General features: G+C 38.1%; 2 protein-coding genes across 5 annotated transcripts; both read left to right on the top strand.

The window, feature by feature from the left end:
* The first annotated feature begins 32,470 nt into the window (after positions 1 to 32,470).
* LOC102234286 (ATP synthase F(0) complex subunit C3, mitochondrial-like) lies at positions 32,471 to 34,551 on the top strand. The gene is made up of 5 exons (XM_005806261.2): positions 32,471 to 32,552; positions 32,753 to 32,849; positions 33,588 to 33,662; positions 33,966 to 34,156; positions 34,249 to 34,551. Exons 2-5 carry the CDS (start codon positions 32,811 to 32,813, stop codon positions 34,361 to 34,363), a joined length of 420 nt encoding a protein of 139 aa, XP_005806318.1. The 5' UTR covers positions 32,471 to 32,552; positions 32,753 to 32,810; the 3' UTR covers positions 34,364 to 34,551.
* A 1,679-nt stretch (positions 34,552 to 36,230) lies between these two features.
* atf2 (activating transcription factor 2) lies at positions 36,231 to 56,838 on the top strand. Of its 4 annotated transcripts, XM_023337359.1 has the most exons (14): positions 36,241 to 36,288; positions 36,470 to 36,561; positions 36,864 to 36,936; positions 37,186 to 37,282; positions 37,371 to 37,489; positions 37,584 to 37,709; positions 38,009 to 38,187; positions 40,111 to 40,225; positions 42,042 to 42,134; positions 42,723 to 42,788; positions 46,661 to 46,903; positions 47,214 to 47,420; positions 50,620 to 50,725; positions 53,936 to 56,838. In XM_023337359.1, the coding sequence occupies exons 3-14, from the start codon at positions 36,889 to 36,891 to the stop codon at positions 54,166 to 54,168; spliced, it is 1,632 nt and encodes a 543-aa protein (XP_023193127.1). In that variant the 5' UTR covers positions 36,241 to 36,288; positions 36,470 to 36,561; positions 36,864 to 36,888; the 3' UTR covers positions 54,169 to 56,838. The 4 variants fall into 4 exon arrangements, with proteins under 4 accessions (XP_023193126.1, XP_023193128.1, XP_023193127.1 ...); XM_023337358.1 differs by lacking the exon at positions 36,470 to 36,561 and having other exon boundaries at positions 36,231 to 36,288; XM_023337360.1 differs by lacking the exons at positions 36,470 to 36,561; positions 42,723 to 42,788 and having other exon boundaries at positions 36,231 to 36,288.
* The last annotated feature ends 15,251 nt before the right edge of the window (positions 56,839 to 72,089 follow it).

Below are 72,089 nucleotides of genomic sequence, written 5' to 3'. Positions count from 1 at the left end.
CATTAATAGTGTGCAAGTTGCCAAGACATTACACTGGAGTTGTTAAACCGCCATCACTACCTTGGCGGCCATGTTTGGGCACCGAAATGACAGCGATAAGAACCTGATCATGTCGGGTCAGTCAGTTTGAAAACCAATCTTGCCTCCGCTTCCCTTAATTAAACCCACACACTGCTCTTTTTGTCTTTGCATATTCTTCGGCTGGGACATTGATACTCATTATTTCCTTAGTCTAAACACCAAGACTGTGTCAAGAATGCATCCATCACCGACGGGCTGTTCGGAGTCAGCAGAATTTTTTTCCACTCTGTCAGCAAATTTGGCAATTTGCAATTTTCTTTCAGCGTGGCTGTGACATGTTCTTAAAGCCTAAGATGACTTTCAAATGTGGGGATCATGTGAACGCTGGCTTGTTAGTACTCTCCCCTGGTCCTTGGCGTTAATGACAGTAATTAACAGGGCCACGTTGGAAAGAGAGACACCTCAGGAAAGCCTCTGAATGTTCATTTGCATTGATGTTAATGCAGCCTGTGGGAAAGACTCACCTAACGCAGCTCCGCCTGTCCGGCACACACCTCCTGTTCCGTGCAGCGCTGGGGCCGATTCTCCCATTCATTATGCGCCTAAAGCTTGAGTTATCCTCTCCTTGGTGCGGGGATGAATGTTATTAAAGGCAGAGCTAGCTGACACTAGTCTAATGAAAAATAGGATCTTTCTGAAGGTTATGTTGCCTCCGAGCTCGGAGACGCCTGCTTCATAGAGCAGTGTAATTCCCACCTCCTGATAGATATTTTTTCTATGTCCCTCTGTGCGAAAGACCCTTATCATAAAAAGACCTTTATTATGTGCTCCCCTCGTGCTGTAGATGCTCAACAAAGGGCGACTCTGGACTTTTTGGCAGACCATGCAATTGTGAAAAACTATATCAGTGTTTTCTGAGGCAGTAGATGCTGCTGTGCGGCTCAAATTAAAAGCCACTGGTGTGTTTTCCATGCCTGGGTTTTCAGTTGTTGCTTCATGTTATGTCCTGATTGGTTTTGTTGCTAATTGCACTTGAATAGAGCCAAGTATTGTAAACCAATAATATGCGAAGACCTTGCCTTTTGGATGATGACAGTGAGAGACGACTGCTCGGGATCGGGGGTCAGATTGCACTTTTCAGAGCTCCGTCAAAGGTTGCCAGGTCACACTAAAGATGACCCAACTCCCCCACATCCCCACATCGACAGCCCCCAGCACTGGCCTCAAGTATAAATTCCCTCCATCCCCTCTCCTCTCGCGCTCTGCTCTGTTCTGGCCTTACCAGTGCCTAACAGCCCGATCAGAGCCACGTGGGAGACCTCTAACAGACACATGTCTGTACCAGGGAGCTCCAATTGAGCCTAGTATTCAAATGAAACGCTTCCTTTCAATACGGCTCTGCAGCCTTTCATCACCAACGCTTGTTGGTGTTTTTTCTCATGCAAAAAAAATACTTTCCCAAAGTTTTTAGCATTAAAGTTAAGTTAGATTTAATCTAAGAGTCCAAAATATTTCTGTGCAGCTGGTTTTCCTATTGTGTTGCATAGACTCCTAATAAAAGGGATGAATATGAACAAATGTAAGCTTAACTACTCCTACTACTAAAAATAGTAATTATAATAATAAATTATTATTATTATTACTACTACTACTCATAATAATAGTTCACATTAACAATACCTCATAAAATAATTTAAAAGCCATAGAAATTTTAACTTATTTATTTATTCCTCTTTTTAACATAAACAGGAATGTCACATCCTTCACAAACCACTAAATGTGGTCTTTTCTTCATAAAGTTTAGACAAAAAAACTTTTTGTATGTGAAATAACAAACTAAAATAAACTAAACAAGAGAAATAGTCACGAGTCTGAATGTTGCTTAAAATAAGATGCGGCATCTATTTGAATGTTAAAACACTAAAACAAAAAAAATCACTTCATATACGTTCAATTTATTTTTATTAGCTCATAGCATTGTTTTTCAAGTATTGTTAGATATTTTATAACTGACCATATCATTCTAAATCACATTCTTTCAAAATTGTAATTAACAATTTACAGATCCCTTGACACTAGTCTTTTTTTATTTGAATTTTAATTCATTATTTTAACCATTTTGTTTTTAAATTAGTGTTATTATTTTAACATTATGCTACCCTGAATTTATGAGACTATTTTGTTATATTTATTTAAAAAATTATATTTCTATATATAACTTAATTAAATGTAGTTTTCAGTTTGAAGTGATTTAGATCTCTATTAATATAAGATGGACAGAATTATTGATTAATTTACTTAATTATGTATTGGAACACAGCGTTTTATAAAGTAATTTTACAACATAAAAGAACAAAATTCAAATTACTATTTAAAATGAAATAATGAGACACCAGTCATTTTAAAATACATTCACAGGCATCCATGTTGGTTACTTTTGTTCCAAAACTCCAGTTTCTTTTTCCATCCTACTACCTTGGTGTCTAATCATCAAGACATCCTAAGTACAGATTTTTCAATGTCAGCCAGCAAGACCTCTGACATTTGAGTTTTACCACTCACTGTATGTGAACCACAACCAAAGTCAGAGTCTCCCTAAAAAACTCACTGGTACCTTGGTTCCCCCTCAAATAAAGGATGAATTTTGGAGCCAGGTCGCTTTATTGCTTAACCTTTCCCACCTTCTGTATCTGGGTGCTGACCTCTGGTTGGCCTGTTAATGCTAAATCCAAGGCAATGCTATTCAATATCATATTTGCAGTGGAGTGTGTAAAGTAACTTGTCTAATGTCTTTTTGTTGGACTTTGCGTTTCCCCTCCCATTATATCTCGATCACCTGTGGAGCGTTTAAAAAACACACTGCCACTGTCACTGCCGTCTGGACTGGTGGTTTGTTAAGGTTGTTTTTGAAGCAGCGGCTGGCCATGTCAGATTATGCCACATATCAATTTGACTTTCATAAGCTGTTTACGCTTCACAAATTGTAGCGATGGCTTCTCTCTTGTGCAAAGGGCTTTTACATATGTTGTGTGTCTGGAAAATGCTGCCCTGGTTATAACTATCATTCCCTTAAAGGAAAACGAAAACAACTTCAAAGTGTTAGTGTAACCGTGTCATCGTGTTTGCATCCTTGTTGCTGTACAAACAAAGTGTGCAGAGATAATTCTCTGAACCTAAATGGGCTCTTGTTATTTCTGCTCCTCCATGGAAGAAGTGTGGTCTCCCGTTTCTTATTTTCCCCGGCTGTATTTATGTCTTTTGTTTAACACAAAGCTCACTAATAATGTGTTTAATGTGGACAATATTGCTTACACATGGGCTCTTATTAGTGAGAGCTAGTCTGGTCTCAGGATCAGTGGCAGTATCCTTCAGGGATGGCCTCTCTTAAGGGGGAAGGATGAAACAAGTGCATGTGAAAAAAAACCCAGCATGAGCCCTGTTCAAAGGCGCAGACGACTTCTGACTGGATTAACATTTATTGACCGCTCAAGCTGCTTTTTTCCCGCCTCTGCTTCTTTTTTTCTCCCCCCTTATTTTCCTTCTGGGCTTTTTTTTTTTAGCTCCAGGACAAAGATTCAAACTTAATTGCAGTGGCTGTTCCACCAACTGATCACCAGTGTGCCAACAAAAGCCTCCCTAATAGGCGCTTCATTAAGGATTAGAAAGTCTCTATTACAAAACAAATTAAGCATGCTCTGATCTTAACCTATAGGTCGAACAGCATTACAGCAAAGTTTAAGCTGTTAGACGGCTGAAAAACTTATTACGGGTTAGCGCTGAGGTAGCAGTTTGGTATTGATTTTACGATAGCTAGGTATGATGATTTATGGAGTGCTTGTGTCAGTATAACAAGCTGAAGGACACACAATATCATCTCCAACATCATTAAAATTCAGAGGTCTCCAGAGCTAGCTCATCAAGTACTGCTCACCACCTCAGAATTTCATACAGCCATGCACACACACACACACACGCCAACACACACATATAAATATATATAAGTACAGAGATAAGGTATGTATTCGCTCCAGTTTTTCTCCACTTTCCGTCCCCTCTTTGATGAAACCAAACACCACATGTCTGTTTGCTTTTTTTAACCATTTTCTTTCACTTATTTTGCATTTAATTTGAATATTACTGCTTGCTCATATTGTACTTGCTTAATGTTTGTATCAATCGTATAACACAGCAGTTCAAAAGGTCCACGCTGAACACAATCAGTGGCTCTGGTCTCTGAGCTGCAGTTAACTGAGTCTTGGCAGTAAAAATGTGTGGTACACTAGAGCCCCCTGTGGGTACATGGGAGTATTGCCTGCTGACAGTAATACGTCTTCTTAAAGGAGGATTTAGGAGCAGACATTTTTTAAAAGGTATGATTTTTATTAGCAAATTGATATATATTCAAGTATTTGTTATAAACAGTTTAGTACTTTATTGTTTTATGAAGATGTCCTTACTTATTTTTTTTTCTGTTGCTGCAAACAGGCTTGTGTTGCACCAAGTTGTTTCCCATAAATGTTTGCCGTCAAACTCTTCTCACTATCCTTTCCTAATATTTCTTTTTCAGTCCCCACATATAACTCTCACAAGTACTTGTACGGAAAAGTCAATATGGGGTATTTAGCTGCTTCTTTTAAACTGGCAGCTGTCAACATTAGAATATAAAAAGGAGCTATGTGCATAAAAGAATAACAAACCATCTACAAATAGCCCAGCTGTCATTTCACAGTCAGTTTCACCAAAGCTGAAAAACAAACTCAACAATGAGATGAGGACTACCATATGAGGTGAAGTTGTCCGAGGTGAACACCCGAGTCCCTGCTATCTTTCTGTCTCTCGGATTCCTCTGGTATCCGCCCCCCTCCTCGATCCCAGATTCTCTCCATCATCTCCTCCAACCGAGAGGTCTAAGCGGCAGGGCAGGGGCGTGTGGGCAGACATGCTGGATCCTGGCAGCAAGCTCCTTCTGCTCGTGAGTAATGCGAGTACAGAGAGGAACCTCCCCCCCAAACACACACACACCCCTACACACAGTTCACTGCCACCACTTCCTTTTAAACACACACACACACTCCTAGAAAGATATGGGCCGTAGATCGAGTAGACTGCAGGCACTCCTGCTGTGACTTGGCGCACCCCACTGGACATCTGGAGACTTTAGGAAAAGGAGATTCTGCCAAAAGCACCTGACAGAGCAAGGGGAGGGCTGGAGGTGCATGTAGCTGGGCGAGGTGTCCCATACCTGCAGCTGATCACCAGCCCCATCATCTGTAATTAACTGCACTTATATAACAGAGAGATAAATGGAGGCCCAGTGAACCTACACACACACTTACACACACACACACATCCTGACTTCAAGGTATTATTTTCCTTCAATGACTGTAACATGGCATCTGCATTTCATATTGCAAAGAAAACTAAGAACAGTGGCTTAAAGTGACGGTACGGGGCATGGACCTGAAGGGAATCTTCCCACCTTCACAACATGAAGTAAAAAAAAAAAAGAAGAAGAAAAGAAAAATCACCATATTCACACAATAATAATAACAAGAGGAAAAAGATGTGATCTAATTGCTTTCAATTGAAGCAGCTCAGTTGTTACAACTGGTACTAAAATAACATGAAACTGATTCTTAAATCTATAATTGGTATTTTGATTTTGATAGATTTTTTAAAGTGAGGTTCTGTACAGTATAATAATCAGGTGGCCTGGACTCTTTCTGCATGGAGATAAGCAGCTGTTACATGACCCTGCATAGCCTGTAAATAGGTATACATAATATGGAGGGTACCAGAGATCATGTAGCATAGTAGATGTCTAATATTATAAAGATGAAAAAGTTTTTTAAAAATTGTATTTTTAATAAGTTTCCAAACTTGCCAGTCAAAAATTAATGTGAGGACCTTCAGCCTCACCAGAACTCAACAGAGATCCCATTCCCATCATCCATGTATGAACTTGCTACATTAAACATCCAACACTCTTTATTCTTTATTAAGAAAGAATAGTTTGGATTAATATCTACTTGGATTCAGCATTCTGTGAACAATCAGCTTCTTTAGCAGCGACTTTTTGTGGCTTGCGCTCTTTGTGGAAGATCTCAATGACTGTCTTCTGGGTATCTCTCAAATAAGCAGTCTACCTGGTGATTATTTTACCATTTAGAGCCTCAGAAAACCTTAGAGTGTGATTTAATTAGCTGATTAGGGTGTGATAACATGAGTCTCCAATGTTGTAGTTTTCCCAATACAAACTGAGTCTTGGGATTTTCAATATTCCACTCTGTTTATTCAACCTATACAATACATGATTCACTTTCTGAAATTAATGACAAAGTGGTCATTTTTATTGACATCATTACTCAAAATATTTTATATTGTTTTCAGTGAGGATTTATAACTTTAGTGAAAGCAAAGTTATGAAAGGCCTTCATCATAAAAATCCTGTCAAGACGGACTTATGTCACAACATCACGGATTGATGCAAGAAAAGTCTGTTCATATAACAAGCAGTGGCTCCTTTACTGCTGCGGACATCCATCCAAGTGCTTGCAACATTGGCCGTGTCCCATTTTCTCCTCCTTCATTCTCAATCCAGCTACTTAATCTGGAGTCATCAGTTACTGCAGCTTATTACGCAGCCATGACAGCATGCTTGAGTTCTTGATAAATGACACTGTTCAAGCCAGATTCAAAACATGAGGCTCAAATGGCAATTATCTATGCAGACCTAATAATAAGGGGGTCTCTTGTTAACTATCTGAGCTCAGCGTGAACATCATTTGTCATGAGGGCCTGTGTTTACCTCAGAGACAGAGGTTCCTGGGACCTCTCTATGCCTAACATATGTAAAACCTGGATCTTTGTTCCCTCTAATAACCTTTTATTAACAGCCTGACATCATGATTAAGTTTGGTCCAAAACACGCACACAATGAGGTACACAATTACCCACACCCACTTACAGAACTCCAGCAGATCACAGCGAGGGAGAATAATGGATATTGAGCCGACGTTTGATCCATTCCACATCGAAAAGCCCAATTTGCTCGAGCACCTGGAGCTACGCCACGGCATGCAGTTTTTTGAGGTGATGATGGATACTCAGGGGAGCTTATTTCCATGAATGCATCTTCTCCTGATTTGTAAAGATGATAAGTGCTTTGACCTTAGCTCATCATTGCAGCTTATTTAGCTCTTTTGTTTGCTGCACCTTATGAGAAAAGGCAGTTTTTGTTGTAATCGGCACAAAAAAGCATTCAGCTAAAAAGTTGAGAATGCTCCATGTCACCATTTCAGAAACTGCTCTGAGGTCTCAGAGTCTCAGATTAATAAACACTCACCATGGTCAGAAATGCAAAGCATCGCAGGGAGGTGAGATGCCTCCTGTCCTTTTTGAAACCAACCTTTGTGCAGCATTGCCACTGCCAAGTGGCATCAATACTCACTGGAATATTGACTCTTTTTATTTTTTATTTTGTTATCATGATAAACATTGACATATTTAACTGGAATTTTATGTGACAGACAAACACAAAGTAGTGTGTAATTGGGAAGCAAGAAGAACATTATTTGAGGTTTTAAAAACAAAAAAATTATAATATGGCTTGCATTTCTTTCCCCATCGCCTGTCTTCTTATGCAGTAGTCTATAAGCATTGCACATCTACATACTAATTTTGCTGGTCCAGTCTTCCCTGCAAAAAACTGAGTTATTTATATTGTAAGAGAATCATATATGAAGATCTTTTGCTAAAATCTTGCCAGAAACATTTAGGAAAGTAAGATCACTATAAGACACAAACAGAGATCATTGGTTTAGAATCAGGGATGTTTCTGAACTATATCACTGAAGCTAAGCCTGTATGTTTGTAGTCATTCCCCTGCTGGAGAGTAAGCCATTTATTTATTTTTTTGTTATTATCATATAGTTGTTCAACCAGGCAAAACCACAGATTATTTACAATTGTGACTTGACAAATAGAAAGGCCTTTTGAAAAGAATGAGAGGGGGCTATAACATAACATTTAAAACAATACAAATTAGATAATGCACCACAAAATTTAATACATAAATTACAACATTAACCTTTTAAGGTCGACTTTGACGCACACAAAAAGGGTGAGTTTATGCACAGTGAATCAGAGATAATGGCTAGTCAGTTGTCTGAAATGACAACAAGCCTGATACCGAAATAGTTTTAGAAACTGTTGAAATAAATCAGGCTTGCAGATCGAGTGTTATATCTGGAAAAGTTCAATAGTTGTTGCAAGTAAGGGGTAAGCAAGACAGGTTTTCTATATTGACATAAAGCAATGGATTTTGCAGCAGGTATACATTGATGGGCAGGTAAAAGAAAAATACAGACTGCAGTGGTAGTTACAAATCTGACTACAGTTTAGTAAAAGATATTAAGCTTTTACAGCAAACTTTTTAAATACTGATCTGTAAAAGAAATCAGTGTAATCAAACATGGGAACAATCATTATTTGCATCAACGTTTTCCTTGCAGATTAAATGAAAGAGGAATGCATTCTGTAGAGGAAGCTGGTTTTGATTCTATCTTAGACTTTAAATTGTTACCGTGTTCTTTAAAAAACTGTGTATTGTGTAGCTGGATTCCCAGATACCGATGTTCAGTGACCTGTTCTAGAAATTGAAATTGAAGTGTTCTATCAAAAGTGCAGATAACTGGGGAATTTAATGGCACAAGGGCTTTTTACCAAACAACATGACTTTGATCTTACAGTTGTTTAGCTGAAGATGCAGTAAGGGCCTGTTGATTCAACTTAAGTTTGAATTGTTGAGAAACTATAGCAGGGAGAAAGGAGGCCAAAGGAGAAGATGATTTTTTTCTTCAGCATAAAATTGAATTTATGAATCTACAGTAGATTTTACTTTATTATAAATTCCAAATTTGTATTACTTGGTTACCAATAACGGAGAGAGGCTGAGGAAGAAATTGTTCTGACTTCACACTCTGCATTCTCTCTGTGAAATAATTTAAGCTATAAGAGAAAGAGCCATCAAATATGCTAACACTGTCAAGCCTTTCAATAAGACACCCACTGTATCAAAGTCCTTTACCAAGTGAGTAAAAATGGCAGCACAAGAAGAAATTAATATTATAATTTTAGGGCTGTGGTGGTGGGTTTAGATGATCAGTGATTTGGCCATTTGCAAGTTTTTTCCACCCGAGTTTCAATTCTTTTGTAGCCTCTCCCAAGTTTCCCTCCAGTGACATCCTTCATTAAACCTCACAAAACCTATTATCGACTTTGGTCATCTTCCAAATTCTTTTTGCATTTTCTCTCTTTTTTGCCATATTAGTGGAGCAATTTCTAAAGGTTTTCCACTCAAAAGATAATCCCATCTTAGCTGTGAATCTCTACATTTCCTTGCGTCTTATTGTCTTGGTCGTTTTGCAGTTGTGCAATATTGATTTCAGTCTTTAGAAAATGGATTGAACATTGCTTCCATTGGATATTGATACCCTGATTTAAATGTCTCCACAGCTTTGTGCCTGGCCTGCCTGCTGCTTATTTGGGGGTAACAAAGTGAAGGGGCTCAATAGTCCTCACTTTTGAGATTTCCATTCCTGAAATTTTCAAAATCACATAATTTCCCTTACACTTCACATTTACTTTATATTTTGACTTGGTCTACCACAGAAAAGGGCTTTAAACTACACTCTGGTTGAAATGTGAAGAATTTCAAGGGGTACGAATAGCTCTGCAAGGCCCTGTAGCTGCCCTGCCAGCCACTTTGCAATTTCTGGCTCACAGGCCCTTCTTAGTATGTATTCATTTCCTGGGAAAAAGGCAAATAAAACATTTTGCAGGGCAGCCCAGCCCAGAGACTTTTGTCTTCCATCAAGAAACACCTTCGGCTCGTATAATCACAGAAGTTGTAAAATACTTCCAGACATCGTCTAGAACATTCCATTTAACCTTAGTTGTCCGGCGTGAAATATGGAGAGAGAGAAAAAAAAAATCTATAAGCATCTTTGAAATAAATAATTAATCAGTGTGTTTTCTATTATTGCTCAGATATGGAGTCAGTAGGAAGCCAGGTGGGGCGATCAGATCTTCACAGCATCCCTACTTTTGTGTCCCCCCTCAACAGAAAGCAAGGCTGTCTCAGCAGCATCTGCTGAGGAAAATAAAGCCCACTCTTCCCTCTCATGTAGAGAGGATCATTTGCATAATATCCCCCTCTGTAAGGTGAAAACAGAATAATAATTGGTTTGCCCTTTTCTCTGTGTGTGTTGTAAAACAGTTAGGAATTAATTTGAGGATAACTGTGCAATTAATTCTAAATGCTAAAGATGGTGTGTGTGGAGGAGGAGGTGGTGGAGCTTTGATTCAAAGGAAGAGGAGAGGATATACAGACTGAGGTCAAGAAACAACGACTTTGTGTTTCTGCTGCCACCAAAACTTACTCTGCTGCTGCATTAAAACAGTGCAAATTGGGATTTGGAACGCTTCAGAGAGAAACGGGGGCAACGAGGACGCACATTTTACCACTCCACATTAAATATTGCTATTCCAGTTTGCTCCCAGCTTTACTGTGTATACTGTGCTGTTTGGATATTCTTAATGATGAATAATAGTGCAGCGGGCCATTCTGCATAAATACTGCGATTCATGAGTCTGTTTTAACCTTGTTGCAGAGCAGTGTAAATTCCTTATGCGTACCCATTAAAGCTAATGAGCAGCACTGTAATCAGCTTTGTGTTTATAGTTGGGGAACCGGCTTTCTCAGACAGATGTCAGTAACAACCAGTGCACTGCCCTTGACATCGAAACAGTGGAGCGTGACAATAAAACCTGGTTTGAGGTTGAATGTACTGCATGCTCATATATGTTAAGTCTAGAATTAGCCAGGAGTGTGACATTAGTACATACAGGTAGTATTATTGCTGTAGAAGTGGCATGGACTCGTCTCCTTGTCTGTTTCCTTTACAATTAGGGAGCAAGGGCTTCATTCTCTATGCCTCCACAGAGGAAAGGGAACATGTCTCACCATGAGTCCCAATTACACCTAATGATGGCGAAAGGATGGAGCACATGCAGATTGTGCTGCTGTTTCTTTGTCACGCCAAGCGCAGGGTATAATCATTTATCACACCCGTCACATCCCACACTCCTCCCGGAGCAAAGAAAATGAAACCCGGCACATCATCTCTACTGTGTTTTTTTTTCTTCTTTTCTGTGTATAACTGCAGGGGGACGGGGGAGAGGTAAAAGCATACTTAGAAGGTGTGTGAAGGAAATGTCAGGGAATAGCTCTGCAGCCAAGCTTTTGCTTTGGGTTTAAATTATTTTGTTTCCTGATCAATTTTGGCTTTGAAATCTAAACGAGAGGCGCGTAAGGTCTTTGCGTTACATGCTGCGGGGCGGTGGAGAGCTTAGGGTGAGATTTGGGCGGTGCTGAGTGTGCCGCAACAGAGAGGTGTCTCTGTGCTAGTCAGTGGCTTTTTCCTAATCCTGGTCTGATCTTTGTGTTTGATCCACAGCATGGTACTGAGACAGCATGAGCAGCAGCTATTGCTGTAATTTAAAGTCAATATTGTACTCATGATCCCTCTCCCTGGGCAAACTGAACAGCCTCTTGCAGCAATGTGAAAACTCATCTCTTCTGCTTTTAGGGGGAATGCTAAGCCTGAGTATTTCACTTTTTTCAGATTCTCAGAAGAAAACAATTGGTATTTGTTCATGAACATGAGTTTTCTTATTGTACTTAATTGAAATTTGAAATTGAAGTAGTGTATGCTTGTGAATTTTTTTTTTTTAAATCTTATTTTTATATATATAGTAGTTGTTTTTTTTTTAAAAAACAATATTTGTAAAAAGTTTTTAATATATTCTTTAATTATTTGAAATATATGTATATTTTTAAATAATTTTATAAAAACTGAAAAGTGTGTATTCAGTTTCCTCTATTATACAGTCACCAATGCAACTGTCATAACAAGTCATCTAATTATAGAGTTTGTATACTATTCCATATTTACTGTAATGCATTAAGTATGGTTCAGACCGAGAAATCAGACAACTACCCCGTAAATGTTGAGCAAGTTTCAAAGACAACAATTTGAATGTGCAAGATGGTTGCTGGCATCTTTTTGGGTACAGCTTTCAGGCCAGATTCTGGAAACCAAGCAAGAGTTTGAGTTACTGGAAAGGGAAACAAAACATTAAGTGGAAACAGCATGTAAAACATTACTCAACACTATTGGTTTACTGGGACATTTTCTTCAAAGACTTGGACCTCAGCTTAGATCTTAGGGTCAGGGTTAGTACCTCACAGTGTTGACAAGGAGCAGGCAAAGGCAACGGTCAGGAGGCAGAAAACACATCACATATATGATCGGGAACAAGGATATGAAATGCTCGAAGGCTGTGAAATGGATGACGACAGGTGATCTTGCACTGAGTGAATGCAGAGCATGAGTTTATATAGGCAGCAGCACAGGTGGGAGCAATCAGCAGTCAGCAGGGGCGGGAGGGAAATCATGACATATCTACTCCACATAAAATACAGATTCAACTACACTGTGTTGGCTTCTCACATAAAGTATAGATAAAAATGCATTGATGTTTGTGACTTTAACATATAAAAGCAAGAAGAAAGTCCACAGTACTAATGTTTTTCCAACAACTGTACATGTTTTATTATTTTTGATTCTACACAATTTGTTAATAAACATCTTAAATTTGAAATCATTCCTTACGAAATTGCTATTGATCCATCTAACTAGCCCTCAGTGACATGAACAGCTTTGATGATTTATTCAGAAGCACTTTCATAGACATAAGATCACAAATGGTGGTCTGTTCCTCGAATCTCCTCCAGTGTTATTACACTCAGAGTTTAGATATTTATCCTTTGTGAGAGACGTGAGACACATAAGGGTGGCTCAAGGGCCCATTAAATCCGTATGTGTCATGATCAGCAATGTGTTACACTAAAACTTTCAACTGAATGCACTGTTGACATCCACTCTGATAGAGGCTGCACAGAGCTGTAAATTTAAGCGCCAAGGTCGGTGAACTCTTTATGGAGAGAGGTGAAATGTCGACAATTAATTCTTCTAGTGGCCACAATTTTTCTGATATAGTGTAAACCTTTTTATTGTGAGTTTGCTTTGCTCTATAGAGCAGATATTTTTCCCCGCTTTTGTTTTAGATAAATGCTGTTTATTACATAACACTGTAATACTTCTCAATAAGTCTGTAATATAATAGACTAGTGAACCTTATGATTCAGCAGTAGCTAACACACAGAATTATACAGTTTGTGCAGAGAGGTTGATACTTTTCATGTGAAAACTATGATACATGGGAGTGATGAAAAATATCTCTATTAACCCTCATGTCTCTCATAAGGAAGTTAAATATGGCAGCCAAATAATCAATTTGTTTTATTCAAACAAACATTTGTTGTGAAGCACACAATAAAGGAGAAAGTGCTTCTAAACATACAACAACAGAGTTGTCTGATTTTACATCACCCTACTGCACCCTACACCCTACTGCAGTACTCACCTGCCCGTCCAACCAAGAGGTTATATAGAGGTTTAAGTTATAAAATAAAAATTGGAAATGACAAGTGTATCAATTACAATTAAAAAAAAAAAAAAAAAAATTATAGAAATTAGTGAGATTCTCAAATGCATAAAGAATTACACTGAAGTTGATCCCACTCTTGCAAAAAGCTTTCTAAACAATCCGGGTCTTATGTGAAAATATAGCTATGAACATCAACTCCATGTTAAATCATTAATAAACTGTATATAATATTTCATTTGTGTGCTTCAATTTCACACACAGGTGGAATGCTGCCAGATTTGTAGAAAGAAATCATGGAGAATACTAAAAGATCTCAAAAGGTAACACATGATTTGATCAGAAACAAAGCCATTGTCCTCCATTAGTCTGGAAAGTGTTACAAAGCTGTATCTGTACCTTTAGACTTGAATGAAAACTAACATCTACAAGTGGAGAAAACGAGGAACAGTGGGAAATTCTCCCAGAAGTGGCCGACTGACCAAAATTCCTCCAAGAGTACACTAACAATTCATCCAGGAGGTTTCCCAAGAACATAGAACAAGAGCACTACATGCCTCACTCACCTTGGATAAGCACACTGTTCCTGATTCAACTACAAGAGACAGATCAATATGACATCCTTTGAAGAGTTTCAAGTTAAAACCCCAAAACTGACCAAAAATAAAATATTTCCTATGTTAAATATCCCAAAAAACAGCTGGGAAAATATTCTTTGACCATTACGTCTGGTTCCAGAAATAAATAAAAAATGATACTCACAGACAAACGTGGTAGGGTGTTGGGGCTGCTTTGCCCTAGCCCTAACCCTCTCCAATGTGGTTGAATTAAAATTCTGCAAAGAAAATTAGGGAGAAAAGTTGTCCAGAGCAATGTAAGAGACTGACTGCCAGCTGTTGCACTTGATAGTTCTTGCAGCCAAGGGTGGCACAGCCTGTGAGCGCATTCAGGGGAACAGTACTTTTTCAGATTGAGCCAATTTCTTTTCCCCTTAATAAATTAAGTCATCATCTGAGAACTGCTTTTTCCATTTGCTGAAAAAGCAGAAAATAGAAAAAGATATATTCTAATATCTTTGTCTAATATTAGAATTAGTTTGGTGATCTGACCAGTTAAATCTGACAAAACAGGAAAACAAAAGAGATCTTTAAAGGGGCTTTTCCATGTGGATTTCCAGTCTGAGCCAGCATTTTCTAACAAAAGCTAAAGTCTGAAGATACTCAAGCCTTGAAATCTAAAATTAACCAGTTGTGAAATATAAATAGAAAAACTACCCAAAACAAAACATTTAGGCTGCTTCTTTCAAACATTCATCTTTAAATATGCTAAGCTTTCATTCACTGCAGTAAAACTGAATTATTATGCTCCCACCGGCTTAACCATCACAACCCTAAACACTGCATAACAACAAGACAGAGGAATATGGAAGTGCCTGAGCTGGAACAGGATGTGAATATCAAGCTCAGTTGCCCTTGTTTGTTGTCATGTACGACCTGAACTGTGCAGTGAACTGCTGGGCTCTTCATCCAGGCTGTTTTGAAAGCCTTCTTGAAATATATGTAGTTGTGGCATTTTCGTTTTGTAATTACATGCAGAAGCATCTTGAGTGAACAGCACTGACACCCTAGGGTGCACCCAGTCTTGCAAAATAGCCTCATATTCCCTACCTATTATGAGATCTTACTGAGCTGATTATCCGTGCTAACGACTCAGTCGAGTGACTGCTCTCACCAGACTCAACAAGCCATTTACGGGTTTCCGTATCTCACTTTTGCTTCCTAATCTGATGATATGCATTTAAAAACACTTATGCTTGTGAGTTATGGTTTTTAGACCATTATCTAACATTTCCATTATAGTAAAGTGAATATTTATCCCATATAATTTTATTACAAATGTAATTATATCTCTTGAAATGTTTTCCATTTTGTCAGCAACCAGATATTTTTGTTCTATTTCATTGGGATTTTATGTTATAGACCAACACTGAGTAATAGATAAATGTGAAACAAACGGACAATTATTGTTTAGTTTTTCATTTTCTAAATAAAAATATGAAAACTATACTTTGTGGACACAGCTTTTGCTGTAATTAGTATTTTGGAGTATGTCTCTTGCAGCTTCACTGAAATGTTTGCTTCTTATTGTTTGCAAAATCACTCAAAGTCAAACAGACGGGACAGAGGGTATCTCTAAGCATCTAAATTCAAATATTTCTGCAGGTTTTCTATTATGTTTAAATCTGTACTTTGACTGGGTCATTCTAGCACAAAAATATGCTTTGACATATATTGGTGTTTTGTACCTCTGACCTTTATTTCTTGGTTTTATAATGCTGATTATTTACCAATGTTCTCCAAAAAATCTCTGGGGCCTTCACAGAACAGATGGATTTAAAATGAGATTAAAGTACACACAGGTGGACTCTATTACTGGAAAGGTGACTTTTGAGCGCAGTTTGATGATTTAATTAGATGTATTAAATTGAAATAGGCCAAATATATATACACAACACTTTTAACACTTCTAAAACCCATATATAAATTTTCTTCCATTTTGTAGACATGTGATATTCTTTTTTTATATTTGCCACGTTTTGTGAGGGTAAAATCCCAGTAAAATAAATTACAGATTGTGGTTACAGTGTGACAGAATCTAAAATTATTCAAGGCATGTGGGGATTTTTGCGAAGGTACTCTCTTTCTCTGCTGTTTTTGCCCTTATTGAATCTTTATGATCTTTTCATGACTTCTGTGAGGGTAAGCAGGTAGGCAATGAATGGATGGATGTTTTCTAAATTTTGATTGTCATCATGGATTTAATCCCCAGGCTGTAGGGCATACTTTCCTCCATAACGGAACTTAGTTTAATCAAAACCAGACTAAATTTAAATCATGATGTCTTATAAAGCAGGCTGAGGTTAAAGCAGCTCTCAGTTTAATTCATATCTGTGTACTCAGACATACACCAGTGGCCCACTTATAACTTAAATGACTAGTTTAGTTAACCTTCCTGTTTAAGTTTAACTCATTGTTATGACAGCAGCAGTGCACTGCATAATTTCAGTGGCATTAGCATCAGTCATGGGCCCGGCCTGCTATAAATACACTTGACAGTGCAACCGTTTCCGGAGTGTTCTTCACAGGAAAGTGCAGAAGACTCCAGAGGTGAGACGCTGTGATAGCGCTGCTCATGAAATATATGCTGACTCCTATCACCTGTGGGACTACTGTTCTGATGGAGCCAATGATATGTGCCCCTATTAGTCTCTAAGGAGATTTCTTAGCCCACTTTCACCCGATCTGTGCCAATTAAGTGGCAGAATTATGTATATTACTTGGAGTCACTTGTAATTCTGCACAAAGAAATTCATGTAGGGAAGGATGACAGAGCCATACCATTGAATAATTAGAGGGAGATTTCAGAGCCCTGAAAGCTCAATCATACACTGACATGTGCTAACTATTTTTAACCTGTTCTTTCCTTCTCTTCTACCATCCTTCTTTCTGCAGAAATACAGAACAAACCAAATCTCTGTGCTGCTGCTTTGCCCGGAATGATTACTTAAAATCTACATAAAAAGTCACAAGCCTGCCCCTTTGGCATCTGAAGCATGACTGATTCTTTCTTAAATTAATTTTAATCGCATCCCTTCCCCTGACAAAAAAAAGGAATGAAATGAGCAAGTTTCTTTCTCTTGTTTTATTCTCACTTCCCTCTTTCAGTGATAAACAAGAAAATGGATCCTCCAAAAAGAAACGCTTGAAAAAACATTAATTGAGCTCCTCAGAGTTCCCGTAAACTCATTACACCATGCTTGGCTTGCCATCCATACAGCGCACACTGCGCGCTGCTCCTCAGTCTTCTTCGTGTCTTTCGGGTGGTTTATGGAAGCAGAGTGTCACAAGCGGACCTCTCATTCTCACACACACTTCCCACAGTCATCAGTATTCTAATGACGCTCCACGGTCGTCCCAGGGTGTTTACTCTTAGAGATACCGAGATTGATGAGATGCTCATATCATCCTTAACCACCAACTAATTAACTAATTAGGGCATTCAAATGAAGACTTGCTCTGGATAATGCTGCATGGGCAAACAGTACTTGATTCCAACTGCATGACACAACCGAGGGCGGGTTCAGCATCATGGTCCCGTGACTTTGCTCGGCTCATTGGTGCCAAATAGCTGATCTAAGTTATTGATGACACCAGGTATTGAACAGACAAAATTACATTATGTTACTGTTTTATTGGACTACCAAAGCAACAGCCATGACAGTGAACTTATCAACAGAACATCTTTTATGCCCATCGGCAGCTAATTTATTTATTCATGTCTTGCAAGACATAAGTTTTCTCATAATCTTTTAAAATGGTCTTGATTCAAAGTTCCTCAGGACACTTGAAGATATATTTAAAACTTTCTCTGTTGTTGTACTCAACACAGTTCCTGTATGTAAATGTGACAACACAATGTGTTGTTTGAAAAATGTGGAAAAAATTGAAGATGAAAGTAGCTCCCCAGTATCCGGTCTTACAAAGTTCCCACAGCAGATGGACGTCAAAGCTGAAAAAATCCAGCAAAGACCTAAACAAAACCTGCGACATTAACAACCATTTTATAGCTACTCTTCAAGTTTTCAACTAATAATTCTTTCAAAATTGTTTCAAGTCATTGAAAGTCATTTTTAGCCAATTTGAATGATAAGTCAAGTTTATTTGCGTAGCGAATTTCAGTAACAAGGCGGTTCAAATGGTTTTATTCCCTGAGGCCTTTTTTACTTGAAGGACTTATATATCATAGTTTGGAGGCCTAATAACAAGAAATATAATCTTTTCACAATAAGGACCAAAATGTCAATCACTCATTTATCATCATTCTACAAAAAAGTCCGTCTTCCACCTTCACTATTTAAAATACATGTATCCATTCTTCCATTTTCTGTTCCTGTATATCCTTACAGGGTCATGGGTATGCCTATCTACAGAGGTCATTGGACCCTGGACAGGTCACTAGTCTTTCACAGGGCAACACAGATACAAACACCTAAGGACAACTTAAAGAGACCAATTAACCTACTATTTTTTGGACAATGGGAGAAAGCCAGAGTACTCAGCGAGAACCCACGCAACACCGAGAGAACATGGAAACTCCATACAGATACGCCCCAGGCTGGGGTCTGACTCCAGGATTTATTGTCACACTGCAACAGTGTAACCAACTGTTCCACCGTGCAGCACTGTCGGGAATCAGTTCTGATTAATCCAAGATTTCCAATGATCTCCCCTCTCGCTCCGCTTAGTCTGACTTTGAACTTTGAGCCATGTTGCTCTGGAGGTGAAAGGCCTTGAAAGCTTCTCAGTTTGAAGATCTCCTAGTCTTTTCTATAATGAGATTTTTCCCCCCTTTTTATCATTGACTTTTTCACCCTTTCACCTTGCTCTCACTACGTTTATGTTCTCCATGGTCAGAGCCGTATCATTATCTATCTATTTGCACTGATTGTTAGCCCACCAGGCACAATGTGTCAGCATTTTGTAGACGTTAATTGGAAGTAGATATGGACCAAGGCTTATTGCTTATGTAAGTCCATTTCCAGTGCAACCTAGAGCAACTGGAGCAATTTTTCAACTTGTTTGGTTGAGAAAGAATAGACACTAGAATTTGAGGGTATGATCCCAAATGGCTCCATTTTAAAGGTTAATAATCCTTTTAATTAAAGGATAAGCCCTGTATTGAACACAAAATGTAATCACTGAAGGATTACAGAGAGATGTATATAGCCACAGCAATTAGTCCAATAATTAAGGCTTTAGTGCTGGACAGAGATGAGAGAGCTCTGGTGATGTGTCATAAAATTCATAGAGTTGTTAGAGCGGTGCAAACACATCCGCAGCAGCTTTACAGCACCACGCCTGCATGTGCACCCGGGGTGGTGGTGAAACATGGCGTCCCACCGGATGGAGCCAGAACAGCTGTTCTTCGTCTGAGCCTGGTGTTTCGCACAATATGATCGCTCCATCAGCAAGCTCACTCTCCTAACAGCCACATCTGCATTCATCAAACACACTTATCAATAACCAGCAATAATAAATGGTCTCAGCGGGAACAAAATAGAAAAATGATTAAAAATAAAAAGGCGAGGGTGTATACTTCAATCACTGATTTTGTTCATCGGTGAAGCACAGTCATATCTTTTAATTAGACTTTTATTCACAGCAAATGTTGTTTTTCTCTACGTTAATGGGGACCAGTTGGGGTGGCAGCTGCTGATGACCGGTCTCCACGGGGGCCAACTTGTGTTTGTAATTGCATTTCGTCACCTACAGAGGGTGTTGAGAATCCTTGTTAAAAAGCTGGGGGGAAATCTCACACTAACAATTATTGTCGAGCAAATTACCAGGTAGGCAATATCTAAGCTGTCAGGAAAGGTTAGGAGAAATGAGGGGAGGAAGATGGACTATTCAGACATTCATCATGGCCATAGTGGCCACTTCCAAATTGAAAATTGGAGGGAATGCATCCTTCATTTTCTCAAAATCTGAATGAGTTAGCTCTGATTATGGGTGTGACTGACAGAAAGGGCCTGGATAAATAAATAGGTTTGTAATTCATTTCTCTGCTTTGTGTCTTAGATCCATTTCCACAGATAACTCCTCTCGGCTTTGGCATCAGCAACAAATGATGAACGAGATTTGACCAAAGTGGATCAGACTGCCCACACGGACGGTGCATGTGCAACAGAAACACGACGCATGCACATGAACACGTATTAATGGATCTCTTCCGGCTTCAGATGGTTTGTGGAGGATTTCTTCATTGGCACTGGCTGCGGTGGTACCATTGCACACTGCAGCCACATGAGATTTTCCCTCCACCATCTGTCTCTTTCAACTCTGTATATTACATTTACTCCATAGGCTTGGAAATGTAGCTTCCTCCTTTTAATGGGGATGTGAGGCACCATAAAATAAATATTTTCAGTTTCCTCCAGCAAGCAGGGCCGATGCTGCAGCCAGAAGGCATCGTTGCTGTTTATTTGCAACAGTATTGTCCTTTGAATTCCATTTATGGTGAGCTATAAATTGAATTATTGAAAAGCTATTGTTTGCCGCATGAAATCAGCGAAGCAGTAAAGGGGTTAAAGTCGTAGCGTGATAAAAACAATAAGCAAGGGTATGAAAAAAAAATCCTCCCCAATCAGAGATGGGTCAATATTTAGCCTCTCACTGTGTCACAGGGTTTAATAGGATATGCTTCATGTGCATTTGTAGATTGCAGACTTCTGCTGAAAATGGGAAACTGTTTAAGCAGCAGTGATTCGATATCTTAAAAGTTTTATTCACTTACACATAGGTAAGTAGGTTTTGGAGCGGAAAGCTTTGAGACAAGGGGCTTAATGAAATTCAAAATATTACAATACATTTAGAAAAAACTTAGAATCTGTGGTAGGTTTTCTTCTTTACATTCAGAAGCAAATATACATGCATCCAAATATTTGTTTGAATGTCCCTTAACATGTTGTAGATATAACATGTGCTATTTGAAGCCCATAAGAAACAAGTTTCTGGTATAATTCTGGCTGGATATTTCAGTACTCTACTTATTAGACGTGGTATCCCTTTATTTAAATTTATGCATTGTTTGGTTTGTGGTCATGTTTTTAAGCAAAGTCCATACATTTTCAGCAGGAATGAGGTCAGAGGCTTCATAGAAACTTAATGTACAGTATTTATCCATTACAAAACCAGTATTTGTATCTGTTTGAGATTGTTGTCCTGTTGGAAAACCCAACTCTGTCCAAGTTTTAAGCACCTAGAACTGGATCCCTAAAACCTTCCAAATTGTCCAACTTGAAATTTGCTGATTACTACATCAATCACCCCGTAGTTCTACTGTATTATGGTTTCTTTGGGGGGTGTTTGAATATACTTGACCATAAATGCATCATTTTCACCACAATACATTAGAATGTATTCATCCACACTTTAGAAGAAGAACAATATAAATGCATCACTAAGTACCCAAAATAAATAAGAACTGTATATAAATGCATGTTAATTTCTGACTGGGGTTGTGTACTGTATGCACAGAGTGCATACAACTCATTTTCTAACTTAACAATATTCTGTTCTTCTCAAAGAAAAGAAAAACACATTTTAAGCTATTCAGAAAATTCCAAGGCACATATTTGATATTTTATCGAACATATATTTAAGGACTAATTGAAAAATGATACCTGAAAGATAAAGACCTCTCACAAGAAAAAAAAAGCTCCCTTCAGTGTCTTAGCTATTTTCAATCTGCCGACATTGTTGATTCAAGGTAAGACCCGATATCATCGCCTTATAGGCTCGTATTTTTATTGTTGTTATCTTCAAGAATGGGCCTATTTTGTCATTTAATTGAGGCTCATGGGCTCGGCTGCGAAACGGCACACGGGGGAATAAGACGTCAAGCGGCTGAATTTCCAGAGCCATTAACTGTTCCACAGTCAATTAGAATGCATAGGATCTTGACATTTCATAACTTATGGGTCTCCAGGCTGATATAACCCCCGAGTATAAAGGAAGCCACAGTCTAAAGAGCCATAACCAGAAACTTAACATCCTCTTTAAGGCTTTAACCAATTGGTTTTTGAATCTCAGCAGTGAAAAATCAAGTCTGAAATGCATCATGTGATAAAAAAGCCCTCCACATAGTCTCATGTTATTGCTCCTACTGCTGCTTCAGAGTGATGTCAACATATTCTGCCACATATGAGAAGGTGCCACAAGCTACGGTTTCTCTAACTATCAATTAGATCCAGTTTCATGGCCGCATTCTGCATGTCTAATAAATCTTGCTTTATACAAGCAAAGAAAACAAGGCGGAATGCACACGTGACGAGTCTGTAATACAGCATAAATATGAAATATGAACAGCCGAAAATTGAAGCACTTAATAAAAAAAAACTGGGTTTGTTATGCTGCTGTGCGCAATCTCGGGAAAGGTGATGCTGACAATCAGAATTATGATGATAGAAATGTACTTTGATTGCTGTTTAATTTTCTTTGGTGATCTCTCGCCTCCACTATAACTCAGTTTGAAAACAGACAGGTTCTATTTGCCAGGTAATTAATAACAGGCCGCTGAGGCGAGATTTAGCTATTATTTCTAACATGGGCCGTGATTGCAAAAAGTACTTTTTCCAACATTACGATTGCATTCATTTATATCTTGTTATTCTGCGAATGCTTTCCCACAGCTTTAATTTGCACAAAACGAAGGCAAATTTTCTGCACAGCCGTCTGTGATCTAATTTAAAGAGAGTGCTGAAATCTGAAGATTCTCCAATTAATTCAAATTGATTGCCTGTGTAATCTGGTATGTTACAAAAAGCAGAATTAAGCTTTCATTATATGGAGCATGACTGCTGCTCCTAAGAGTTTTTTGTACTTATAATTCATTCCAACACCTTGAAATAAGTCAGATCTTTATTAAACTGATTCATCAAAACCTTTACTAAATGTAGAGGAGATGAGGATTAATAGAGTCCCATCTGAACATAAACTAAGATAAGATCAGAAAATTAAAGCCAGAGGTGGGCCAATAGATCACACTTTGTTGGGGGTCTCTGTAGGTGGCAAACTAATAAAACTTAAAATAGGTGATACCCCTCTGTCATGAAAGCGCCTTCAGCTAAACTTCCAAAATGGAGCCTCTCATAGGTCACCACCACCGTGACTCGTGACAATATGACAGATTAACGACAAGAGGTTGAGCCCTGTACTATGGGCCTCCCACAATCTCAATTATGTCCGCCTTAATGTACACTGAACAGCCACAATTGCAGGGCCATGGACGGGGTAAATACACATGCAGGAAACAGAGTAGTGACAGGATAATAAAGTGCCATGATTGATTCAAGTGTGCTGTGGGCCAGATCAGTTTATTGTGTGGGAGGAATGGTTGCGGATTGTACAAGAGCTGCTCAAAGACCAAGAGCTACAACACAGAGAGACTTCAAATACAGAGATCTGAGGGTGTTTTTTTTTCCATGTCGTTTGTTCCTTGATCACCATCATTGACATCATATATCCCTGGTGTTCTCATATTGCAAATCCTTACAGCAGGCCAGCCAAGACATGGCCATCAACCTGGCTGCTCTGGGCAAGGAGAACATTAATCAGGGATGCAACAAGGCATATTGGACTCCCTCTTCTTGGTTTAGTATTCGCAGATTTTTCTGTGGAACATAATTCCAATAATTCACTTAAATTTGTGGATTTTTCCCTGGAGCCTAACTTGTAAATGTTTGACAGGCTATTACATACTTGAAAGAAAATGTAACTTAGGCAGCTGAAATACATTGGCACAATGGTACTTTGCATGCATTGGCTGCTTTGGCTGGCATTTGCAAAGCAGCCAATTGAGGAGCGCTATTCATTTTTCCTGGCAATGATTGTCTGTACCTTCAATAATCTGAAGAGATTAGAAAGGCCCGGGATATTAGCTTTTGCAGTAATGCAGAGATAGTTTCCACTGTGTGTATTAAAGAATATTAAGGTAGATTTGGTAGCTGAGCTGTTAATGTAGGCAGTTATGTTTTTTGAGGGGATCTCAGGTACTCACAGGTCTTAGCTATTCGCAAGCAATTGTAGTCCAGACCTCCCTGAATACTGGGGGTTCACCTTTGTCCATTGCAAATCTGGAGGAGCTGCAAAGATTCCTGGCTCAGGTGGCATGGATCTGTTGAATCTGTTGAGAGGACAACCAACTACTATCTCTACAAACCTGGCCTTTATGGATGAGTGACAAATAAAAGAAGGCCACTGTTTAAAGAGAGCTATATAAAGTAGTTTTTCACAATCACTTAGGAGAAACAGCAAACACCTACAGGTAAAACACTACAGCAAAAAAATGTATTTGACATCACCACCCCCATATTGACAAATAGTGATGGCAGCATCACGCTGTGGGTATGCATCATAGCAGGCAAACAGAAGCTGGTTAGATTTTCCGTCTGCAGTAGTGGTTGCACGAAATATTGTTTCAGGGAGCTCTACAGAAAGCCATACTTCCCTTTTTTTCCACTCAACATTTTAAAGTTAATTCTGTTGGAAACATAAAACACTAATTAATTCTACTGACGTTTGTAGCTCTAACGTGACAAAATGTGAAAGGGGTTCAAAATGTGATATTATTTTCTTAATGGTGTGAAAAACTTCTCCTACCTACCTGACATGTTGCCAGCACCTTGTATTTGTCTCTGCCTGCACACTGGAAAGAGAGTTAATGCATATTAATGGACCTATAAAAGAAACTAATTGAGCATTCCGGATCTTGCTGAGTTGAGCATCTGTGAGTGACACTGTGCAGCTCCAGGACCTATGCCAGACTGCCTTTATTAGCTCTCTGAACTGGGATGTAGGTCAGGTCATTAAAAGCAGGAAGGGCTCTCTTTCACTAAATGCTATTGTGACAGCAGCGATTCTGACACCCTAGTATTGCAACTCCAGTATACAGCAACTGAATGGTGGATGCATATTTCAGAGAAGGCTTTATATAATGGATTATTGCTCCGAAACGTTAATCCTAGTTTAAAGAGCTTTAATTAAGCACAGTAAAATACAGCCACATGCACCCCATAAAAATCAACAGTACTCCATATGATTGTTGAGTGAGCACGCTGGTAAAGATCAGCTTATGAGTAATAATCCTTAAATCTACTATTGTTTGGGTAATTTTGATAATGACCAGTACACAGATTTTGAGTTTAAGAGCTTTTTTTAATAAGCTATGTGGCTAATTACAAGGCACTGTAAGGTCTTAATAAGTCACTGTTGGAGCCACTTTATGTTATTTGCATTACTGTAACTTGTCAGCACGATAGGAAGTAAAAATGCTACCTGCCACTGTCTCCACTCCAGTTTAATTCAGGTGCATTGGTGCTCAGGTGTAATGAGATGGGACAAAGGCAAACAATTTTTTTACCATGTAAAAAATTGGATGTGCATCGAGTGTTATTGACACCTTTTTGCATCATTACGTTAAATGAATTTTGGAACCTTGAAATGGAAGCAAGTCAAGCATGGACTTTCGTGGGATAAGGAAAATATAGACATTGTTTTACTACAAGAAAATGATTTGGAGAACATTTATTTTACATGTGTCATAACAGCTGTCGACTCATCACCTGTGGTGGATGAGCTTCGATTAGTAAAGTTGGTCCTCATAGTCACTGTTAATGTTTTTTCCTGGTTCCTGTAGAATAGTGTTGGATTTATCTGAATTTTCTCAAAAGAGCATAAAGAAATGTGTATCCCCTCCCCGCACAGTAAGATGGCTGAGATTTCTGGTGGCTAAAGATATCTCAAGTAACCATGTGGAAATTTGTTCACTCATGTTACCCGTTATAAGCTTGAAACAAGAAATAATAACCAGAAAAATCAGTGAACCATTTAAGTATAGCAAACAGCAATACTTTTTCACCAAATGACCATTTTCACTTCATTTCATGTTCATCTATGCTAAAAATTTTGACTGTGCCATTTCTTCCAGGTGACACAGTTAATAATCACTGCAGTGATGAGCATAAACCATGTTAACACATGCAGCCTCTGTTCCTGAGCGAACTGGAGAACAGGTGGAGGTTCAACCAAATCCACACAATTTATCTAGACCCCCGAAGTTTGTTATTAACCTGCGTGGGTCATCACAGGAGACATCCTTCAACCAGCTGGTCATAGAAGCCATTCAACTACTATATAGATACAGTTACAAGTCATTTAAAAAAAATCTCCAGACATTCTTTATGTCAGAAAGATTTAAAAAAACATTAACATTCCTCAAATTAATTTTGCAGCAGATCCATAATAACACTGATGTTTGTGCTGCTGCTGAGCAGAGTAGCTGGAAGTGGTTAGAGAACGTTGAATCCTGCAGAATGATTTGTCTTTATCCTGTCTTTTTTTTTTTTTTTACTGGATGCCCTGTGAGTATTCAAGGGAAAAGACAGATTTTTATTGAATATTTCCTTAGCAGAGGCATTATTCCTCCAATATGAGCTGGATCTTAAATAAAGTTTCATACTGGCACGATGTTCTCACAAATATAAGCATGAACTGAGCTTTAATCCTGTCTCCTCTCTTTGTTCAACATCAGGAAATTCAGTCAGTCCTCGTGTGAACAGGAGCGTGGCTGACAGGGGCAGCCGAGCGATGATTGGTTTACGGATCTCTGCTTTCTCCAGTGACTTTAAGGTCACTAAAATTTACAATCAAATGGCTTATGAAACTTTAGCGAAAGCCTCCCAAAACTCATGACAGCGAGATGAAAAACAGTCAGAGGAGTCTGCTTGACCTCACGCTGTGGTCCGTGGCTACACTGTGCTGTTGTCTGTTTTTTTTTTTCAGATGCCCTGCATACGTACGGTACGCATGTTTGTTTTAGCAGACAGAAGGTTGTTAAGGACCGCATATGGAGAACGGATTTGATAGACAGACACTGTATGGTGTGTACAATGTTGCAGATGAGAATTATGGTGTATCTCAAGCTGCAGTCACTCTTAAGTTTCAGTTTGCAAGACAATAGATCAACTATGGATGGCTTAAAAAACAATCTAAAACACAATCGAGCTTCTCCAAGAATGATTTGCTTGTTGGAGTCTAGGTCAGGTTATTACAGTTGTCATGAGGCATAAGCCTGTGGGGGATTCTCACAGAATAATGGAAAGTGTGTAAAAGTACCATGATGTCACTTATCATATTAACATAAATAGAAAACTGTGCAGCCCAGTACAAGACATTCACTATTAATATTTTTAGAATGATTTCAAATGTGGCTACATGTTTTGAATATTGAGAAAAGCCATCATTTTATCATAATCTGAAAATTTTTGAAAAATCCATCATTATGAGTCAATGTATTCATTGGACAAAATGTTAAGAAATTTTCATTTTTATCTAAATCACTGGTGCCAGAATTACTGTTACTCCAAGTCAGTTTTCATTTGTGATCCATGAATTCACTGGCCCACTGCTTTAAGATTCTCTTCAAAATGGAAAAGAATAGAGGACATTCCACTTAAATCACCAAACCACATGTATTTATCTTGGAGTTTACACCTACTTCAGTGCAGAAGCAAATTGTCAAAAGTAGTGAGAGTTCTTAGTTTTGATGCCTTTAACAAGCGGAAAAGGTCTGCTTCATGGTAGTTTTGCTTTTTCACACAAAAAAAGCATTAATTGTCAAATAATCAGAGATAATAAATCAAAGCCTAAGAAGTAATTTTCCAGCCTAAATCAACAAGTGCTCCCACAGAAAAGCTTGAATGGCGATGGATGGCGAAGACAGAGAGCTAAACTGCAGCCCTTGCTCTTGACAAAGAAAGAAACCTGCTCAGCTCTGAGCAGCATCCAGCCATGGAGATTAACACGGAGCCATCAGCAGCATCGCAGTCCCTCCCTACCCTGCTTGTGCTGTCAGGCCGCCTCCTAGCTGCTTGTCAGAAGCTCCGACGAGGAGCTGTAAAAACCTTTTCCCCTCTCCTTAACAACTGCAAAACAACACGCACACTCTCCGACTGAGGTGCCTGCTTTTCTGAGGCCTCTGACAGGACGTGCTGCAGGCACAAATTGTAATTCATAAAGGTTAAGGAGGTCAATGCCTTTTATTACCAGTCTGAGTGCATCCAGCTTGATGGGGCGGGCATGCAAATGGAATGTCTCACAGCGGTCTATGCAAGAACTCAGACAGCGAGTGCGTGCATGCCGGCTAAAGTGGGGGAAGTAAAAGGCGGGTAAAGGGTGGCGTGGTGTAGTGGGATGGGCTGCACTCTCCACCTTCCACAGCCATGTAGGGACCACACAGCCGCTGGCCGGTTAATTAGATAGTATGACATTGACCTCAGGTAGTTAATGGCCACTTTGATATGTGCTGTCTTGCAATTAATGCAGTGTAGATGTTCATGTTTTACCATGTGGTTAGATGTGACCTATAAGATGCTGCATTACACTCTGGCCTAGTGTTCACTCTTTGGTTTTACATCTTGCATTACTAGAAATGAAAAACATTGAATATATTTCATGGTAGTTTTGCTTTGAAAATCCTCTCGCACCACACACAAAAAAATAAATCAAACAGTATTGTAGATTTTAGTATAGAACCAAATTCTGAAAGGAGAGGATAAAACTTTTTACATCCTTATGTTAATACTGAGATCAATAATACAAATATTCTGTTTTCTCACCTGCTGGAAACATTTTAAAGGAATAAAATCATGTTTGGAGTTACTATAACCCCAGTAACAAAGGCAATGAACACATCAGACACCATTGCGCCCTCTTCTGGGTCTTTAGTAGAACAACAATACTTTTTTTAGTCCTAACACTGTTGCTAAAGTTTATTAATCGTTGACAAATACGGAAAAAATGTAAGATTGTACTGATGAAAAAATACATAAAGTACATAAACCTTTATTAGATGAGATTATAATTTACAAGGACTTGCAACTGTGTTTTTTTCCTCATTCTTTATCTCCATAGAAGTATGCAATTTGCATGGCTAAGGATATGCAATTGATGAATAATGAAACTTTTCAATATTTAATTTCAATGTTTTTTTATTTGTTTGTTTTTTTGTTTTTTTTACACATCTTAATAAAAAGACACATATTTAAAACACCACTATAAAATTCAGTTACAAAATCATGTACAAAATTGCAATTTTAAATGTAAAATAATTGATATATCTTTTACATTTGAACTTCAGGAATTTTTGGAGCAAATCTAAGAGCAATGCAATGACAATTTAAAGTTTTAAGTTTCTCAATAAATTAGAAAAGCTTTAAAAAGCGAATTTATTTTAGTAATCTGATTCAAAAAGTTAAAAACCTAAATAGATTCACTGGAAAATTAAGTGGAAAAAAATGTCATAGAAAAACGTGCACATGAAACAGGGATAACTGCAGCATTGAGTGGGTTGTGAAGCAAATCTCATTTCAATATTTTTGGGGAGATGCATAAGGCAGTCAGTATGACTGAACCAGAGACTGTCTCAGAAGTGTTTTAGCTGGACTGAAGAGAAAAGGAATTGGACTGTTCCTTAATGGTCCAAAGTCCTCTCTTCAAAAGGAAAACCAGTTTTGCATCTTGTGTCAAGGCCCTAGAGATCAGAGGAAGAGTGGAAAGTGTAGAATTTTAAAATCTAACAGATTTTTTATTAGCCATAATTATTAAAATAACAGCAATGAAGGTAATGGCTATATCTAATAGCTTCACTTTTTGAAGTGACACTTTTGACCTTTTTGCTGATATCCCAACTTTTTAAAAATGCTCCTGTGTTTAAAGGTTCTTTGGGAGCAATATGCTAACCTATGCATCTAAACCAGCATCTTTGGTTATTCAAGCTTTGTTTACTGTTAAAAATCAGCATATCCTGTAAAATAAACTACTTTCTCACATAAGACTACAAAAAATCATCACTGAAGGCCATGTACCGTATTATTACGATTCATTCTGGTGTGTAAACTTTACTAAATAAACATGCTTGAAATCATGTTAGACCAATGACAAAGTAGAATAAAATGGAGAGAGCCAGAACAGAGGAAAAACAAAAATAAAGTAGAATAGTATTCAGCTGTTGTTTGCTAAACTAATGAATAAGATCTGTCACTGTCTTCTTCAGTGCTTGGTTCATACTGTGTGATGCACCAGGTGATTCTCCTCACTGCCTAAGAGGTTAGGAATCTGTGGCTTTATGTTCATTGTGAAACTGAAAAGATCATACCTGAGGAGCCACTGGGACTCTCCTCCCTTTAAGCCTAGTGTGCAGCAGAGGCAGGCTCCCTTTGCTCATTACCTTTCCATCACAGACCAGCTGCTGCAGAGTCATTCATCACGATTATAAATCTGCCTACTGCTGGTAGCCTGCAGCTCCACCATCAACCTGCAAGTCACAAAGATATCACCCTGAGCCATCAGCCACTCCGGACACAGCGCTAAATTAAACAGGTGATAGTTAAAAACAGGTTGCTTTTTTTTTCTTTCAAAAGAAAAAAAAACTAAATTCTGAGACTCAGAATCCTGCATGGCTTGCAGAATGTCTCTAGAAAATAATTAAATTGGACCAGTGTAAAACATGGTAGATAAAAGAAATATATCTAAAGCACATGAATGTCAAAAAGGTCTTGTCTTAGGAAACAACAAGCACCTGACACATGACTGAAATATGCAAACATATTAGTGCAAGATGCCTACATTTGATTCTTCAGATGCTGATGAGAGTTGCCACAGATTCAGCTAAGACGAGAAACCAGCATTAAGTTCCATCCATCCATCCATCCATCCATCCATCCATCCATCCATCCATCCATCCATCCATCCATCCATCTTCTTCCGCTTATCCGGGGTCGGGTCGCGGGGATAGCAGCTTCAGAAGGGAGGCCCAGACTTCCCTCTCCCCGGCCACTTCTTCTAGCTCTTCCGGGGGAATCCCGAGGCGTTCCCAGGCCAGCCGAGAGACATAGTCCCTCCAGCGTGTCCTGGGTCTTCCCCGGGGCCTCCTCCCGGTGGGACGTGCCCGGAACACCTCACCAGGGAGGCGTCCAGGAGGCATCCTGACTAGATTCCCGAGCCACCTCAACTGGCTCCTCTCGATGTGAAGGAGCAGCGGCTCTACTCTGAGTCCCTCCCGGATGACTGAGCTTCTCACCCTATCTCTAAGGGAGAGCCCAGCCACCCTACGGAGAAAACCCATTTCGGCCGCTTGTATCCGCGATCTCGTTCTTCAAAGCTCATGACCATAGATGAGGGTGGGAATTAAGTTTACGGTTGTGAAATAAACAGAAAACGAGAGAAAGATTTCTTCAGAAATTTATTGCTGCCTCTGACAGTGTTTTTTTCAGTATTGCTCTGTCATATGTCTTTCAGGGTCTGTAGCATTCATGTTCCTGATAAAGAAAAGCATTTCCACTGGGTAGAGTACACAAAAACTGAGCTAAATTCAGAATAGCACTGTCAAACTATTTTTAATCAAGCAAAGGTGAAAAGTGGTTGTAAATAACACTGAGTTAATTTCTTTATTTGCTTGCGTTTCTTTTTTAAATGTTGCCTTTTTTTATTTTAACTATAATTAACTTCCTGTTTGAGGTTTGATGCTTATGTTTTGAAGGGACAGTTTCCTGTTTTACTGTTAAAAATAAAAGCAGCTTGACAGGAATAACAAGGCCGAAGATGTAACTGACAAAATGTATCTTGTTATGAATGGATGTTGAAACAAAATTTATTTTTAGGTTGTAACAGTTATTAGTGTGGATGCTGTAGGCATTCCTCCCCTTTTTGCGTACACATTTCCCCAGTTAACTATTTCTGAAATAGCACATACTTTGTGCTATTTCAACCATTCAACTTTTACTGTTTCAGGACATTACGGCTATGTATATTGTTATTGATATCTCCTAGGCTTAGGAAATATTAAGCATTGAAATGAATGGAACGTTCTATAATTTCTGAAAAATTCAGCTAAAAACTTTGCATTGTAGCTTTAAGGGTTCACAAACCTTCCCAACGACTTTCCAAACCTCTCGGCTTAATTCCACCCCTCCTTCCAACCATTCTTTCAATCGATCTTCCAACCCTAATTTCAAACCTTCTTCAAACTCTAATTCCAACCCTCCATCCATCCAGCCTACCGTCCAACCTTCCAAACCCAAGTGGAAGATGTTTAAAGAACAAAAATGGCCAAAGATGAATGTTCATGTGAACATTCGCGTTCATATGAACAAAAACGGCCACTCATCTTTGGAAATTTTTTGCACTTTAAACATCTTCCACTTGCGTGACTATGTTGCTTTGTCTTGTGTTAATTTTCAATAAAGTTTTCGTGACGTGACCTTCCACTCACATCCGGGACTCTTGCACATCACGACGCGCAGGCGCTCTCTCTCCTCCACTGTGGTTCGACCTCTGCAGTCGGTAAGTCTGTAATGGCAGTTTGAATGAGAAGCGAATCTTCATAAATCTATATTCATCCTCTCGCTTAGCTTCACTTTGCTCTATACAAGTGTGAGCAGCATGCAGGATGGATGTGAATACACATTCAAATGTCTTTATTTTGTAAGTTGGGCATTTTTACAGCCGTTTGACCTTACTTCTCTCCGCTCTTCCTTCTTCAGAGAGACCCGGGCTTCTACCAGATTTGACCAAACCGGTTAAAACTACCTAAAGTACAAGATGTATGCCTGTGCAAAGTTTGTGTCCACGCCGGCTGTGGTGAGTTAAAAATCTCCTATCCGAACTGTTTCGTTAGAGTTACGGTTTAAGATGTAGGCCTCCGATTGAACTTGACTAGCCTGATGCCAAGGGTATCCACCGACTAGGCCTGCAGGGTTAGTCAGGAGCTAATGCTAAACCTAGCCCAGGCTCTCTCACAGAAAGCAGTACATTAACGTTTGCATGAGCTGTGTTTTAGGGCTCTTAAGTTAAAATGTTGTACTACAATTGCTCTTACTCTTAGCAGACATCATTAATGAATGTTTTTTGTAAGGTCATTTAAACTCATTGTTAGCCCAACGTAGCTAACCGTGCTGCAAGAATTAAAAGCATTTACATTCAAAGTGATTAGTTTACATGTTCATAGCTTATCTGACCATACTGTCAGGTGTTTGTAGCCCAGATGCTTTCCTATCTCCAAGGTCATGTTACTGGATACAAATCTTTTAATAAGCTAATCTATGTACTCTGCAATAATATCTAACAAATTCTACAGTAATGGAAACTGAGGACATTTTAATTGCTGATCTACGATTTAACAAAACGAAATAAACTTGTTAGTGTAAACAACATTGGGAGACTGTTTGAATGCCACAGTTGTTAGTTGGCATTCAAACACTGGCATTCAAGGTGCCTTTCATATCCACTTGTATGTGATGACAAGGACAGGATTTCTGCTATTAAAATAAATTAAATGTAACTTAAAAAAAAAAACGTTTTCATGTTCTGTTTTTGCAGGTGCGTGCTGGTTCCCGGGCTCTTTACAGACCCCTGTCTGCCTCTGTACTGTCCAGGCCTGAGGCCAAAACAGAGGTCAGGATTCTAAGCTTTTCATCAGCTGTTTACGTTTTTAAATATAATTTTAGTGTTTGACAATATTTTCTCTGCATTGTAATTAAAACGAGTTGAGTAATTGTGTGACCTAATGAAGTTGATGGAAAATGCTATTTTCTTTTTTACTCTAGTAAAATTTCATATTGAAATTTTGATGCATGTGTCCTAACTTTAGGCCACAACTGGTTCTTTCGTGGTTTTTCATATTTGACTTTGTCATTGTTAATCTTTTATTGCACTTAAACCTTAAAGATTCTGACATTTAGACCTTTCCCGCCGCAGAGCACGGTTGCTGTGATGCCACAGAATCCCCTCACCCAGGTCTCTCTGAGAGGCTTCCAGACCAGCGCCATCAGCCGGGATATTGACACTGCTGCCAAGTTTATTGGAGCAGGAGCTGCCACAGTTGGAGTTGCTGGATCTGGTGCTGGAATTGGGACTGTGTTTGGTAGTCTCATTATTGGCTATGCCAGGTTTGTTTTTAATTTTAGCAAAAAATATGTAACAACAGTTTGCACACTAGTGTTTTTAATGTCTTGATTTACTGGTGACTTGTCGTTTATAGGAACCCATCTCTGAAGCAGCAGCTATTCTCCTATGCCATCCTGGGTTTTGCCCTGTCTGAAGCTATGGGACTCTTCTGTTTGATGGTCGCTTTCCTTATTCTGTTTGCTATGTAAAATCATCCCCCTGCAACAGTTTCTTTCCACAGATGTGACTACATATTTTATTGTGGCTACCAAAATTGTTCTGTGTTGGTGTCATGGAAATGTACATTTTTCAAGTCTTTCAGACACTGTCCAAATAAGCAAAACATGTATTGTACAAATGTAAGATCTTACACAATTAAAATACATGGATTTGACTATTTAGTAATGGCAGTTACTTTTGTCTGGAACATCACACTGTTCAAATGGGAAGCGTTTAGCTTTTGTAAATGTCATCTTTTTCAGTGAAGAACTTGCTTAGATCTAAATCAGTCTCGTTTTCACCTAGCGTTTTGGGGTCCACCTTAATTACTTTGACATTCAGCTGCAGTTAATACTGTAATTAGACAGCAAGTGGCAACTTGCTTTTGTATATGGCACTGAATAAACTTAGATGATTTAATTGAGTTAAATGTTTCCTTTTCCTTTGCCACCACAATGTTTCAAAAGCTACAAAATAGTCATAGAGCTTGACTGATTAGCTTTTCACTGGCTAATTAGAAAAAAAATTACTTTAAACAGTGAAACTTTCATCCAGTTCTTAGGAAACACTTCATGGGCAGCTCAGAGACTAAATTTTGAGCTCTATTGCACACAACTGCTTTAGTTTCAGTGTATGTTGCACTTCATTTCAAACATCAAAGTAAATGTTAAAATGTATTTGAGTAGTTTAGAACCCCCTACAGATTCCTACACAAACATTTCTGTTTTTGATTATTCTGCCATACAGCTAAATGGGAGGTGAAAAAATTCCAGCTTCTCTGCTGTATATTACAGCATATGGGTGTACTAATACTTTTTTTTTAGCTTAAATTGCAGCATTGGGTGATCACTTTGGCATTGTTACTATGCCAAGCCCAGGTTCCTCTATTTGCAGCCTTCAACCCATCTGCATTGTTGGGTCAGGTGTCATTTTTCTTTTTTAAATTATTTGGGGTTTATACCAAGCCAGTTTGCTGGCTAATTGGACAGTTATATGGTTGTTGAATCATGTACTAGTTCTGACTGCAATGCAAGGCCTGCTTTAAAATGAAGTCTATAGCTTGTGAGCAATGTGAAGCAAAAACCTGGAGAATGATTGCGCTGCTTCTGGATTTGACTAAGCCTGGTGGACCAACACCAAAATATGCCTCCCTTAATCGTCACTGACTGTTAAAACATCACAGTTTTGCCCATACTGCTTGGATTTTTAACTCTCATCTCTTTTCCTTCGACCAGGTAAGGTTATTCTATCGTTTTACCTTTAGGAGAGATTTAATGCAACAAATGTGAGTTGTTCTGGGTATGTCCATGTGGTGGTTCTTCAAGAAATGACTCCCACTTTGTGAATCTCCCCAATGGCATTTTCATCACAATCCTCTAAGGCTTTGACAGTACCTCTTGTTTGTGTATCTTCTTCGGCACTTTTTCCTTTCACTCGATTTTCCATTGATATGCTTGCAGCAATCTGTTAGTTTATTTGGCAAAGGCCTTTTGTTACTTCTGCCAGTGGCAGTCTGCTGGACACTGAAGTAAGAAATAATGTCCAGCAGAACTGCTCTATAATAACATGATAATAGAGCAGCTCTAATGTATTAAAAATTTATTGATATTCTTATGCAACCGTTTTGGGGTTTTAATTGCTTGCAATTTATTAACCCTCAAATTAAACTGAAATAAACGTATAAATTGTAGCACTTTGTGTGTAATTAATCAATATAATACAAGTTGAACAGGCTTTTCTTACATTTTAAGATGTTTTATTAATCATTCCTTCACAATATTATCTAGTACCTTCTAGTCTCTTCAATGAGAGCCGACCTTGTATGAGTGTAAGGTTTACGGAAGACTTCGACTTGCTCTCGCGATACTTTGGACAAGCCGTGGGATTTTAGAAATCGAGGGTTGTGGCAGAGGGGGTAAGTGACCACATAAACTGATAACGGATGTGTTCTCAACTGTGTTAAAATACAGCATCGGAGTGACCGTGGGCTACTCGTGTTTGGTGCAATAAAACCAGAGCTAAACTAGACGCTCACGTCTCATATGTTTACAGTGACAGTTAGCTTCTAATATGGCGACGGCTGTGTGTCAATGCAGGACTAAGGCTGCTTCATGGAAGCGACTGGAACCAGATGAACCTCTGTAGCATCCTTACAGCTGTTCTGTGAGCGCAGGGTGATTATTTACAGGTCAGATATGGGACACCCGATAGGACAAACTAACTGTTGTGTTTGAATAAAATTATCTTTACGTTTTCTATGAGAGCATGGACTTGTAAGCAACCACCGCAGCCGCCCCTTATCGATAAGGCTTTGTTCAGATTTGCCCAGAGCGTTCACATTTACAATCAATGCTGCATTTATTTCCATATTAGTATTAACTCTGATCTTTGGCAAAATTTTGACTACACCAGTAAGGTTGTTTCACGGCTACATGTATTAACCATTGAAAATCGCTCCCATATTTAAAATAGTTTTTTGTTTAATTATAGGTGGAAGTAAAAGGAACTCCTTAATATGAGTGATGATAAACCCTTCCAGTGCACTGCTCCTGGGTGTGGACAGGTAAATCCTTGCAGTTTTCAGTCATTAAAAATAAATAACATAGACTTTATATACCTATGTATATGATCCTTATTATGTATCCTCATTCATATATATATATATATATATATATATGTATATATATATAATATAAAGTGTTACCATAAAAAGTAACCAAATATAAAGATGATTGTTTTTTTGCCACAAGATACAGCATCTTTATTATGATGTTTTGTTTTTGTTTTTCATTTTTATTTATACCTTACATAGAGATTCACTAATGAAGACCATTTGGCTGTCCACAAACACAAACATGAGATGACACTGAAGTTTGGCCCAGCAAGAAATGACAATCTTATCATTGCAGGTGAGTTCACTACTAATTTCAGGTGGGCTATTTAAATGACAAGTATTTTATCACCAAGCCAGTTTACTTACAGTAATGTCAATTTCAGACCAAACTCCTACACCCACCCGCTTTTTAAAGAATTGCGAGGAAGTTGGTCTCTTTAACGAACTTGCAAGTCCGTTCGATCATGACTTCAAAAAATCGACTGAAGATGACATCAAAAAGGTGTTAAACTTGCTTCCAGATCATCCTACTTTTGGGTCTATTTTGAACTTTTTTCCTGATAATCCTTGTTCTGTTTTTGGTCATTGTTTTGCAGCTACCCCTGGATTTGTCACCTCTTGCTACACCAATTATACGCAACAAAATTGAGGAACCCACAGTTATAGACGCACATAGAGACAGCCCGCTGCCTCATCCTGAATCCACTACAAGTGATGATAAGGTAAAGCTTAAAAAACTACACCTGGTTGACTTGTGGCTTGTGATTTTCTCTTGATTGTCTTATCAATTTATCTGCTGTATAGTTTGTGGATTTATTGCAATGAGCTGCTTGAAATACAGTACTTGTGTAATGATAACTGTCGGGGCAACATTGTGCATTCGCACAATAGTTATCGGGCCAATGAAGATTTACTTCTTCTCCTGATAAATGAGTGACTCCATCATGTTAGAGGTGTTCAATTAACTGATCTGGTGTTGATGACGCATTCTTGCAGCTATGGTCTTGTATGGTGTTTTCAGGACTTATCTTTGCAGCCAGCCTCACTGCCAACATCCACTATAGTCCACCCTGCATCCCTCCAAGTTCCCAATGTACTTCTAGCAACCACAGAGGCTAGTGTTGTAATACAGCCAGCTCTCCCATCGCCAACATCTAGCTCTGTTATTACCCAAGTCCCCTCCACTAATAGGCCTATAGTGTAAGTAACAAAATGCGTCCATTTTAAAAACATCTTAGTTTCTACCAAATCACTTGTGCAGTATATTGTGGTGAGCTTGCATTTTATGCAGCATGCGCTTGTTCTTTTGTTGTTTTTTTTAAATTCATTTGCATTCTGAAATTTTTTTGTTTAGCTGCAAAGAAATTATGTTGCATCAATAAAACAAAAATGATATCGGTGTTGTTCAGATACTGTGTTTATTTTTTTGAGTGAGAAGTGAAGTAAGAGATTGGGTTTTTGTATTTAATCTTCACTATTAGGAAGCATTTTTCAACCGAGTGCCCATAATCTTTGGCTGTTTGACTGACTGGGAGTCATGATGGTTAAACGTTAGATTTTTTTATTACAAATTTGCTCTCAGACAGAGTTGAATAAATCAACTGAGTTTGGACTGAAACCCAGTGTTTTATTCAGAAATTTTAATACTTTCATGAAGGTCATAAACTGTGTATATGAAACCACTTTGTGCAAATCACCATTAGCACAGGCAGCAAACAGCAACTCAGCATCATACTGCCAGCACTATGCTTGACAGCTGCTACAACGCTGAAGCCTGATCTTGAAAGTGCTACCTTGACATATTGCGCAGGAAGGAAATAATTTTAAGCAAACACTGATTCTGTAAGGACGAGTGGAGAGATATCCAACCAGAATTATTCCAGAAGTTTGTTGATGGCGGTAAGAAATGTGTTTTCAAAGGGCAACTAGCAGAGGGACATTCAACTTAAAATAAAAAGATGCATTTGTAGCATGTTTGTATGTTTTTGATACTGGATTTGAACACAAGTTTTGATGCATTTTGGTTAGAATTCATGATTGTTCTTCTGTGTGTGTGAAGCAAAGTATATACATTTTTGCTAATCTATGCATTCCTTTAGCTTGTTCTAAGAATATAGTGGTACTTGAGTATAGGAAGTAGGAAACCTTTGAATTCAGTAGAGTTGTTAAGAAGAAATGTATTTTCTGGAACAAGTATTTATGATTGCAATGAATATCAGAAGAGTTTGACAAACTCAGTTGATTTTTTTTTCTGTATCTGCCCTGAGGAAATAACACTGTATCTGGGCAACACCGATCATTATTATCAGGTCTCGTGTAGTCTTTTTTTTGTCGAGTTGTTCCTGTATGGTCTGTGATATTTGCATTTTAGAGTAGAGGTTTAGAAACTTATCTTTTGTTTTTTTGGTTCCTTTATCTTATCTCCGTCATCTAAATATGTCATAATTGTATACTGACTCTGTCTTGTAGGGATAGTTTTGACTTTTTTTTTTCCAAGTCAAGTTGTGTGGAGTTGTCAGCAGTCAGTATTTTCCATTCAGTAGCTTGTGACCAGAGTTACCGTAGTTTAAAGAAATACTTTTTACCAAAGAGTGGATAAAATGATTTGGATCTGAAGCGGACATGTTTAAAATGAATATCTTTAAACATTTTCAGGCCCAAAAAGCTAATGTTAATGCTGTTTTTATGAACACTGTGGATGGTTATCTACTTTAAAGTTTCCGGTCTTTAAACAAAAAGTGTTAAATTTGAAACTTGCATTTTAAATCATCAGGTGACTCAGTTTCTCTGTCATGTCACTTAACCTGCTTTGTTTAGCTAAGCAGGAGTTTAATTGACAACAAGCATGGATCCTCAGTTTGAATAGTTGACTTATGCAAATCAAATAACCGTGTAAGATTGGTACTTACCCTGCTATTACCAGTTATTAGCACCAATCACAATTACTTTCTTATTTTCCAGTAAGACTTGGGCCACTGTTTACAGCAGGTAAAGCACTGACTGTTGACAATAACTCTGCAAAACCTGAATTAAAATGAATCAGTTTATTCATTCAAGACATTCTGTTTATGCATTGATTGTTGTTTTGCATTTTACTTAATTGTGGTTTCTTTTCTCTTTTAGCCCAGTGACTGGTACCTTCCCTGTGCTCTTACAGTTGCCTAATGGCCAGACCATGCCAGTTGCAATACCTGCATCGATTACAAGCTCAAGTGTACATATCCCAACTACAATCCCAGTGAGTGCTCTGTCAAAAATAATTTGCACAAATTGAGTATTCCAGAAATTATATTTTGTGTTGCATCAGATCTTTTGGGTTTTCTGTATTTTGTCCTGTACAAACACAGAATTCAATCGCTTTAACACATAAAGGTACTCTATAGAGATTCAATCGACTTGTAACTGGAATCAACCAGCTTTTAACTTGAGGAATTGGCTAGTTGCTGGTCAGCACCAAACTGAAGAGTCCTATGTTTGGCAAACAGTGAGTTTTGCTGACATGCTAGCTTCTCTTTTTAAATGCAAATTAAATTACTTGAAGCATATTTTTGTTTTAAAATTGACCTGGATACACATTTTTGCACTTAAGTGCAAAATTATCTCGCCTGAAATGTACGCAAAAACGCATAAAACACATTGTATTGTACAAAGGAACTCTGAGAGATTATCGTGATTTGGCAGTCACCTCAGAGAACGAGCGGTTGAGGGAAATAATGAACTTACAAGTAAAACAGTCTGTCAGTGCTGGAAAGAAACAGGATTTAGCTAAGCTCTTTCAGGCTGGAGGCCAGGACGCCTTACAGAGCTCTGTCCTTGTAGAATTAAACAACCAGGTTTTTATCTCTGGCACAATTGAAAGGCTGTACAAAAATGTTCTTTTGATTGTCTCAGTAATACAAACCTCAGGTGTGGTCCGTATAGTGCAACTCCCTCACGTGGATGTCTGTCGTATTTTGCATTGCTGCCGCGATTGTCTGCATTCAAAGGACGGCAGGGGGCGCTGGTGGAAATTTTTTACAAAAGCGCTGGGATTCCTTTGGGGGGCGTTTGCTCGAAGGTAAACTTTACACCTTATATGCACAACAATACCAGTTTAGACTTTGAGAAACTTGCTAAAACGGTGCTGTGTAGCATTAAATTTTGTTTAACTGGTATTGTTGTACATCTTTTATCATTTTGGTCAATTTGTGAAAGATTTAACAACTAACATCAGAAAATGGCACAGAACAAGAATACTTTCTTTCCACTCTGATTGGCTGCTGATAGACCTACCGATTTTAACCTGAATGTTCATTCATTACATTTTTCGTAGACGCCTGTAAAAATAATTTCTATTCACATGGCCTTTTTGTTCTCTGGGAAATTATTTTTGATGATAAATACAGAAACAACCATAAAAATTAAAACATCAACAATAGTGATAGTAATATTATTAATAAAATAATATTCAGTGCAAAGAAACTTACAAATTTTTTTGATTGGGGGCATTGAGGGACCTGGATAATGAACAGGGAGGCGCTGGCCCAAAAAAGGTTGAGAAACACTGTGATAGAGGCACAGCAGGGAGAAGCCTCCATCTCCCCTGTCTGCTGGGATATGGAGAGCCTCTGACAAGTAAAGAACGGCTAAAATAGATGGAGAACACGAGCCACCAGTGGGGCTCCCTGTTCCTCGATCATCTCCTCCTCCCTACCCCTCTCATGTGTTCCCCACCTCCCTCACTGTCTCGCTGTCAGCGGCTGTGAGAAGAGGCCTGAATCTGGCCTTCTGACTCGTGTCTCTCCATCCTCTCCTCATCTTCCCTGTCCATATGCTCTCACTCAGGCAGGCAGAGGTTCATTAGCGTGCACCCTGCATCTCCATGTGGCGCTGCCTCCGCAAAATAACAGGCCATCCAACCTAATGAGGCTGAGATATGGGGGGAAGCTCTGAGAGTCTGCCATAGCTGTTAGTGTTTGTGTTGCGGGGTGAGGTGGAGGGGGCCAACACCAGGCTTTTTCCCGCCGAAGACTAATTTTCTCTGGTCTGATCTGTGTCTGTGTCTCTGTTGTCAGCTTGTCAGACCTGTCACCGTAGTGCCTGCCGTCCCTGGAATCCCTGGACCTCCCTCGCCACAGCCTCAGCCCGTCCAATCAGAAGCAAAGCTGGTATTTATTAGCTCATTTACATCAGATATCATTTCCATGCTGTGTCTGTTATTTCCCATTTGAGGGAGATGATAACAGCCAAGGTAATAAGAGGATCTAGCATTAAAGGAGTAATACAATGGTTAGCCTTTCCCCCCCCTGTAAGATTTTAATTACACCTTTTTTCAATCAACAATCCTTCTGGAGTTGATCCACTCAAAAACATGACACTTATGTGTCATGTTTTTTGTGACACATAAGTCACAAAAATCATGACATGTTTTAGTCATTTATAAAACAACATGTCATACAATATATTATACCATCTGTGGCAAAATGTTATCTACAAATAATAAAAATGATCATTTAGCATTTTATCAGAAATAGTTTTAGAACATAAACTGGAGTTGGACTTTAAATTTGCTGGTTAGTGGTATTAGATGATTTTGAGCTGAACTAGCCATTGACGCTAACACTTTGGTTGAAAACTCAAAAATCTGTTTTTTGGGGGGGGGGGTTTCATCACTCTTCAGAGTGTTGTGAAGAATACTTAAAACCCACTTTCAGATCATCACTTATTCTGTGATCGTCATGTCTTTTACACCTCAGGTCTTAACACCGAATCGGGATTTGAAGTCGGACAACCAAAATCACTTCCCTGATCCACCTCAGAGGGTATTCTCAAACTTGTAATTATTATGAACTTAAAGCAGTGAAAAATATTTCTTTAAAGAGTGTGGAATAGTGATTTGAAACAAAGCAAAAACAGCATCAGCACAAGTTTTTCACTAAGTAGTGGCACAGCAAGATTTTCCTGTGTTGCTGATCTGACACAGGAAATTTGACACAGGAACTGAGAAATATGATGACCAACAGGACGAGCTAAAGGTTCGGAGCGCGTTTCCTCAACAGATCATGCAGTGACACATACAGTACAGATCGATAACCACTACTACTCGGGCAACACTACATAGTTTTATTTTATGCAAAATGAAGTTTCTAAGATGCAATAAACCTTTTTTTTTTATGTCATTTTAACCGACCTATTGGGAACACCCTGAAATAAACATAAAAAGTTGCTTCAATAAAAAATAATATATTATTAAAATTAAGATGTCAAGAGTTGTGGTAGGTCATTAAAAGTGCCTTAAAAGTCTTGAGACGACTACTAATCGTTTATATGGGATCAGGAAATTATTGTGTTGTGTAATCCAGTATTGTCCCTTACAGTTTGTGGGGTTAACTTTAACTCATCATTTTATGTCAGGCCCATTCAACATTTGTAGATAAATGAGGTATGATCTGAAAGGCGCTACAGAGCTTCACAATTAGAAACACTGTAGGTGTGAACAGCAAATTTAAGGCGCCTGAAATGTCAAGACTATAATTATTTTGTCTTTGCTCATAAAACCTATTTTTACAGCAAGTGCTATCACACGCACAGTTACATTGCTTTGGGTTCTAATATAACTAAAAAGACTGCTTGTTGCAGGATGTGTAGAAAAAAAGCAATTGGAAAGCTATGAATATGAATATATTTATTAAAGATGAATTAAAATCAGCTCCATGGGAAGGTAAAGCCTTTGCAAGAACTGCAAAACAGATATTTACCATACATCACTGACTGAGACAAATAAAACCACTTTGGAAAGTGTTCAGTATCATTTATTTAAATTAAGTTAAAAGTATAACTTAATTTTATTAAGTTATAGTTATTAATTAATAATAACCTTTCTCAGACACATAAGTCACGAAAAACATGACATATTGTCTAAAATTCAGCAAAAATAGAATCAGATAAACGCAACATGAAACAATGTCTCTCCTGTTTGAGAAAAGACACAGTAGGAAAACATTTACGATGGGATTATTGATGATTTGTTACAACAATTTCTAAAAAGAAAGCTGTTATGTGCAACGTATGACTTCTTCCAGGAACTCTGATAACTGTACAGAAATTATTATTTTTTTGGCATCATTTTGTTTCCTTCCCAGCTTGAACCACCTGCTGGGAACTATCTCCGAAACAACATTCAATTGAATAAGGCATTTGTTGTTATGCAGGTAGTAGAGGGAAAAAAAAGTTTTGTAATTTGTACCTTTTTTTCTTTACTTATCGTTTTTTTACTTCCGACAATGACATTTTAAAAATGGATTTCGTATGGTGTCTCATGGAAAGATAATTAGACGTATTTGTGCTAAAGAAACGCATCATATTAACCGTCTATGGTGTGAGGGCAGTCACAGCAGTCCTATATAACAGAAGTGATAGTTAAAGCCCACTGTTCTGAAGTGTGTGGGCGGGAGATCAGAGGCAATATGATGAAGCATAGATCACAGAACCCGTGAACATCGTGTAAGTGTTCACAGCGTGCTCTGCCTGTGGAAATTATCAGCCAAGCCGTAAAGAAGTGTGCGTGTTGAGTGGGAAGGACTGATCCTGACTGGTGGGGAATCATAGAGGGCGGGGCAGGGAGTTATTCAAGATCATGCGGAGCAGAGATGACAAACGCCGAGACATCGTTTTGCACAGCACGCCGTCACCAGGGCCAACCTGACGGGAAGGAGGAGGGGCACGAGGGGGGCAACGAGCGAAAGCCAGCTGGGGGCATCCTGGCAAACGCTCAGCGAGGCACATTAAGGCAGCCTCACCCTGCATGGAACCTTTTGTTCAGCAGAATCCTGCCTGACCTGCATCCCCCCCTCCTCCGCCCTCCTCACTAGCGGCGCCTCCCACCACACTCGGCTCATCAGCAAACACCTAATGAGCCTGCATCAAGAAAACAGACCCCCAGCTCAACCTGCCCGCTTCCCACCCCCACCCGGCGAGGGGAGCCAGCGTAGACGGCACTTTACAAGGACTGATGATGCTGCAAAGACCACAATAATGATAATTAACTTGCTGAATTTAGAAGATTATGCTGTTAATTAGTTGCAAAATAAAGATAAGTAATATAGTAGCAGATGGTTGAATAACACCCATGAGATGGAGGGTTATTACACTGATGAGGTTTCCATGGCAGAGATGAAATATGGATCTGACTGGCTTTTCCCTCATTCTGCAGGCCATTCCAGGAGAATAATATCTTGTTTCTGCCAGAAGAGCTTCTGGAAGGGTATTACACGATAAACTAATTTGGTAGATAGATTGGTCTGGCAAAGGTAGCTGTTAGAATAATGCGGTGCTCTGTTTTGCCATGTAAATGTATTCTCTCTCACTTTGTTATTGCTTGGAGCCTCATTCACTTTCACCTTGTTTGCCGAAGGTTTGATGTTGAAAAAATTGACCTGTGAATTTCACACACCGGTTTGTAGAGGAAGAGATCCTGCAAATAGACGGTTTTTACCTCGAGTTATCAGTAGATTTCACCAAACACCCTTTTTTGAGTCACTACGAAACATGCAATGTAATTGTGCGGAGCCTGGCAAGTTGTGATAAAAATGGGAAAGATGAGGTTTTTAACGGGTCTTTTGGTAACTATCACTTCAGCTAACCAACAACATTTAATACAGTTGTGTGTGTGAAGTAATCCAGTATTATATACACAGGATTTGTTTTAGCTTATATGTGTTTTAGTAGCAGTATCATGAATCAGCCGTATTTTTTCTTAACAATCTATGAAGAAAACTTGAATATTAATTCTTACTACACTAAATCTAGTCAAACATGCAGTAAAATTTAGTATTTTATAGTATCTAGTAAATGTTCTCAGTAATAACATGAGGAGTTTTTCCTGTTCCGTCTCTGCAGCTAGTGCTAAGCCTTCTCTGAAGCCAGTTTTTAAGAGCTACTCACTACATTTTTTAAACCATTTTTATTTCAACTTTCCCAACACAACTCTCTCTCTCTCTCTGACAGCATGTACTACAGTTGGAAAGTTGCCTTTTGGCTAATTCTGGCATTTTTATATTGATATAGTTATCAATATGCATTTCCCCTTTTAAAATTTTAACTAGTCTATAGCATTGTATGACTTTAGAAGTTAGCAGCTATAAAAGTATTCATAATGTTGCTTATTTATGGCAAATGCTTCAATTTCTAACACAGCAACTGCAGAGGGGTAAAAAGCTTTAAAACTAATGTATGTTTATTGCAGAATCAAAATATTACACTGGAAATATGTTGAAAAATTCAAGGTTATGATGTGTGCAATAATTCAAAGTTATTAGTGGAGCCTGCTAATTATTTTCCACAACTTTTTCTTCCAAGTGCATTACCTCAGCTGGCTGATAGGGTTTGATGACTGTATTGCCAGTACGCATTTTTTTAATGTTGAGAATGGTAATAATACTTTTTAACATCCCATTATTTCTAAAAAAAGTATGGAGAACAATGAAAATAATTGTAATAATTTGAGAGATGCCTGTCTGATTTCCTATCAGACACAAACCTCCTGGTTTATTAAAAAAATCATTTTAAATCCAAATATCTGAGATGTATTAATAAGTTAGGGTTTAGCTGTGTATACATAGTTTTAAACCACTTCTTGTTTATAATAATTGTTTTTCAAGCTGTTCAGTGACTATCTGTCCTCTTCTGTTCGCAGAAACTGAAAGCCACATTAAGCCAGCAGCTTCCTCAGGTAACCAATGGAGATGGAGGCGAGGTCCAGAGCAGTGCAGTAACCCACACCGTTAATCCCGCTTCCCCTGCTCCGACCCCAACTCCAGTCCCGACTCCAACCCCGGTGCCGGCTGCGATCCTAACTCCGGCTCCCCAACTGCCTACAACTGAGGAAGCCTCCACACATTCCCTTCAGCAGCCAGCCACCTCCACCACAGAAACACCCGTAGGTTTTCATGCCAACAGTCCAACTTGTATCCTCAAAACACCCCACTTAGTGGCAGAAGATGTTATTGAGGTGTGCCTCTAAAATTCAGGAGGTATTTTAATGATGCTCTATTTGCACAAAACAAAGTATCAAAGAACAAATTTGACAACTGCTTTGATAAGATTTTTTTGTGCTGAAACTCTTTATTTTTGACATTCAGTATATTCACACTACCCTAACTGTAGTGCTGAAGTTTTCCCATGAGCAGTCATTGAACATTGTTTTTAGATCTACATGCATGTATGTCCTTCCTATTGTCACCTTCCAGGCTTCCCCTGCTCCTCCTGTGCCAAACCCTCCAACCACAGGAGGCCGGCGGCGCAGAACCACCAGCGAAGACCCCGATGAGAAGAGACGCAAGTTCCTAGAGCGTAACCGGGCCGCAGCTTCTCGCTGTCGGCAGAAGAGGAAAGTGTGGGTCCAGTCTCTGGAAAAGAAGGCCGAGGACCTGGGCTCCATGAATACACAACTACAGGTGATCCCAGACACCTTTTGCATGCAACAACCTGTTTATTTAATTTTTGTGTGTGTGTGCTAGCATTAAGATGCATGAATATGTGTGTGTATTCATCATGCATCATGAAGAGATGTTACACACTCTTTTCCTCCTCTGCTGTGATGAAGTCATTAAAGCCGATTAAGCCGAGCTGCCGTGTGACAGCAGTAGAGTGTGAGCCCTTTACGTCGATACGTCCCTGTCAATAAAGATGTATCCTCCAGATGTCAGCCGCACACAAGCGTGTCGCCGCTTCTGTCTCTGCAGTTTACCGAATGGCCTCAAAAATCTCCCAGGGAAAAGGTGTCTTTTTGAACCTTCATTTCGCAGGAAGCAATTAGGATCTGATGCTGACAAGTTCGAAACAGTTCATGTGTCTGCTGTCTCTGTTGATAAGTGTGAGTCGGGGGTGCGGCACATCGGTGTTCCAGACAATTAAATGAGATGCGATGTTTACTTGCTTACCGTCTTGTTTTTTTGTTTTTTTTGGATAAAAGCAGAGTGAGATACAGAGGAAAGAGGAGGGGAATACTCGGCAGCATAAAAAAAATGCTTCAGAATAAAACAGCGTTCAAAATCAAGTTATCACCACATTTCATGGTTGTTCTGTCTACAATTACATTTGAATGAGAGAGGATCAAAACCAAGACATAGGTGAGTAAGAGCAGATATATAACAGATACCTGAAAACAGGTATCTGAGAAACAGAGAAAAGTGTCCCGGCTAGATAAGAGGGGAACAACATGTGGTAGAGAATATAAGGCCACTTTTTATCAAAGCATTAATCAGCGAGCAGCTTTTGTGTGGAGAAAAAAAAGGAAAAGAAACCCATGCTGACATGGCCCAGCTGATCAGCGAAACTGCCTCTAATGATGCACAATTATTTTAACATCATCCTTAACTGGCTTTTTAATGAGGTGTCAGACCAGACAGCTCATAGGGCTCCCAGCGTTACCCAAGGCCCAATTGCTACTTTCGATTAAGTTAGAAACGGGTTTTAACTCTCCATTGTCCTGTTTAGGTTACTTTAACTTGTAGCTGTGGTGTAATTTGATGTAAATGATCCTTTAAAGTAAGCGGCAGATCTGCTGTCATGCTCCCTGTGTCACTTTTTTAGCCAAAACTTTATCTCTGTAATAAATTGGAAGGAGTATTAAAAAAAAGAGCCCACCTGTGTTTATATTAGCTTTAAATGGCAGCAGATATGCTGGAAGCATTCTGAAAATGGTGCTGGCTACATGTGATACATATGCTCCTTCCAGCTGTGTTTAAATCTGGCTTACAATAGCTCAGCCCTGCCAACACCAGCAAAACCAAACAGATGGAATCAGATAAATTGGCTGCTTTTAAACTAATAGATTAAGCCACTCTCAGTCCTTTAAAGGAGAAGAGAAGGAGCTTAAATCTGCCACTGGTTGTTGCGCGGGCCCCTGGCCGCTCTAAATCCAGTTAAAGTCACCTTCAGCGTAATGTGGCTCTCTTTTACGACATGCAGAAATCCTCAGCTCTCTTGGGAGCTGTAACGACACAGGAGTGTAAATCTCTGCAGCCTCTACGAAGTTGTACTGACAACCCTAACAGCTCACCTCTGACAAATGTGCTGGTTGGTAGCCAGTGAAGGCCCATAATTATTGTGCAGCAAGCAGTGTTTTATACTTTATCCTCTATTAATTTATTATATCGTTTCTCCTTTCTTGTGTTTGTTGTTTTCTCAGGGGAAGAAATGCAAGTTCCCCGGAATAATGCACAGCACTAAAGTACAAATGGGGTCCTGAATATTGTAATTTAATGATTTCGTCATTAGCTCTAAAAAAATGTAGCTATTCCTACGGGACGAAACAAAGGCAGATAGAAGCTGTACTTGTGTGTGCGTGTTATTATTCATGTTTACTGCATGGATGAGAGAAAAAGCTTTTGCCTATTCTAATGGCCATGGTCATGGGTGACATCTAGTGTCATAAGGTGCAGATTGCAACCACGTCAAAACCAAATATATGCCTTTTTAGGTTTAGTCCAGCTAGAATACGAGGCTGTTCAAAAACACTATTATTTATGAGCTTATTTATGAGCTTATATAGAGACTGTTCAAAAACACTATTATTTATTAGCAAGATGTTAGAATTGACCAAGATGTCAGATTACAAGAGAACAACAGAAATAAATATGTAAACAATGTCTAATAGGCAATTTTATAAGTGTAAAATAGTAGTACAACATCTAACACACAGGTATAGAATTTTCCTTCTTGGAAGTTGCTTTCCGCCTTTAAATATTTTAATACCCAAAATCTGTGATATGCTGAATTTTGATTCCCAAAATCCAGAAAGGAAGCTTTGACCTGCTAATGCTGATTTTAGCCTATTGAGATTTCCCTTTAAGACATTAGAAAAAAAATGAAATAACAGCAATTTAAATACATTTTTTATCATTCCTGGTGAGACTTATCATATTAGAAGTAAGGGGAATGTAACATGTATGACAGAGGATTTGATATAAATATGGTTCAACAAATACTTTGAAATGAAGACAAATAGCTGATCATTTTGACATTTTAAGCTTTTTTGGCCGATTAGAGGTAATAAATCTTTAGTCTGTGTGAATTCTCCAGAGAATGTAGGTCCTTACCTACATATGAGATTTCATTTCTGAATTCAATATGTTTTATATCAGGCATGATTTGAAAAGCTTAAAGCTGAGCAACTTTGTAGTCTGTTCAGCCTTCCTGTTATCATTTTGAAGTCTCGCTATCTTCTTCTGTTTCCTATAAAATTCCCCTGTCCGAATTTGTAAATGTCTCATTGAGACTGAGCTTACCAAACCAAAGAGTGTTGCTCTTAGTATGACTTGGTAGTGATTAGTATGAATTAAATGATTGGAAAAAAAAAATCTAATTGTTTCCAACCGGCCAGGTTGATCAAATTGAAAATATTCAGATTTTGCTCACCAGCTGATGTACTGGAGCTCCTCTAGTGCAAAAAAATGCATTTCACTTATTTTTATTTTTAAATCTGTTTTTATATTTCTGTTTTCAGATATTACTAACTTAAGAAATGTATCTACTTTATAAAAATACTTGAAAAGCGGTGGTCTACATCTGATCTTGGTGTTGTGGGGAACCTCCTTTCTGAAGAGAGACCAATTTCTTTGACTGTCGTCGTGTGTCTCTTGTTTCCCCAAGAATGAAGTCACCCTGCTGAGAAACGAAGTGGCTCAGCTGAAGCAGCTTCTTCTGGCTCATAAAGATTGCCCTGTAACCGTCATGCAGAAGAAGTCTGGCTATCACAGTGAGTAATGTTCCATTATTCTCAGCCTGAGGCTGCATGTGAAACGTGTCTAAAATGAGCTCCAGCTAAGGACATGTCTTAGCAGAAAGAACCATCGACATGCTAGGCTCTATTCTTCTTGTTTATTCTCCGTAAAACTTTTCAGAACTTTAGATCTTTATTGGTGGTGCTGCTGGTCCCATCCTTTCAGAGAGGCCACAGCTGGCGTGTGAAATGCTTTTCGTCATCTGGCGCCCAGATAAACATTTGTGAGATGACGTTAAATGTCTGTGCTCTTCACGCAGGGTGTCTTGTTTTATTGCTTCACCTGTATGTGGTGATTAAACTTTTTTCCCCCCTTCTAATGTTTTCAGCTTAGAGTGATCATCTTTATCAACACTTAAAAGACTGTGCTGATTCTGAAGTTCTTAATTTAAATTTCTTGTTGTCAGCTTACTCTGCAGAGCATCATAACATGTTCTCATTTAGAATCATTTCACCGATTTTTCTTCGTTTTCCTCAGATGGGGCCTCTGTCATTTTGGTTTTGTGGTCATAACTTACCTCCCCTCACAGATGAGGCACTCTGCAAAAAGAAGAGATTGCAACACCCCCCCTCCTCCACACTGTAGCCCTAAACACATCGCCTGACTTGTATTGACAGTGATTGCCACCAAAATGAGTCCATTAAAGCAGCAGGCTTGTCAAGACTGCAGAAAATTTTCATTGTGGATCGTCCGCCAAGCAGCCCTGTTCATTATGCATCTCTTATTGCCTACCATCCCACAGACACACTTCCTGTGCATGATGGGACTCAGGGCGTCCAGGCTGGAGTTGAAGGCTCATTTGGTGTGGTGCAGATATTGTTCTTAGTGGCATCCACAAAAGAATATGGTCCTCTTTCCTCTCCAAGATCTCTCCTCTCTCCCTCTGGATATTTGTAAAGGTTGACACTTGAAGCACTTTTTGTCCTGTTTTGGAGGAATCACCCAGATACATCAATTGATGTGGTTGGCCAGACAGATTTAATATGAGCATAAACAAAAAATCTAGTTCATATAGAGGCTGGAAAAAATTGAAATGAAATATCAAACATTTACTCTGATATTAATCAAAATAAACAATTTTTAGAGTGTTTGACAACTATTAAAACATTGTTAGATCTCCTTTCTTAAACTTCTCACTGTTTGTTTTATATACATTGCATCAACAGAACTGTCTTTATTCCAGCTTTTAAAAATGTCTAATGTGCTTTTTTGAATAATATAATCTATAGTTAAATTTGTGCATACATCTTTTGTATTTTAAATAGACAAATGAACAGCAATAGTGTAAAGTAAATATACATATTTCTTACAGATGAAAAATTGAGAAGTGTGGCATCAATTTTTGATTTACCTCCCTTTATTCTGATACCACCAAATAAAATCTTCTGCCACCAATTACATTCAGAAGTCACATAATTAATAAATAGGACATATGTGTGTGTGTAATTTAATTTCAGTTTTAATCCAGATTTTTTGATCAGAGAGGTTTGTTGGAGAACAATAGTGGACAAACGGCAACATGAAGATCAAGGAACACGAGAGAGAGGACAGAGAGGAAAACCTGTGGCGACATTTAGGTCATGAGGCAAAAGGTCAAGGTTCAAACGGCTTAATTCACCAGCTGACAATTGAAAGCATTAAACAAAGAAATAGCAAATAATTTTATTGTAACTTTGAAGGAGATGCTGAGATCTGAAAATCTGTTTAAAGGACAGCAAAAAGCTTTTGGATTCCACAACTCCTGACGATTATTTAAAATGTTATGTGAACACCATGATCAAACCATTCTCAATGTAAAATATTGCATTGATAGGGGCAGCATCATCCTGTGGGTATGTTTGTCTTCCACAAGGATCTGGTAGCTGATTGGATCTGATGGGAGTAAAATACAGGGCAATCCTGGATTAAAAATATATTAGACCAGAGCTACAGTGGAATGATTTAGAACAAAGCATATTCATGTGTGAAAATGACCTAGTCAATGTCCACATTAAATTCAAATGAACAATGACAAAATGTGGAAAGGCTCCAAAGGCAGGATTACTGTTTCAAGGCAATGAGGACCCCCTTGTTGGGAGTCTCTGAAATAATCTACTTTGCTAATGAGTAAAGTCTTTTTATTAAACTCTGACCAATCCACTAAAGATCTCATCAAGCTTTATGTTTTCCCTGTTACAAATCCCATAAGGCTTCTCCGCCCTCCAGACCCTGTAATACCCTTCATCGTCTTGCCCAGGCGTAGCCGTGGCAGGTGGAAGGGAATAGCCCAGACTGCCCCGCAAACAAGCCAGGACATGGTTTCGCTTGGCAAGCCGAGCTGTCCATCTGTTTACAGCGAAGGCCCGCTTAAAAAAAGCCCAACAAAAAAACAGGAGAGCGGAAATAAGCCCTCTTTGCCCTGGGAAGCAGAAATTTAGAGTATTATGATAAATCCACTGGCCACCACTTGGTGTTGTTAAAAGTAATGATGTTCACTTGAACATGAAACAAAACTCACCAAGTTAATTTATTCTGAAGTTAACCTCCTGAAACAGAATTTTAAAAAAGCACTTTAGGGCGGGAAGGTGGCTGAAATCTCATCTTTTTTTTGGAATCTTTTACATTCTCCGAGACCCAGTCATTAATTACAGAGAGCCATAACAAGTGACTTCATATCATTAGCCATATTAATTATCATTGTGCTCCTTATTCCTGTATGAAACAGAGCATGAGAGTGGAGTCTCTTTTTTTTTCCATCAGGATCCAATTAATTCAAGGCAACTGCCTAACAGCTGGTGGCATTTCGACTCCAAGTCTTCCCTACTCTCCAGTGTGAGCATCATTAAAATCAGGTGCTGTAATCATCTGTCGCTGCAGTAGTTGGCAAGGTAACAAGAAACAAATGAGAATGCAGTTAGGGATGGGAAACAGTGCCACATGCCCCAGAATGTAATGCACCCTTATGATGTGGGTTTAAATTGACACTGGAGCGTTAATTAAAGGAAAGAGGTGCAAAAGTAGCATTATGGGGATTAATGAAATGGTTTGCAAACTCCACATGCAGATAGCTGTTTTGCATGTAATTAGGCTGCTGCAACAAAGCTATCCCGAGCCTTTTGGATTTCATGTGTTAGAATGTAATCCAATCGAGCGGCATTCTGAGCACGGTAGGCAACGTAACCCAATATTTCCTGATGCCTTTACAGTCTCCGACAAAGACGAAAGCTGCGAGGAGATGTCCGTCCCCAGCAGCCCGCAGAATGAGGCCATCCAGCACAGCTCCGTCAGCACCTCCAACGGGGTCAGCAGCTCCTCCTCCTCCTCAACGACCCCGGCGGTCTCAGCCCCACCGAGCGCCGCTGCGGCCACATCAAAGCAGAGCACAGAGGAGAGCCAACCGCGGAGGGCCAGCACCCGGTCCCAGCCTTCAGGGAGCTGATCATCCCAAACTGTTCCAGAGCATCCCACACTGGAGCGCTAATGGCCCTCAAACCTTTTTATGACAGAGGAAAGGGGTTCTCTCTCAGCTTCAGTTGTGGACCATACACTTTAATTTATTCTTGGTTGTTTGGGTAAATGTTTGTTAACTTTTGTACTTGATAGTCTATGCTTTTAAAGATGCAATGTTTTCTCTTCACAAAAGAAAAGCACTTTAGGTGTAACTTGTACAAAATGTTGCTTTTAATTGTTTTCATATATGTTTGACTTATTTATTTTGTACGGCAGCAAAAAACAAAAAAGTATTTAACAAATTAACATTTTCCCAACTATTCTACTTCTAACGGGGTTATTGAGATGAAATCCACACCAAATCTTGGTTACAACAAAACTGTGTGCACATAAGAATTGTTTTTAATAAACTAGGATTTAGCTTATTAACTATGTAAAATTGGACGGAACGTAGAGCAACCTTTTTTTTAATAACAGCTTCAATACAAGAAAAATAACCCACACTGTCAGGTTCCTACCTCCAAACTTAGCTGCTGGTGTGGCATTTTTGGGTTGACATCCAAGGCTATTTTTCACCAGAACATGTTGTGTCCAAAGGCATCCTAAGAGTTTAATTTTAGTCTGATTCTGACTGTATTTCATTGACTTGCCAAAGTATTTTACAGTAAACTTTAAATGAGCATCAGAATGTTTTCCTTTTTCTTCAGCAGAGAAGTCTTGCACTTGCACCCCAGGTTGAGTGACTTATTTTCATTTTCAGGGAAAAAGTGAACTTGCTAAATCTATCTGAATTTCTCTTTGATTGGTCCTTTGTTCTCGAGCAACTCTTCTGAGTATTCTATTGACTCCTCTGTCAACAACTCAATGATGCGCCGAAGTGCTAAAACTCAAATCGGAGAAATGCAACTGCAGTGGAATCGGTATGTTTTGCAGCAATAATGTTGGAAAGGTCTTGAAAAAACTCTTTGCTTTTATCAATCATGAGATACTTATTCATATGCCATTTAATTGGACTAAACCTAATGATATTGATTTGTACTGATATGGAGGATAGCTTTCTAAATACTAGCAGATTTGTTTTGTTTTCTTGGCTTTCTGTGACTTTTTTCAACTTTTTCTGCTTAATGATTATTCGCTCCCACTGCACCTTATTACACATGTCTGAATTTATGTATCTATTCGTTTTGATTTCTTCCTATATTTGCATTATTTTGGTTCTCACTAACCTATGGTGTGAATTTCATGCAAATATTCCCATTTGAAAACTACTTACTGAGAAAAAAGTTAAGGTGTTTAACACTTATATTACCTGCTGTATCTTATTCTTTTTCAATTGAAGGCAGTCATTTACTCCATCATTAAGTTTACCAAAGTGCTTAGAGGCTCATTTTGTCTGAATTGATTTATAAGCACTCTCTTTGATGAAGTTTTTTTCTTTTTTTGTACTTTGTATTTTTTGACCATTTTGCACATATTTAAGAGATGACGGGTTTTACTTTTCAAGAGTTTGTTGAGCACTGGCAGCTTTTTAGAAGTAGATTTTTGAATGCTGACACAAACATTACATAGCTGAATTTGGCTGAGCTCAGCCGTAGTGTTGTAGTGCAAGTCTGAATGTTTGAGCTCACCTCTGCATGTAAAATAGTCTGAGGGAGGTGAGCTGCTTAGATCTGTGTGTTTTCTCATTAACATTCCAGCTGTAGCCTGATTGTCCCTGAAGCAGTGATTGTAGGATTGCAGTACCTTTTTCTTTCTATTTTTCAGTCTGTGGTGATGTTGACCTTATTCAGTGCCATTAATGTATTTTGCATAAATACCTTCTGTACATTTTTTTAAATGCCAATTAAGCTTGGGTTGATTATTTTCCCAGATTTAAAGGGGCCCATGAACATGTTTGTTCTGCAGAGATTTTCCTGCTTCGTAAACTGTTTGCTTTGCAAGTGACTCTTTATGGCTTTAGCATATAATGCAAAACTCTTCAGAACATTAAGCTTTCCGTGAACAACAACATTTTTAGGAAACATTGTAAAAAAAGCCATCAATGTATCATATGTGGTCCTTCTTAATATTTGATTTGATAGGGCTTTAGGATCTCAGCTCCATTAGCTGTTAAACTGACTCTTTAGGATGCACCTCTTATTGATTCAATAGGGTTATCATGTAAAATGCCACCATTCAGATGTGAACTGGAATTACATCAATTACATTAGTTACACTACAGCTAAAGCTCCTGAGTCATTATGACTATTGAAGTAACCGTAAGAAACAAATTTCAACTTTAAAAGTCAGTTTGCCTTTTCCTTCTTAGTCTGTACTGGCTTACTACTGTGTAGTTTTATAAACAGCTAACACATTGTTTTCTTAAGATGTGATTTTTAAGGTTTTATTGTTATGTGCTATCTGCATGAGATAACAATTCTCTGCGAGAATTTTACTGTTTATTTATGTCTGAATTAAGAAAACAATATGAAACAAGTTATTACAACTTGACTTGTAGAGGTTTCTGTGATTTTTGATTTTTGTTGTTTTTGTTTATTTCACCCTAGCTGTATGGCTACAAACGGGTTGTGATACTGTGTTGACAGTGTAATTGTAATGTGAACGTTCGGAAAAAAAAAAAAAAACTGATAAGTTGTTGTAATAAACCTTTTAATAACTCTTTAAATAGGTATCTGTCTTACATTTGGATGCTGTGCATGAAAAACATCAGATTTCTTTATTTGATTTCATAAAGAACGTAAACAGTCATTATGGGACTGGTATTGAAACAATAACCTCCACAGCAGTTTGATTGTTGCTCAGACCAAAATCAAAGTAAATGAATATTTACTTTGGTGTAGACTGCCACCTGGTGGAGAATCATAGCCTTGGTTTATTGTCTGCACTGTCAAACCTATATTACGTAGATTTTGAGACGGCTTGCTTTATAAGGATTTGAGGAATACAGAAATGCAGGTTTTGTTGTCCTAATGGCAAAAAAATTGGACATAGCAGCAAGTTAAATATCTATGTTCCATTATGGACTTAAAAAACGGGGATTGGATCAATGAAAAAGTGGAGCCATGCGGTTCTAATTAATCAAAACAGTGTTTGAATCTTGTGTGGAATAGGAACATATTTTCTGAGTTTTGCTGTATAACTTGTAGATATGAGGTTAAAAGTGTAGAAGAAACAACCAAACATTTGCTGAAATTATTAATTGGATCAAAATACTAAAGCTGCATCTGTAGTATTTGGCCACAAACTCGAAAAAGCTTAAGCTGTGATTATATATATATATTTTTAAAGACATTAAATAAACAAAACATCTGTTCATGTTAAATTCAATTTGACCTATTTTTGAATTATATTTCCAGGGCAGTTCAAAGTGCTGTACATCGTAAAGACATAATATAATAACCAATTATGAAACAGCTATAAACATTACATTTTGTCAAAAAAAAAAATATGCCGGACTCCTAGGGACTGTTCTCAAATGTGTGAATAGTTTATATAATTCATGTGTGTACAACTGTGTTTGCAAAACTAACCTATTATATGTGATGTACATAAATTTAGCATTCAGCAATGCACCTGTGGCTTTCAGTCCATTTTATACCTGGTTTTGTTTGCTTCTGGGCCAACTGTATTTTGTTAAAAAAATACAGTTGACCCGGTTAAAATTTTAATGCAATATTTAATGCATTAAAATGTAAAATATTTATAGTACTTTCAAAGATTTGAAGTCTATTTAAGACTCTGAGATTTAGCGCTTGTGTACTTGCAACTCTAGTTTATAGAATGTCCTTGAATGCATCACTATGATGGCGGAATATGAGAGGAAACAGAGTATTTTCTGCTAATCATCTCTCGCTACGGATAAAATGAGCTGAGGGCTAATTGTATTTGCTCAAGTTGCGTTGTAGCACCTTTTATGTTTCTTGCTGTAACCATTTTAATGCTTTTATACGGTATTTTTCAGCTCTTTGGTCAGTTGTGCTGTTTTTAAAATGCTTATAAGCAGTTCAATAAGCAATACAGTTGGCTTGGTATCTAAATATATTCAACGTGGTGGTTGAAAGTGTTTGTCCACAGCATTATCACAGTGATCATGAGAATTTTCTACACATTTATCTTGTGTTTCTTGACAAAATTTGGTAAACTCAATTTCTGTTAACCTCCCCAAGGAACAAGAATATGTTTTACTCACAATTTAAAGCTTCTCTTGTTATTTCACATGCACCAGGCTAGAGTGCCCGCCAGGTGGCATCGTTTTCTAACTCAACGGAAGTGACTTGACTGCCATGGCAGCAGTATGCTGTGACTAGTTACCAGTAAAACGTAGCACTTTCTCACTTTTCTCTCAAGGAAAACAAATGTTTAAATTTTACTCGAACTTCAGCCACCTTTCAGAACATGTTTTCATCCATGCACTGAAGGAGTTCAGTCCATGTGTATTTGGACAGTGACACTGTTTTATAACTTTTGTTCTACTCCCACAGTGGAACTGAAATAAAACAACTCAAATGCAGTTGAAACAAGTTGATCAAAATATAGCATAGAAATGTTAGGAACTACTGTCGGCCTTATGCATAAACAGATGTATTTGAATAAATAAAAATGACTGAAAATGAATTAACAATGTTGTATAAATGTTAAAAATAATTTGCAAGCATTACCTAAAGTCTTGAACAAAACGCAGGGTTTCATTCTGCTTTTCTTAGCATTCCTGTTTGATTGTGGGTCTTTCTTTCTGAAGTTTAATCTTCAGTAAGGAAACCATGTTCTTTATTTGGCAGGGTGACTGACGGAACATGACTGAATCTGAGCTGACAAATGGACCAACACTTTTCTCTCCTCTGTGTAATGTCCTCCATTATAATCCACAGAATTTGTGGATTATGTCCGTGTTCCAAATGCGAAATATAATTTCTACAACTGCAGTCTGAGTATGTTTCAGTAAACAACAAAGCTTGCTGCTGTATCCAAGTACAAGATGTGCTAACTGTGTGTGTTTCCTGTGTAACCACCATGGTGTGTTTTCCCTGCCAAAGCTCCAGTTGGTGGCACTCTGACTCTGTGATGTTGCCTAACTAGGGCAGACGTGATTAGCTGCTGATCACAGAGCAGAGAATCATTAATGGTGCTATGTAGGTCACAACATTGGCCAATAACAGCACGTTTTACTTCATGGATATTTAGAAAGCCTGACATCACGTGATGTCATGGTTAAAAAAAATAATCAGTACCTTTGATGCTGAATCAAAACACTAGACAAAGATTTACTGACTTCATTCCTGTGACATGCAAACTATTAATTCTGATTGTTTGATTAATTAAATCCCCCGGCAAACAGCTCCTTGGTGTTAATTATTCATTCCATAATGATTTTAATGTAAATTTCATGATGGTTTTCATTAATGGATGCAAAGTGTTTAAACTTAACCCCATTTTCTTGTTGCAGCTGCACCATGAAATCCATCTTTGAGACAGATATGTTGTCTTTGTTAAAGAGAAACTTGGTTTTGGGAATAAAAAAATGCTAGTACATTTTTACAAAGCTATAGAGAAGTCTGAGCGGTCACCAGAAGGGATTTAGAGTAGACGTATTCAACTGTATTTGGTGGTTTTGCAGTTATGGTCCTTGATAAATAAGCTGGATAATAATGTGGAGCTGATCTGCTGACAGCCGGGCTGCTCCAGCTGTTCCCATAAATCGACAGGTAGTGGAGTCCAGCCCTTAGCATTCCATGGAGGCAGACCGGCACTTAATTAGGCAAGGATTAGGGGCCAAACGGCCTCATTTACGTGAATTGTATCCTAAAGACAAACTGACTGCTCCGTCTCCTTCAGGGAGCATCTGGGGTAAATTTGAAAAACGCAGAGGTTGCTGAAATGAAGCCGCTCCAGGCCTACGAGTCCAGATTTCTCGACAATGAAGAGCCCCTTTCCCCCTGCTGGGGGGGGGTGCTGTTTTTGAGCGCTCGCTTTAACCCCTCAAATCTGGGGAGAGCCGAGATGAAACAGCTTGATTTACATTTAATTCAGATTATGTAAATACTCTGGTTGTGTCCCAAATCAAACAGGGGACACAATGCAAGCTGCCTGCGGAAGATGGCCTCCATTGTCATTGAAATTAGGGGCATCAAATATATATCTTTTATACATGGGGAGGATATTTAATTGAGCTCTTTGTGAGATATAGTATGTTCCATGTACAAATACTGATAACTTGTCATTATTCTCGGTCTGCAGCCTCCACACACACTACCAGGCAAACTGAATCTGTTTGCTCTTGTTCTTGGATGAAGGGCAGCAGGGCATCTGCCTCTGCCACCGGGGATGTGCATTTATTTAATAGCATCAAGGTGGTGTATCAGCTCAGCTATCGCTCAGTACCTGAGTGGTTGCAAATCCTCAGTGGTTATGCGCACGTGCATGCAGTGATTTGGACTGTGCCAATCCCTCCCCTGGGCATCAGCTCTCCACAGTGTGTTTGGAGACAGTAAGGCGCCTCTGCTGACATTAGTATGCTCTGAAGGTCTTTTCACACTGAAGGGGCTGTTACACTACCGGCAGGTCCTACTCCCCCTCTTAGCCTTGTTTCCCATGTGATTTAGCTTATTTTGTTATCAATATTTAATGTCGGTCCAGTGCACTCTGAATGATGATGATACAAGGCTGCACAGTCTGCTGGAACTAAGAGGTTGTAGTTGTTTAGTCAGCACTTCATTGTTTGCCACAAGAAATATTCAGAGCAACAAAGTAAGCATTGCTTTAGGTGTTCCCTCAAATTAGTTCTGTTTCAGACAGAGAGGTGCCCGTCATTGTGCGCCCGGTTTAGGTATCTCTGTCTTGCAGTCATTTTCATTTGCTACTCTTCATCAGAAGTATATTTCCCTTTAAAAGTAACTTTGATAAAATACCTCACCAGTGCATTTGTCATATATGTTGATTGTCCGATTTCTCTCTGGACTCTGTTTTTCCTGTCACTCTGACTGAGACTTCTCAGGTCTTTCCACAATTCAGATTCATCCAAGCCTCAAGAACGTCTTTTGGATTTGCAATTTATCACAAACATACCAACAGAAATCATGTTAACCTCTTTCTACCATCCTAACCACAGCCTTTGGCAGGATAACTCGATTTAGGAATGATGGATGACTTCCTGAGCATAACATCTCCAGACCCTTGCAGACATTTCAGAGCTGTTAATGTCTCCTCCATATCAGATCCATGTCTGCAGCTGCCCTGTAATTCCTCTGAGGTTGGTGTTTGGAGAAAATGTTTTTTTTTTGGCATTTATTGAAATACATAACTGGATAACTTTAGGAATGATTATCTTGTCATGGCTTTTTTTGTTGCATAGCAAATAGCCCAAGAAAGTATTAGAAATGTGTCAGAGGGGATATATGTAAAGTAGAAGATTTATGTAGAAATGTTTTGGGTTGATGAATATTTAATGCTTTTCACAGCTTTAATTGACTCTGCACAAGAAAGACCCCAATAAGAAACAATTATCTTATTGATTTCTGCTGTGATTATTTTCAATTGGTTGTTCTGTTAGCCTGTTTTTGCATCCAGTCAGAATATCAGTGAATCTGATATTTTCAGAGTTTTCATGCACTCAACTTTGTTGTGAATGTTAAATTTAGTTTTAATTTAATTTTGATTAATTAAATGTTTGTTTGAATTGCACTGATTATGCAATGTACAACATAAACAATAAAAAAAAACAACCAAGAATTTAGTTCACAATGTGGAATCACAAACTGGAGCCGTTCAACAATGTGACGACCCTAACCACTAGAGCTGTTAGTCAGCTGTAATGGAAAATCACCTAAACTGGTGGCTTGGTGGTTCCTGGAATGTTCTTGAACATCCTAAGCAGTTCCCTTGACATCACAGATGTGCTCCAACAGGATGTAAATCCTTAAGAAACTATGCAAGAACAACCTCCAACCTCAACCCCGAAGAAAAATATGTTTTGATTAATAGCCAGGTTTATTGTGCATAAAAATGTTACCAATTCCTGATAGGAGAGCGGTCAAGGATCTAACCAAAGTTATGCCTGAAGCTTATTGATTGACTATAAAATGTTCAGACCATTCCCTCCCCAGAGAGAAGCCAACCAAAGTCTCCTTAACCCTCCCTGGCCAGATGTAGTCTTTAGTCATTGAGTAACATTTCTGCACTGAGCTAATGCTGCAGATTCAGACAGGACAATGAGGTAGAAAAATGCCAGACCAACATGAATTATCTGTATATTGTCTGTTTCACTTCTTCTTATATTGAACTGAATAATTATGTCTTTTATCTGTTTTTTTTCTTTTTCTTTTTTGTGTCATCTGTATAAGTGTCATCTGTTTGGTATGCCCATGTAATTAATCTGCGAGCTTTAGCAGAGGTCAGCCTGTTTTCTGATGACGACCGATGTGGGCTGGTACCTGGAAGATGTGTTTGAACCGGAGTGTTGTTTGACCTTTGGCTCCACAAAGCTTACGCAGGAGAATCCTCCCCAGGACATGCTGATCAGTGCAAAGTCTCATCGACCCTCAGAAAGGATTGATCGTACCTGCAGGGTGGTTTCAATAGAAGTCCCTATTAACAGATACTGTCGTCATTAAATTATATTCAACTTTTACCACAAAAGCTCAGATTTCCCAATGACATTGCTGTTTTAAAACCAGAAAAAGCATGATTGGTCTGACATTGACTTTCATTACAGAATCAACCCCTTTCCCTCATCTCCTCTGTCCCCGGTTACCCTCCCCCTCCTCTGCTCCCTGAACACTGACCAGCATTACTGATTGCTCCTGTATCACTTTAGGCACCGTTGTGTTGATTTATTGGCCCTGCAGCAATCTTGATCCCCCTCATTAGCTCCTTCATTACACCGTCGATCATTTTGTGGCGGCCATATTGTACTCCCACTTTTATTCAGCTTCATTGCCTATGGTTATTGTGCTAGACTTCGTAAAATCTTCCTTTTTGTTAAACCTGTAGCCCAAATGACTCAAAGTCATATTCCAGGCTGTAAAGAACCACCAGACTGGAAGGCAAACATAATGTTCAGCTACTAACTATATTGTGACCCAGGTATGCACACCATTTGTTCTTGCTCATCCTGCATCAAAAATCATAAACATTAAAGAAGCCCAAATTGAGCTTAATGTGTTTTATCACAGCAACACAAATACAAACAAAAGAAAAGTTTCTAAAGAAAGTAAATGTGTTAGTTATATTGGTATTGCACCATCACAACTGGTAAAAGTTCATAAATAGTTTGTATTTCAGAAATATAATGTTTTGTTTCTCATTTAGCTGTTTCTTTAAGCACCTCATGCAGTCATGTGAAATTTTGAGATGCCCTACAACAGCCTGTCTGTTTTTTTTTTTTGTTTTTTCTCCCTCCAGGGGTCTTTTGTGGGCTTTAGTATTCTTTATGTGAAAGTAGGCTGACAGGAAAGGGGGAAGGAGAAGGAGACCCGGCGACAGGCGGTAAATGTCGCCGGGTCCTGGAATCGAACCCGTGACAGCCGCGTCGAGGACTCAAGGCCTCTAAACGCGGGTTGCGCTATCCCCTAAGCCACCACAGCACGCCCAGCCTGTCTGTTTTTCTAACATATTTGGAGATAGTTATTGTCATTTGAGCAAAACTGATCAATTTAAATAATATCAAACAATAATGTCCAAAGAAAATACTTAACTTTTCTTTAAAATAATTTGTTTTTAAGAAAATACACAATTTCTGATGAGGCACAAATTAGGCTATGCACACAGTTATTATTACTTAAAATGGCAAATGGGATTTGAAAAACAAGTACACATTATGAGAACATTGGTACTCAGCATCTTGAAGGATGTTTGCCGGACATATAATTTTCTACTCTTCTGATTGGTAAAATGTGAATGAACATCATACTGAGATTAAAAGAGCTGTCTGAGTCCTTGAGAGAGTTGATTGTTGCAGCTTATGAGTCTCATAAAAGACTCATAGAGGTTTCAAAACAAGTTGAAATGAGCCACTCCACTGTATGAACAATAGCCTTTAGGTGGAGGATTTTTGAAACAACAACATGTGCTAATCTGGCCGTGCAAGCAAGTTTATCTGAAGGACAGACCACAACATGCTAAAGCAAATCTCCAAAAACCATAAAGTCCGTTAGAATAGGATGTACAGCAGACTCTTGGTACAAAACTGATTTAATAGTAACATTCTCACCCTGATGATGAACTGATGTGGTAAAGTGAAGCCCTTTAAGAGTCACATTCCTAGTATTAATAAGATCTTTTCAAGTGAACTCAAGTTGAACTTATTGTTATTTTGAGTTTGTGCTGGAGTTGCTTATACCTCGTACATTGTGCTATGTAATCAATGTTATAGAAACAATCATTATTATTAACATTAAATTGTAAATTTTTATTTTTTATATTGTAGACATTAATTCTAGATTATTTTCTATGTACTTTTTATAACAGTAATAAGGATGTGAAATTCTTCTTTGTGGCAAAAATAACAAATATTCTACAGTAACAGATTTTCAATACCATTTAATTATCTTCTGTTTTACATCAAGGGGTATCATCATATCGATATAATTTTAAAGAAGGTTTTAAAGTAACTAAATTAACTTCTAATGACTACTATTCACTAAGCAAGTATTGCTAAAGGATAACTATAACTTTGTGCAATCAGCTTCTGAAAATAATAATAGTAGATTTTATACACAATGAGATGCTAACAATTTCTGTTGACTTTAAAATGTATTATTCAAAAAGACAGGGCGTTTAAATATAGAAAACTTTGAAAAACATTATAGCATTTGGTCATAATGACTCTTGACATTTTGCCATTTAATGAAAAGTGCAGCTCTAATGGAAATGCTTAAACTGTAAGATCCACCAAAATGATTTTTAATAACTAATAAACCAAATAAATTTATGGTGTTTCATCTGTATAGGCTACCACAGCGATCTATGTTTTCTTTCCCCTCTCTTCCATCATCTTTATAGTTGTCAAAATCCATAAAAAATCGTCCATCTTTGTCGGTTGTGTCTTCTTGCATCAGCTGCACCAACTCAGTCAGTCACCCTTTAATGGGATTTCCATAAATCTTCTGAATGGTGTTAAAAACAGATTTGCCTTCACATGAATTCCCAAAAACCTCATGTGGACTTTGGAGATATTTTCCAGATGCACATGATTTGATAGAATTAGCTTTCTTTCAGTAAGCTCCTCCACCGTCTCAGCCCCATTTTTTCCAGCGACTAAGTCTGGGCTGAGCTTGATGAAGTTAATGGGATTACAGTCGAGGCTGCTAACCTAGGATCTGACTGTCAAATGTTTAAAAGCAGCACTGAGCTAATGAGGATCCTTCTCATTACACACGAGAGGGAGCGTGATTATTTTTGTTCAGCATTTCACCTCAGGGACTGCGGGGTTGCTGCTTTCATTGTCCGTATTTAAAAAATCAACAATTTTTCATTCTCATCAATACAACTCGAGGCAAAACACCAATTTAGTCGGTCTCAGAAAAAACAAAGGCAACAATACGACGCTGTCCCAGGTGGTGGCAAAAAAGTGAATCCTAAAGCAACTTAATATCTACACTGAGCAATCTACATTTATTAAAAAGTAATTTTAAAGGGTACATATGATTGTTCAATAAAATCTCTGCAACCTAAAAAACAAAAGATAAAAAATGCAACTTACCCCAAATTAACATCATTAAGCAGTACTTCTTCAAGTCCTGTTATATAAAACTATTGGGTGACACTGAAGTCGTGGTGTTTCTAATTTATTTAATTGCACATGTTGAACAGATTTACAACTAAATAAACTGTTGAAATATTTATTGCTATAATGTGCTTCATTGGATTTATCAAAAGAATATTGTTTGATCTGGTTATTGGTAATTTGCCATTTTTCTAACACCGATTGGTGTTTAGTGGTTCATTTGATTGTTCATGACATGTTTCATTGATATCCTGTTACCTTAAATGTACATATAATGATGAGGAATGTGAAACATGTTCAGGTTTATTTATTCAAGAAAGCTCGGTTTCACTTCACAAACAATTTCCACATCAAACATGTTTTATACCCATATCTAGGTCATGTTGCGTGAGTGTTTGCTTTTATTTACATGCCTCCATATTCTACAGAGATATCTGCTAGTATAACAGCTTAAGAAATACATTTTACAGAAGCTTACCACATGTAAGAGAGCAGATAGGCTGAACACCAAGATCAATCCACAGATGAATTAATAACACATTTATGTGAAATGTGAAAAACTATTAGTCTTCTTTCTGATTTGTGTTTAATTTTGTTTTTATTTTGTCATTTTTACATGTTTCAAATTATCAAAAATAATTTTAATGTTAGACAAAGAAAACCTGTGTGAAATCAGGTTTTCAAAATGATTTAATCCAACGGGAAAAAAGTTTACAAACATATGATACGAAGCACAATGAGAAAATCTTATTGAAAAAGTAGGAAAAACTAAAGGTCAAATTTTAATCATGTAATCTGAAATTCAACACAATTTTGTTGTTAAAAATAGCTAAACTAAAGTTTCAGTTTGAATGAAGATTTACTTCAGTTATTACACTTTTTCATATGAATTTTACAATTGTTATCTGAATTTCAGTTTTTGCTTTTTCAGTTTTAGATTTTATCATGTCATGTATTGTTTGGTTGTTTTTATCTTTGTGCTTTTAGTTTCAGACTTTGTCACTTTCTGATATGGTTTTTTACACATTCAAGTAATATAGTTTCAGATTTTTGACTCTGATGTGGTTAAAGGGTGGGACATCAACTAAGAGGTTGTGGGAATAACAGCCAGCATGTCTGGGTCATACAGATATCACAGTAATCTGACACTGAAATAAATAAATATATGACAGACACACAGCCCAGGGCTGAGGTCTCATATGCTTATCTTACACTCAGTAAGGGGACTGATGGATGCTCCTGTAACTGCCAGAGAATGAGGGACTCATGCAGCACTATTGCCTCACAGCGAGAAGGTTCTGCTTCTGTTTAGAGTACGGATGTTCAACTTACTGTCTTAATATTGCATGCAAAATATTTTAAAATATGTTTTAATCTATTAATTGTAGTATAACAGAAAACAAAGTAAACAATAATCATTAACCTTTTTTTAAATAGGCATGAAGTTACAGAAACCGATCTTTTTAATGACTTTTTTATTCTCTGTGACAATTTTATTAAATGAATAAGAAAATGAGAAAGAATTAATATTATGAAGTTTTTCAATATGTAATGGTTTCATGAAAATTTGAGATATTCGATAATAATTTTTATTGTTTTCAATCGATATCTTTTGATTCATTTTTCTTCAGTCATTTATAGTTTGTAATGAGATATCTATTTGTAGCACTAGACTGTTATAATCTATTTATGTGGCGTCTGAAGTGGATACGGACAGGGAGGTGTATTCCTGACAGAAGCGTGACAATTACAAACACAAAAAACAAAAACATTATATTTTACTCAGAAAAATCTCCAGGACTGTAAGGGGTTTTGAATTTATTCATGTCCTTAAAATCATGATCGATCTCTGTGCGCTCAATATCACTCACTCACTCCAGATGGTGGCAAAGATTGCAGGGTTTTTCCTGATTGCTGCTGCTGATTACAAAACATGTGCAGCTGGTTGCTTTCATGCCAGCAAATGAATTAATCAAGGCAACAAAGAAAAGCTAATCAGTGTTTTAACATTTGCCTATTAAAATAAAGTGATGTCTAATTATTACTTGTGCTTTCAGGAGGCTTAAATCTCATTTCAAGTCATGTTGGATTTTTTTTTTTGTAAGAATCTCTCATCTTGACTAGACACTGATATTAATCCATTTTTATGTTTATGTAGAAAGACATACTGGATTCACGAATTGGAAAGTATGCATGTTTATGTTCATCTTAAAGAGTTACCTTAATCTCAGTGAATCAAGCTGTTTAATTATTATGACAGTAAAGTTTCTTGTCTTTGTTTGTTAATCTACCTCTTTTTTAAATTTTAAATTAATGAGGGAGAACTGCATCTTTCTAGGACATCAGCACTATGTAATCACTTATTTATTTCACTAAGAAATAAAAACTACTATAACTGAAATGTAGCAATTTCCTCAGCTGACATTGTAGATTGGAAAATGTTTTATCATTGCTAGCAATAGGACTCATTTAAGATATGGCATTGAAAGACACTGAATACTAATCCTATACTTCAATAAAGTTAATAAAATCAGTATAATTTCTATGGTATATTTAAATTGACAGCCAAAATATTCTGTTGAAATCATTGCTTTTGCAAGAAATTCCCATGATCATTTTCCAACATTGGTTAACTCAGTAAAGAAAGTTGATATAATGTTCTGAAAACTCATCACCAACAGTTGCATAGATTTAAAATATATATCAACACGTATGCTTGAAACTCACAACTGCAGCCTTCAGTAAACCCACATCCTCCTTCTGCTACTGCTGCTGCTGCTGCTGTCTTCATGCTGAGCAGTTGGCTGAGATGCTACACAAAAATTTGTATGTTTACATTGTTTGGATATGACTTTTTGATAATCAAGGTTATAACTAAATCAAATGCAGTTTTTCTTAACTGACCATTGTTAGAGGAAAAAGTGTCATAAAATGCTCTGTCTAGTGCTTTGTTTTTCCACACTAAGACACGTATTTGCGGGTATCTGAGCACAGAGCACTGCTGGTCACATAAAATCACAGAGAAAGAAGAAAGAAGCAGCCAATACAGTCTTGACACTGTATAAATGCTTATACAACATGATACCTGTGATCATACTTGTGAGGTCTACGCGGTTAAAAGATGGTACTTTGACATTGGTCTCATTAAACGCTATTGATTTACTGCAGCTACTGAAGAATATTGACTAAAGCAAAATAGCAACTCAATATGACTCGGAGGGAAGTCAGAAATCCAAATTTTGCACCAATTTTTACAACTAAATCCTGTTTAGAATGACAAAACTGTAAACTGAAAAGTGTAACTTTAAAATAAAAACTGATTTTCATGCAGCAGATAAAATTTAAGTCTTTCTATTTGATAAGAATGGACAGTATTATTTTTTGGCTTTCTTATATTTATGCTGCATGGTAACTGTGTCGTGATTTTTATGATTATTCCTCTAGATGTTCATGTTTGACATGAATCCATAATCTTTAATAGCGTTTCAGGCTCCTGTCTCTGTAATCCTGACAAAGCAATGCAAACATGCAGCTCTGGTAAACAGAAGCCTGACATTCATCGATCAGTCCAGACACGGTGATATTTTCATGCTTTTATTACATTTATATCCCACAGCAAACAAACCTGGTGCCTCCTTCTGCTGGGTTAAATCTGAAATTACTCTCCGGCGCGATCCCCGAGTCTGAAAAGTAATAAATAAGCATTATGACGATTTAAGGTAAAATCAGTTTATCCACCTAATAAGACAGCCCTTCAGCAGACTGTCAGAAGTGTCTGCCACAGCTGACCGCACAGTCATGTAAGGTTCATACAAAAGCATAGATTTTTTTTCCTTCCTAACACAATTGTTTGGCGTCTCCGACATGTCTGCATTTTTCATTTGATGCCGCTATAATCAGTTCAGAGCATCCTGGCAGAGCAGGTTGGTAAATAATCTGAGTAGGATTGGCATCAATTGCCTTTACTGAGATGAGAGGCTCGGAATGAGCAAAAAGAGATAGGCCTGATCATCAAAATGAAAAATGCTTTCCACATCAACGCCTCTGTGTTCTTCACCAGAGTGAGCAGAGTCATTTATATTTCAGTTCATATAATACAAAAAAGCTTTTATATTTGGTTTGTGATGCTATGATTCCACAAGAGGTGGACTTGCTGCATCTGAAACCCTCAATGCACCAATTCTCAGAACAAAGTCATTATGTAGAAAAAGGAAACATTAATATTTAAAACATTTCAATATTTCAAATGGATTTCAGAAACATTTTTTGTCTTAGTAAGTAAACTGAAACCTGCTTTAGTTATATATATAGTTATATTTATGTCATTTAAAGATAATTTTCCTTGAATTTTGTCTGCTTATTTCAGCTTGTAAACAACTGTACGATTTTATTTCATGTTGTAATACGAATAATTTGATTCATAGACAGGTCTGACCAGTTTTAGACATTCGTAATCATGCTCAGGAAGTTAAAGACGAGCTGTCTAATACCACGTTTCTAAATTGTGTATCGTTTTGCTTCAAGGGTTTGATCAGATTTCTTTAAGTAGGATTCTTTTAAGAGGTTATGAACTACCAATATCTTATCTGATATAAATAACTCTCCAGGGACTTTTATGCTTTGAAACAGATTAGTTTCACAAACATTTTTCTCATTAAAAAAATATAAAAACTAATTTATGAAAATGCTTAATTTCAGTTACTGTTAAGTTTGGAAATGAGATCTTGCACAAATGTCACATATGGTGATGTCAATTATGGCATCAGTATTATGATCAGGAAACATTTTACCTAACATATAGCCTAACATTTGTTTCTGAAGATTTCTGATTCAAACTGTAGAGCTACAGCCTTAAATATTCTCAAATCTTGCTGAGCCACATTGAAATTGGAAATTCAATTTTCCAAGTATCTGCTATGGTGATGTCAACATGATTTTATAAAGCAACGCTGAAAAAAAATGGCTCCTTCCCTGTCAGTCTGGGGTGGGGTCTGTCATTACAGCTTTTTGTGAACACATTAAAGAGTTTTCACACAAAGTGTGAGTGGCACTCATTAAGCCAGAGCGCTTGTATGGCAGGGTACAAAATGAAAATCAATACAGAAGATTTATTTATTTATATGCAGGTTTAAAAAAAAGGGTTTAAAATTAATGCTCACAAGGGAAAATTGTGTAGTTTGTGTTGAATCTGAAAAATGTGGATGTCTAGAATAGGGATACTTAAGTCCAGTCCTCAAGGCCAACTGTCCTACAAGTTTTGGATCCATCTCTTCTCCAAAACTCCTGAATCAAAGGAACGGTTCTATGCCAGATCTCTGCAGAGGATTATCACAGCTTCATCGTAGACATTTACTTCTATGACCTTTAGGCCATTCAGAAAATTGATGATTCTAAAACTATGGGATGTACTCTTTAAATTTGCAATCATTTTTTGATAATGATGGCCTTTTTGAGACATAATTCTATTGTATAAAAATGGTAAGAGAGAATCTTCTGTTTCAACTGAAAGAGCCAGTGATAAGTTTACAACTGGGTCAAAGTTGTTCCCATGAAAGAAACTGCAGCGCTGCGTAAGCAGACATCATACCAAAGTCAGCATGTCAGCAATAAACACCACTGTCCCTCCTCAGCACCACTGAATGAGATTAACCACACCGAGTTTTTATAGTTTGGGGCAAGCTTTGCAAATAAACAGCCTCCCTAGCAAATATCTTACTTGTGTTTTGTATTGCCAACGTAGAGGGAATTCACTAAGTGTTGAATAACATGGTGCTGGTAGCTCGGGGGCAGGGGCCACTTCAATGGAGAAAACAAAGAGGAACTCTGTCTGAAAATCTTGGCAGATTACACCCATTACCTCACTGCTTGTGTAATGTCCTCTACTGTGTTATGTAAAGAGGAAGTGGATGTTTTGTATACTATATTTTAAGTATTCAAAAAATAAAAAACAAAATCCATCCTCAAAAATATTTTTTTTTCCTTTGGTAAAGGCTAATTTTCTCTTTCTGCCTGTAAAAAACACATTCCTGTCTTTGATATGCTAACAAGCAGGCAGCGCAGCAAAGACAGCAGTCGAGCAGATGTCCACCAGTCACTTCGTTCTGTGTAATTTGGAGGGATTTTTTTTTTTTATTCATGGCCTGCTGATTTGGAAACTGCCTCCAGCCAAATGCCTTGTTTGCAACAGAAAT

Source organism: Xiphophorus maculatus, chromosome 7, assembly GCF_002775205.1.
Source record: "Xiphophorus maculatus strain JP 163 A chromosome 7, X_maculatus-5.0-male, whole genome shotgun sequence".
Classification (NCBI taxonomy): domain Eukaryota; kingdom Metazoa; phylum Chordata; class Actinopteri; order Cyprinodontiformes; family Poeciliidae; genus Xiphophorus; species Xiphophorus maculatus.
This window is presented reverse-complemented; position numbering and strand designations above follow the sequence as displayed.

Bases quoted from the DNA above. Each gene is read 5' to 3' on its own strand.
- LOC102234286 (XM_005806261.2), top strand. From the start codon at position 32,811: ATGTATGCCTGTGCAAAGTTTGTGTCCACGCCGGCTGTG. The intron at 32,850-33,587 runs GTGAGTTAAAAA...CTGTTTTTGCAG, and splicing joins TTGTGTCCACGCCGGCTGTG to GTGCGTGCTGGTTCCCGGGC. The intron at 34,157-34,248 runs GTTTGTTTTTAA...TGTCGTTTATAG, and splicing joins CTCATTATTGGCTATGCCAG to GAACCCATCTCTGAAGCAGC.
- atf2 (XM_023337358.1), top strand. From the start codon at position 36,889: ATGAGTGATGATAAACCCTTCCAGTGCACTGCTCCTGGGTGTGGACAG. The intron at 38,188-40,110 runs GTAAGTAACAAA...TTTCTCTTTTAG, and splicing joins TCCACTAATAGGCCTATAGT to CCCAGTGACTGGTACCTTCC. The intron at 46,904-47,213 runs GTAGGTTTTCAT...GTCACCTTCCAG, and splicing joins CCTCCACCACAGAAACACCC to GCTTCCCCTGCTCCTCCTGT.